The sequence below is a fragment of the Pteronotus mesoamericanus genome, unplaced genomic scaffold (genome assembly GCF_021234165.1).
Source record: "Pteronotus mesoamericanus isolate MK-2021 breed Mesoamerican mustached bat unplaced genomic scaffold, CSHL_Meso_final contig_164, whole genome shotgun sequence".
NCBI classification, from domain to species: domain Eukaryota; kingdom Metazoa; phylum Chordata; class Mammalia; order Chiroptera; family Mormoopidae; genus Pteronotus; species Pteronotus mesoamericanus.
Window position 1 is genome coordinate 4,167,604 of NW_026555065.1, and position 66,479 is coordinate 4,234,082.

A 66,479-nucleotide genomic window follows, 5' to 3' on the forward strand; every position below is an offset into this window, starting at 1 on the left:
ACCTGTCCCCACCACTGTCAGGACCGCGACATAGGCCAGAGGGAAGAGAGGAGGAAGAGGCTGGGGGGTACAGGCTGTAGTATGACCTGAAGTTGGCTAGGTTCGCAAGTGAGGAAAGAGGCGGAGAAGCTGGGTTCCTGCCCGCTCTCTCTCCCAGCCGGGCCCTCCATCGGGCTCCCTGCAGCTCTGTTTTCTGAGGGTTTCCCCAAAGGCGGAGGTCCTCGAATGCCAGACTAAGGACTTGGCGCATGAGGGTGGGGTGAGGGAGGAAGAATTGCAGGGGAAATATAAGTAACTGTGGGTTTAACCTCCTCAGGACTTTCTAAACCAGAGGAAAAAAGAGAATACCTATTCACATAGAAAGTTTGGGAATTAACTATGGCAGGAGTCCCCAACCTCTGGGATGCAAGCAAAGCTCACCTGAGCTCCACCTTGTGTACCTCGCCTTCCACAAAACCGGTCAGTGGTTCCAGAAAAGTTGGGGACCTCTGCACTATGGGTTCCTGTTAAAGTAATATACATTTTTTTAGAAGTTGCAGAACAGGGCAAATGCTTAATCTGAAAGAACTTCTTAAAGCCTAATTTCTGAGAGAGGTTTTGCCTGGAGAAGGGGTGGGACGACCAGGTGTTCCTGGGTTACAGAGTGAAGCTGCTCTGTCTGGTCTAGGCCCCGAAGCAGGGGCAGGGGCCAGTCCACGTGGGCACATGGGGTTGGGGTTCTAAGCCTCTATAAGAAGAAGGTCGCCCAGCCATAGGCAGTGTCCATAGGCAGTGCCCATCACCTGTCGTTCTGCTGAGGAGTGGCAGGGGGTGGGGGTGGACAGAGGGGGAGATGATGGGGGAGGCCCAGGAGCTAGGCAAGGCTTTCATCCTCCAGGCCTCTGTTTCTTCCTCTGGAAGGAGGTGGAGATAATAATACTACCTAGTGCAAAGAGCTGTGATGAAATTCCGTGAGCAGGTGTTCTAACAAATGCTCTGCAACCACTGCAAAGGCTAGGCAGGAAACCTCTTCTGTGGACGCCTCCCTGATTGTCCCAGGCACAAAATGCTGCTCTTTCCTGGGGCTCCCACAGCCCACGGTCCAGCCTTTGGTCCCAGTCCTGGCCTTAATGGGGTAACTATTTGTTTTGCATCCACCACCACTCCTACACTGCTATCCCCCTCCACTCCCTGCCAGACTGTGAACATTTCAGGACACATGTGGTGGCTAATTCATCCTTGTATTCATTCAAAACAGGCCTGATAATACTTGGCCAAATGATACCAAGTTCATCTTTAAAAAAAATAAATATGTGCAAGCAGACAGCAAAACTATGAAAACAAAAGCTGTGGAGGAAAAATGGGACCAGATATGGAAACATCAGACTTTTTAAAAATGTATATATACTTTGTGCTCAACAACTCCATTCCTAAGGACCTACGCCCACAGAAATAATAGCAGTGATAAGACAAACATGAATATGCAGAGATGTTTGCTGCAGTATTTTTTTTTAAATATTTCTTTTTTAGAGAGAGGGAGAGAAACATTGATCAGTTGCCTCTCAGTAGACACCCCTACCAGGACCAAATCTGCAACCTGGGCATGTGCCCTGACTGGGAATCGAACTGGCAAACTTTCACCTTGTGGGATGACACCTAACCCCCCAAGCCATACCAGTCAAGGTGTCCAACTATAGCAAAGACTGGAACCAATCCAAGTCCATCAAGAGACAACGGTGAAATAAACTGAGGTGCAGCCATACAATGCAACACTGAGCAGCAGTTAAAAAAAACTGAGTGGGTCTGTAAGTGCTGAGGTAGGAAGAATCTCCAAAATAACGCAAGATGCAGAACAGGAAGTACAGTATGAGTCCATTTCTTTAAAAACATTCACCACCACTGCCTCAATTCTTTATTAGTCAAAGTCCCCTTCCCTGTCCCACCCAGATGTCAATCTGGCAGATCCCTTACTACATAATCCATTTAGAATATTAAAAGTCTGGTCTAACCCAATTTAAATTTCAAGCTCTTTGCATCTCCGAAACACATACAGCAAAAATACATACCAGGCTTGTCGTTTTAACTCATATATTTCTCACCACAGCCACCTGAGGTAGGTACTATGATTATCATCCCTATTTTGTAGATGAGGAAATTATGGTATAGAGAAAAGCTAAACAATTTTTCCAAAGTCACACAGATCATAAATGGCAGAGCCAGAGTCTATGGTTCCAGAATTTATGCTCTTACCTACTCTGTTATGTCACTCTAGGCTCACAGAATCACGAATAGGACTTTTTCTTGTCTCAGGCTTCCAGCAAGTACAGTATGCTCATATACCATTAATTAGATATATTAGAATTAACTCAGCCATCCCCTTAATGATGGACAGATAAATTGTTTCCAGTCTTGTGCTCTCACAAACAAGTGCTGCAGTGAATGTCTTTGGGTGTTTTTGTATACTTGTGCAAACAAGTAGGTTAGATTCTTAGAGTCTGTACAATTAAAGGGTTAAAGGGTAAACTTAAATTTGGATAGCTATTTCAAATGCTTATGGCTGTATAACAAACTACCCCAACACTCGGTGCCTGAAACCACTACTTTATTTTACTCCTGATTTTGAGGGTCAGGAACTCAGCAAGGGCTCAGCTGGATGGTTTTTTTCGGATTCTCTTCCAGGCTGGCTTCATCACTCACATGATTGGACCCTAGTGCTGTGGGACCTCTCTCTCCAAGTGGTGTCATATCTTCCAGGACTCCCCACATGGTTTGGACTTCTTACAGCAGGGGGATGTCAGGTAATTGTAGTTCAGGTAAACTAGCAGTTGGCTTCCAAGACGTAAGAAGTGGAACCCGCTAGGCGAGTTAAAGGATACATGCTTGCAACTAGGACATTATCACTTTTGCTGTATTTTATTGATCAGAGAACTCACAAACCATTTCCATAGGTTAGCTTCAGTAGCCCAAATTCAAGGGAAGGAAACATAGACCACACTTCTCTATTTTGGGAGTGTCAAAGGATGTTTGGCCACCTTTAGTCTGTTACAATAGCTAGTACCAAATGGTCTTCCTAAATATTGGCCAATTTACATTCCCGCCAACAATGTAAGAGCTTTTCCCCCATGTCCTCACCAACACTGTACATTGTAAAACATTTTAATTGGTACCAATGTGGCAGTCGAAAATAGTATTTTATTGTTATTTTATTATGTATTTCTTTAATTATGAGAGATGTTAAGCATCTTTTCATATTTTTCCTGTTCATTTTTTTAAATTTCATTTTTTATCCTCACCTGAGGACAGGCTTATTGATTATAGAGAGAGGGAAAGGAAGAAGAGCGAGGGGGAGAGAAACATCAATGGGAGAGAGAAATATCAATTGGCTGCTTCCTGTACGCACCCCCGCTGGCAACCTAGGTATGTGCCTTGACTGGAAATTGAATCTGTGACCTTTGTTTGCAGGCTGACACTACAACCAACTGAGCCACACCGGCCAAGGCTACCATTCATTTTTAAATTTTCTTTCCTTGTGATTGTCTTTTCTCCTTTTAAAATTTTGTTGCCTTTTTATATATTAATTTCTAAAATGTGTATATTAAGGAGATTAGCCCTTTATGTGACAGTATGTTATAAATAGTTTTCCTAGTGTGTGGCATTTAACTTTGCTTTTGATAATTTTCTTCATTCAAATTTTTAGTGTTATGTGCTCACATTACCCATCTTTTACTTTAAGACCTCTAGGTTTTGTAGGGCACGTACGTCCCTTTCCTTTTCCAGAATGTTCCTGCTGGTTTCAAATGTTTCTTTTTCCAGAGGAAGCTTAAAGTCATTTTTCGAGGCTCCTCCCCAATCCTGTTGGTGTTGGTATTGAAATAGCTTTCAGATGTTAGACCCCTTAGAGAAAATGTACAACTTTACAATTGGTGGGCTGGGCTGGACATCACCTTGTTTTGAATCTTCTCTTTTGTAGGCTATTGAAGCTTATTGAGAGGTGGCAGTACCATCTCCGGAAAGGCCCCGCACCCTGGGCACCTGTGGGGGAGGGAGCCCAAGAGCCCAGCAAGAGCAGCCCTCTGATCAGGCAGGCCCCACACAGCCCTGTCCCTGGGAACTCATGGCCTGGCGAAGGGAGGCCTAGAAGGCAGCCCCCGGCCTGCATGTCCTGGACCTCCACCGCAGGGTGAGTTCAGGCCTCCTGGAAGGAAACATTCCTTGGAGGCCCAGCAGAGGGGCCAGACGTGCCCTCAAAGAGCTGATTCATGAGGTAGGAGATTTCACAGAGCAGCGCCTTGTTCACAAGACCAAAAGCAGTAAAACCTTTGCCAAGGATAATCCTACTGGTCTCAACATCACAGCCTCAGGGAAAGGCAGGGATCTGCTCCAGAAGCCACAGGTCTGGGGGGCTGTTCTGGGCACAGGCTTTCCTTCCCTCCCCAGCCAGGCTCTGCTGGCTTCTGCCCAATCCTGGAGCCCCAGACAGCAGCGTGCACCCACGCCTTCCCCAGGCGGGGGACCAGAGGTGCCCAGGGAGACTGAGCGGGTGCTCATTTACTCACGAATTACTTACTGAGTGTCTGCTATGTTCCAGTCAGTGTTCTTGGGATACAGTAGAGAATGAAAGGAACTAAAATTCTTGTCTTCTGAACCTTACAGACAATAAAAATAACCACAGTAAATAGGTAAATAGGTTAGGCAATAAGTGCCATGGGGAGAAAATGGGCAAAGAAAGAGGGCTTGGGTATTAGGGGTAGGAGTGGCTAATGGTAGGGGGACTTCCATTGACCCTCCAGCCTGGGCCACCAAGTTGGAACCTGTTCAGGAAAGCCCAGAGGTGAGAGAGAGGTGTTTCTGTCCCTGGCTCCCTCTCTGGTTGTCCCTGTTCCTGTCAGGCAGGCTTTCCCACAATTCTCTCCTTCCTGGTTCCAGCAGTCACTTCTTTTCCTCCCCCTCAGGCCTGGCGTAGCAGAGGTTCCCTGGCTCCTGGGCAGACACTGCACTGTCCTTTGGGGTTTCCTTACATCCCATCCATACCTTTGCAAAGAGTCCTCGAATGCCCCTGAGTGCTGTATTCTGCTGCAATGCTGAGAAATACAGTGACAGCTAAGCAGGCTGACTATTGGGCCCTTCAAATATCCGAAGAGTAGTGTTCTGGGCAGAGGGAACCACCAGTGCAAAGGCCTGGGGATGGGAGGTCAGGCCTGACCTATCGGAAGCAAGAAGGTCAGAAGAGAAGGGAGGACAGGGAGAGGAGTAGGAACTGTTATCAAAGAGGGCGGTGCTGAGAGGTGTGGGCACAGCTTTTGCTCTGAGTGAAGTAGGAGCCACTGAAAGGCTTCCGTCTGAGTACTGACTTAATCTTTAATGCAATTGCTCTGGCTGCTGTGTGGAGAGCAGACCATGGGGGCCAACAGTGGAAACAGGGAGGCCATGCCCTGACCAGTGTGATTCAGTTGGTTGAGTGTCGTCCCACAAAACGAAAGGTTGCTGGTTAGATTCCTGGTCAGGTACATGCCTGGGTTGCAGGTTCGGTCCCCCCCTCCGGACGCATACGCGAGGCAACTGGTTAATGTTTCTCTCTCTCACATTGATTTTTCTCTTCCTCTCTTTCTCCCTCCCTTCCCCTCTCTCTAAAGATAAATAAATAAAATCTTTAAAAAGGAAAGAGCCCTGGCTGGTGTGATTCAGTGGACGGAGTGCCAGCCTGAGAACCAAAGGGTTGCCAGTTCAATTCGCAGGCCAGGTCCCCAGCAGGGAGTGTGCGAGAGGCAACCCACACATTGATGTTTCTCTCCCTCTCTTTCTCCCTCTCTTCCCCTCTCTCTAAAAATAAATAAATAAAATCTAGAAAGAAAGAAAAGAAAGAAAGAAAGAAAGAAAGAAAGAAAGAAAGAAAGAAAGAAAGAAAGAAAGAAAAAGAAAAGAAAAAGAAAAGAAAGGGAGGAAGGAACAAGGGGGCCAGTGAGGGGGCTACTGCGGTGTCCTAGATGGGAGACGGTGGTGGCCCACCAGCTGGCCTGGGGAATGAATGAAGCAGTAGGGTTTGCTAGGATTGGATGTGGAGTGTGAGAGAATGGAGGCAAGGGTGCTCCAAGCAGTCTGGCTTATTAGGTTTAGCAGGACTACTAGGCTTGCAGTGGCTTCTCCGCATCTCCCCATCCTGCCCTCATATACTGTCCCTTTGGGTGTGTGTGTGTGTGTGTGTGTGTGTGTGTGTGTGTATAGTCTCTGGGCTGTACAATGCAGAACCCTGTCTTCTCTAGCAGGCCTAGAAGTCTGCCAGCCTCTGCCAAGCATGTCGCAGCCCCTCTGCTTGGAACCATCTACTTGCCATTCCCTGGGCCAGCGTCAGGAGCAGATTCAGCTTTGGGGTGCTGAGAAGGGAAGCTAAGCCAGATCCCCAGAGGCAGCCCCAGTGTAAAGACTGTTGACCTGCTTTCTGGGGCACCCCCAGATGCTTTTTTTAGCCTGGGTTCTGTGGGTTAGCCAGACCTGCATGTAACCTGCTTCCTCTTCTACCATTCGCTCAGCTGGCTTTCTCTCAGGCTCCTGCCCTCTGTGGGGCCTGCTCAAAGGTGGCCCAACCCCCTTCCTCCTGGCACTCAGCAGTATCTGCCCACCCTACCCCCACAACACACACACACACTGGATGTGGACTTTTAGAATCCCAGTTTGGGGGGCCTCCTCCTACAGCATCCCATACGGTCACGTGGCCCGACTCCCACTGCCCCAGTCCCTGAATTCAGGCTGCGGTGCCTTCTGGGCCAGCCAGGCCTGGCCTCCACTGAGAACAGCACCACCATAGAGCACGTTCCCCGAGCCAGATTCGTGCTGAGCTTTCCACAGGTCTGCTGGGGTCCATCAGTACAGAAGGCTGGTTATAAGAGTGGGTCCTGGGTTACAAACTCTGCCACTCAGCTGCTTGTGATCTTGGGTAGTCATCTAACTTCTCCAAGCCTCCGTTTCCTCATCTGATCGCGTGGTGGTCCTGGCACACTGGAGACCCTTGTGAGTACTATCTGAATAACTTACTGCATGCAATACACTTAACACAGGCCTGACCCATAGTACACGCTCAATAAAAGTCGGCTATTTAAATCACTCCCATTTCCAGATGGAGAAACTGAGGTTCAGCGAGGAATGGAACTCGTCCAAGATCACAGAGCTGGAAAATGATGAAGCAAGTCCTCCCTGCTCCCCGCCCCTGCCCCGTGCCCTAACCCTTCTTCCCTCCCTCTGTGAGGCCAGCACAGGACAGGTGTCAGCCCACAAATGAAGAAGCCAGAAGCTTACACTTTTAGAACCCCCAAGGGGAGGAAGGCTCTTGTCATTATGGGAGATAAAAAGATGAATTAAACACAGTCTCAGCCTCTAGGGAGGCAGCCATGGAGCTGGGCATGCCTCCCTGCACAGAGGAGCCAGGAAACTCCATGGAGGGCGGAGGAGGGGGATGCCTGGGCTTCTGGTACACAACTGGCTCACTGACTCACACAAGAAATGGTAACTGCACCATCTGAATTTTTATTTTTTTAAAAGATTTTATGTATTTATTTGCAGAGAGAGGGGAAGGGAGGGAGAAAGAGAAAGAGAGAAACATCAATGTGAGAGAGAGAGAGAAACATAGATCGGTTGCCTCTCACATGCCCCCATCCAGGGGGACCTGGCCCACAACCTAGGCATGTGCCTTGACTGGGAATCAAACTGGCAACTCTTTGGTTTGCGAGTTTGGATGACGCCCAACCCACTGAGCCACGTTGATCAGGGCTCAATCTCAATTTTTAAAGACAGAATTTCAAACATTCTGCCCCATTGTTGGAATAAAGAATCAATAGCCCCCAAAGGATCCAACATTATGGCACCTAAATGACCTCTCACAGCCCGATGGACCACAAAAACCCAAGTTACTTCCATGTCCTGAGCTCAACTTGGGGAAGTTGGGGTCTCCACTATGCCAGGCACACAGATGCTGACCGCCTCATTTTGTGGTTGTGTGCATGTTCACACAGACACTAACACCAGCCCAGGCTCAGGTCACCCCTCTCTTGGGCCATCAGGTGATTCTGTGGCTTGAATGAGCACCCCGCCCCGTTCCAGCAATAATCCTAGCCCCAGTACTGGGCACTGCCATATCTGCAGAGGCCCTCTTGAATCCCCAGAGAACAGAAAAGAGTCTCTTGCTTTGCACACTTCTTGTCAGCATGAAAGGCAAGGCCCAGTCTCGGCTGCACCAAGGTTGCACCTGAGTGTGCCAGCTAGCTCCCTCAGCACAGCCTTGTAGCCTTAGCGTTTTGCCGCAGACCTGCCTTCCGCGTTGACTCCTGCCGGGACTTTTGGTTTCAGTTTCTGACAGCAGAAATGAGTCCTACCCTTTCCCTCTGCTGCCATCCACACCCTCCTTCCTCTTCCCCTGTCTTTGTCCTTCCTTTCCTCTCCCACTCTGGTGGAAAACAGCAGCCCGGTCCCTGGCTCTGTGGGAAGCGGGTGAGGGAAAGAGGTGGGGAGAGTTGCTCAAGGCCTCGTTTCATTTTCGGGGCTGAGTGGCCACTCACAGTTGTGCCGATTGTGTACTGCACGACTCTAGGGGAGGCAGTCACAATGATGCCACCAAAATTTGCATCTATTTGCAATAGTTTTGGGCTCATTTTTCAGGCAGGTGGCAGGCAAGTATCCTGACAGGGGGCATCTTTTCCTGAATTGTCTGAAGTGCTCTGAGTAAGATGAAGGAGCTGAGTGCGCTTTGGCTCTGATCCCCCCAAAGCCCCAAGCCAGCCAGTGTCCCACAAGTCAGATTCCCCCAAGGCCTTGCCCTCTAATCCACTTGTCCCTCATCGCTGGACTTCTCAGCTGGGCTAGAGCCCCAGTAAGAGACTCTGGTTCAAAAGAGTCTGGCCAATCACCTCTAGGACCATTTGTGGGACCCCAAGCAAGTCTCTTTCTTTCTGGGCCTCAGTTTCCCTCTCTGCAATATGTGGGCAAAATGATCTCTATGGGGCTCTCCAGATTTACATCTGAATCTCTGCCAAGGGTGCCTGGGAGGCAGACAAGTTGCAGTCGGATTTGGCCTGAGGCTCTTTACTCTGAAGGAAGGAGGTTATTGGTCCCCTACCTAAAAGCAGGGCTCAGAGAGGGCTCTTGTGTTGAAAGATGATGGTGGGGATCCCATGAGGTCACCCAGAGGGACTGCTGTGACCTGGGCAGGTCCCTTACCTTCTCTAGAATTCAGTTTTCTCCCCCACGAAATGGGGTGATAAAACTCAAATTCCAGGTGGCTGCAAGGATTAAAGGGAATACTGTGTGCAAAGGCTGGCAAAGAGGAGGTGCTCAGAGGAAGGTAGAGGGCAGGGGCCCTGTGGAACTCAGGGTAGCCAGACCTAACCCTCTAAGGGAGGCTGGGCCTGTGAGGAGGTCACTGCCTAAGCTCATGTTCCAGGGCCGGAAACCTACCTCGTTTCCTCTGGGCTTGACAGGCCACCCCGTCCTTCCTCCCACTGCGGGCTCCCCTCCCCTCTCTTTGCGTGACCACACTTCCGGGAGGATGCCTAGGGCCTGCACAGCTCTGCGGCCTGAAGAGCCCAAATCCCTTGGCCTGGCCTATAAGGCTCTCCCCTAGTGCGGCCACCGCCCCTGCTGCGCCGTTACCTTGAGTCACCTGACACCCCCAAACAAACGATGCACGGTCACACCTCCATGCCTTTGCCCATGCTATATCCCTTCTGGTCACATGCCCTTCCTTCTCCCCTCTCCCTGCCCCCAAGATAGCTAAATCCTGCTCATTGTTTAGGACCCAGCTCAAATGTCACCTTCTCTGGGAAGGCTTCCCTTGTCCTGCCGGTAAAAAAAAAATAATCATCATCATCACCCTTCCTGTTGGCTCGTTCAGCCCAGGACTTAGAGTCGGGAGTCCTGTGGAGCTGAGTCAGTCAAATCCCCACGGAGCCTCAGCGCCCTTATCTGGAAAGGGGAGGCAAATCACCTCTACCTAAGGGAATTCAGTAAAAGGGGCCATGTAAAGCCCCTGAACACAGTGTGGACACACAGTTCGTGGTTGCAACTTCAATTCTAGCCGGCCAACCCCACAGGAGACCCTTTCCCCTCACTTCAGCTCTTTTCAGTGGGGTTCCAGCCCAGGGACACTGCCAACACACAGCTCATTGGACTATCAGCAATGATTGACAGGCTCCGAGCCCAATGGCTGACCTAGTCCTTCCTTGGCGCTGGTTGCCTGCGCCCTTGCGGTCTTCGTGGCCTCTACCTGAGGACGGCAGAGGCCTGGAGCCGTTTTTTAGGGATAGGTCTGATTTCCGCGGGTAGGCCTTGTGTTAGCCTGGGAGGCGTGACGTCCCACTGATGACTCAGGTCTACTCTCCACCCTTCCCCTTCAGGAAGAGGCCCTGTCATAATCGAGTTATGCTACATAAAAATAGCTTCAGTTCACAGATAGGCAAACACCAGGCCTTTTCACTGAGGAAAGAGGAAGGTCATTTACCCGCGCGCCCCCCTGGCCCTCGCTTCAGAAAACAGATCCTTGGGGGTGGGGTCTTAACACTTTTCAGTGGCTGGCTTCAGCAGCGACTTCCTCCTCGGCTTCAGTACAGAGGCTTGCCGCTTTGCAGCCCGCTTCTCACATTTTCTCATTTGTCCCTCACACCAGAGATGGGGAGCTGAGCAGCTGAGGTTATCGTACCCCTTTTGCAGGTGCTAAGGTCCAAGGTGGGAGAGGAGGCTTGCCCAAGATCGCACGGTGGGCTGGCTGGTGATGGAACCTGCCCCCTCTCACAGAGTTCTTTCTGGTCCAGGGTATGCTTCCTCCTTGGAAAACACTGGGGCCACAGCCAGGGCAAAGGGGGAAGGGGAGGAGAGAAAGGCTAGACAGAGCACAGATTTGAGGAGCAAGACGTTCATGCAACAAACATTTGCCAAGGTCCTCCTACGTGCCAGGCACCAGGCTAGGCACCAGGGTTACAACAGGGAGCACAAAGAACATTACTTCCTGCCCCCTTAGAGCTTATAGCTTAGTGGAATGAGAGCTAACATTTACTGAGCATGTTCTTTATACCAGATGTTTTGCTAAGCACTTTTACATGGAACTTATTTATTTCTCACCGACATCCCCATAAGCAGCCTATTGGACATTTGCCATTTCTGTTGGCCACCGAGCATCTGAAACTCCTTGCTACGTGTGGAGTATTCTCCACTCATGAGGGGGAACCCAGCTTCCATTACTGAGGCTGAGTATGCCAGATACTCCCTTTCCCAAGCTTACCTTGAAGCTAAGGATGGGCATGTGGCCAGACCTGGCCAATCAGCATGACCACCCCAGACCTGGTGTTGAAGCCGTGACTGTACAGCTCCATCGTGGCAGTCGGTTAAGGCAGGAATAACAGGAGCCTCATCTGGCTTCCAGGGGCACCAGCAGCCATTTGTAGGGGCAGGGTCCCTCATTCACTGCTGGTGGACCCAATATCTGTGCCCAGTGGTGGCAGTTAGTGTTGTCCTTCCAGCTCTGGAGAGATTGAGTATTCCTCCAGTTTAAAAAGTAGAGAGGCCCTGCCCTAGTTGGTGTGGTTCAGTGGATTGAGTGCCAACCTGTGAACCAAAGTGTCACTGGTTCGAATCCCAGTCAGGGCACATGCACATTGATGCTTCTCTTCCTCTCTTTCTCCCTCCCTTCCCCTCTGTCTAAAAAATAAATAAAATCTTTTTAAAAAAATGTAGAGGTCCCTGCTGCTTCCTCTGAAAGTGGATGGGGCGGGGAGCACCTGGAAATGACAGGGAGTCTGGGGCAGGGCTTAGGCTTTCTCTGAGGCCTTTCAGCCTGAACCCAGTGGCCTGGGCTGGGGTGGAGGTGGACACTGGATGGTGTCGGAAGCCTGCACCTAGTGGCTGCATAACCATCTTTGCCCCTATCTGTTCTTGGGCTGCCTCTCTTCTCCCACCCACCCTCGTCTCCATCCCACTGCTCCAGGCCTGGTTCTCGCCCCATGACCCCTGCCCGGACACCTGTAACAGCTCTCCCTTGGTCCCCTGCATCAACCTCATCTCCTTGCACCCAATCATTACCATCCTTTATCCTGGAATCCTGGAGCGAGCCTCTGGAACACTTAACTAATGGATTCGCACCCCTCCTGAAACACCCCCCAGGGCATCCTGGCACTCATGTACCTTTGCCTGGCACTCAAGGCCCTTCCAGCCTTTCTGTCCTGCACGTCAGTCCTCCAGCCCTGTCCAGATCTCTGACCACACACCCCTCTAGTCAGTCGCTCCCTGCTCCGTTGTCACCATGCCCTTCCCTGGCCCTTGCACCTTCTTGCACTACCTTTGCTCATGCTCTTCCCTCTGCTAGGAAAGCCCTTCTTGGTCTTCTCTCTTCTCTCTAATAAACTTTCATTTATTCTTAAAGAAGCTTCAAATGCCAACCTGTCCGTGAAGGTTTCCTTAAGTCTAGGCTTCCAGTAATGTTACTGTTTCCTTTATTTTTGTCCATGAGAAGTTCGGTGGCATTTTATGGGTGTGCGAGGTGCTGCTGCCCAGGTCGGTTACTTTGGCGCAAAGAAAGGCATGCCTGTGGGACTGTGAACCTGGGTTCTTCTTCAGACAGACCCGACTTCAAATCCAGACTCTGCCATTTACAAGCTGGGCCATAGTGGTCCAGTCGGTTAACTTCTCCAAGGCCCCATTTCTTCAGCCTCACTGGGCCCTGTGACAAATTGGTGGTTTCCCTGTCAGTTGGCCCTGTGAACTATGAGCAGCCCCTCTAGGGCAGGACTGATGGGCATCTGCCATGGGGCCAGCCTGGGGTGTGGGCCTTTACTACCCATTAAAGCCCTGCCTGGTACCCTTGTCTGAGCTCTTCCCCTTCAAATCCACTCTCCACTATGCAATACAAGGCAGATCAGAGGGCACAAGGTGGGAGCCTCTGATTGAGCATCTCCTGGCACAAGGAGAAGTACACAGGTGTGTCCTATCTGTGTACCTAAATGCGGACTAGTACAAGCAGGTGGCTCTGCATGTGTGCACACAGCTGTGTACAAACGGTTGCAGGAGGGTGCAGGTGTATGCATGTTGGGGTACATGTGCTTGTCTGTGTGTGTGTGTGTGTGTGTGTGTGTGTGTGTGTGTGTGTGTAGCCGCTGTGGTTGTCAACTCAGAGCAAAAATGCCCACACTTCCTGTTAAGAATTAGTGAGAGCATACTTCACAGAAGCCCCAAACCTCCCAGGGGCGATCATCAGAGCTGGGGGAGGAAGGTGGAAAGGCAGGTCCGGAAGGGAGGGAGCAGAGCACAGGACTCGTAGATTCTTGACCCACTCTGCTACCAAATCATTGCATAACCCTAAACAAGTTAGGGTCTCAGTTTCCCTTCCTGTGAAAACAGGATGAGAGATTAGATTAGGTGGTCTCTGAATTCTCCCACCTCCCTTATGTTTGGAGACTCGGATTAATATCTGGAGTTTACTCGTCAGAGGGAGGCACCCGGCACAGGCATTCCCCCAACCCCCACGTTCATCTGACCGTCACCAGACCATCCTTAGAAACCCACCTACTCTTCCTGGTGATTGTATGGGGGAGGGAACCGGGAGGAAGTTTCCAGTGGAGAAGGGTTTAGTGGCAGCCAGTCTCCCACCCTCATCAACAACTTCCTCTCCAACCCCAGCCCCACTCTGCTCTGACTCTTCCAGTTCCCACAGCTTCAACCAGAAGAGAAACAAACTAGTTACTCAAGAAGGTGAAGCAGGAGTCCTTGGCCCTTTCACCCACTTCATCTGCAGTGGAAAAAAGGAAGTGAGGGAGATGCTGGGCCCACTGTCAAAGCAGGCCCCTCATTTTACAAGTGAGAAAACCCATGTGCAGAGAGAGCCAGTGACTTGCTCAAGGCCCAGTGAGACCGTGGCAATGCCAGCACTGAACCCAGCTTCCCACAAGCCTGGTCACATCCTCAGGTGTCCTCCACCCCATGAAGGAGGCTCCCTAACTAATTCTCATTTCTGCTGAGGGTGGAACACAAGTACAGGAGCTGACACTGCAGCGTGCAGACCTGGGGCAGATATCAGGAAGCACTTCCCTGGGATTGGCAAACTCCAGGACAGGTGTCAAAAGAACACACCTCTTCCCAGACGAGCCTTTAGTGGAGGATACCCTGGAATTGCAGCCCCTCCTTGAGGTTAGGTAGTCTGTGGAGAAACCTGGCTTACGGCCTAAGTTATCCTGCAGGGTAGCAGGCTGGATGGGGGTGAGGGAGGAGAAGCTACCACGGCCAGGCCCCTGTGCTCAGTACTCATGTCCGTGCCCAGGCAGCTGTGGGAAGGAGGGTTTTAGCGACAGAGAAACTGAAACCCAGAGAGGCTAAGTGACATCCCCAAAGTCACAGGGCTAGGAAGTAGTAGGACAGGACCCACAAATCTTTGCCTTTCCACTAACTTGTTTCCCAAAACATGGACTATAAGATGAATTTAAAAACGTGGTCCATAAGCTGAGTTTAGATGCTATGCGGATGAACTGTCTCTGTTTTTTAAAATAATACATTGATCCAAATATAAACCAGGAAAAAATAAATTAGCTTGACAAAACTTGTGATTTCACAGGTATTATTGCTTAGAACTAAGTTAAGTTTTGAAAGGGATTGATTTAAGGAAAAATATTAAATGGATAATAGTTTAGGCAGCAAAAGTCTGGAAAGTGACTCATGAATGGCTAAAGTTTTCGAAACAATGCTTAAAACCTCCTGGTCAGAAGCAGTAAATATGGGCCTCTGTTGGCAAACACAGAGGTGAGCCCTGAGTCACCGCCCCCCACCCCCAGTCCTCCGTGGGTGTAGCTCCGGCTCTGGTGCTCTGGTGCGTGTGAAGGGGAAGTTTGTCCGGGATAGCGCCAGCCCTGGGGAGATACAAGGTGGAGGAGAGCTGCTAGCTTCGCGGGAGGGTGGAGGGCAAGAGGAAGGGCAGGCCTGCAGGGCTCATAAGGGTTAAGACCAAGCACCTACGTGCCTGGAGTCAGCTCTGGGGAGAGCCAAAGCTCTCCACTTGACCTGTCCTGCCTGGGTGCCCCTTCCCCTATCAGTTTTAGCTCCTCATTTTGGGTCCTGGTTCCTACTTTCTTCGGTCCCTATCCGTTTCGGACTTGCTCTTTTTCTGAGGAGCCGTCGGAGCAGTAGAGTCTCTGGACCTCACGGAGGAGGCAACCCCACTCCTGGGCCCTCCCTCACTGGCCTCTAGGCCGGGCCTAGGGAGCCAGCCCAGCTAAGCAGCAGGCCTGGCCACTGGCCAGCCTCCGGAACCCAAGGGACTGAGGGAGCCCGCAGAGCTCAGCCAGGGCCTGGCCGCCTGACCCTGCAGTCTTGGGGTCAGCCCCACAGGGGCCGGCTGTCAGGACGTCGGGTGCGCTCACTGCCACACCAGACACAGAGGAACCTCCTCCTTGTCAGTGGGAAGCCCTGTTGTGGGGAGGGGGTTGTCGGGCTGTGGGCAGGCTGGGGGGTGGGTAGGGAGGGCTCTGCTTTTTTTCAGCCCCTTTATCATGCTAGCCCTCGGGCCTGCCTGAATTACTCATAGCCTGTTCACTCGCTCAGGATTTGAATCCTGAATGATCATGATCATATTCATCAATAAACATTTTTAGGATATTTTTTCTCAAAGCTCTGGGTTGAAAGCTCTTCACACAGGATTTTATTGAATCCTCACTACAACACTGGGGCTGTATCCCATTATTATCCCCACTTAACAGATGATAAACTGAATCTCAGAGAAGTGAACCATCTTGCCTAAGGCCAAATGTAGGGCAGGGAAGAGCCAGGATTCTGTCTGACCCTGTGTTTCTCCCCTTCGCACGAAGGGAGAGCTCAGCCCTGGAAAAGAAGCGAGACTTGATTCCCAATTTAAATACAAAGCCCACTGGGAAAAGCCACCAGGAAGCTTTATCAATTTCTTAATCCTTGCTGTGAGTGAGTGGATGATCATTGTCACTTTGAGCTATAAACGCTTCCTCACTTCCATCTCCTGTAGTCCATGCCGGCAAGAGCAGATAGAATCACGCCCATTTTGTAGCCAAGGAACCAAGACTCGGGGAAGTGCAGAGATGGGTCCCATGACGCCCTGACCAGCTCTAGCCCCAGCCCCTCTGTTGGGACCACCCCTCCGTCCACACCATCATCCCCTGTCTCTCAGAGCACATTCTGACAGGAGAGAGGGGAGTCAGTGTGGGGATCCACGGCCGCAGAAGGGAAAGTGAGGAGGGGAAGAAGTGGGCTGCGAGGAGAGAACGGGGACTGTCTGGCCACCCTCGCCATCCTGATTTCGAATCTCTTTGTGTCTTTGTTGCACTCCCCGAGCTGCAGGCAGGGATGTAAGGGCCACCCATTGTCAAAGCAAGAAAGCCGTCCTGCCTCCTCTCCCCCGCAGCCCTCCACCACTAGCCTCCTTTCTAGCCAAAAAACCTCTGTTCCTTAATCGTCGGTCTTAGGACACAGAGCCCAGCGTAATTATGGAGAGTACACATGGTATGAAGAAAAACTTGCAGAGGACTCAAGATTGTTTTTCAGTAAAGTTAAATAATTCCAATGCTTGTTGGGGGAAAGATTTTCATGCTAATAGACTGTTTGAAGTGTTCGACTGGAGAGCAGTATATTGCTCACTGTCCAGTGATGGTGGGGAGTTGAATTTCACTTGATTAAATAAAATAACCAGATCAGCATTCAACTTTCTTTTTTTTTTTTAAGATTTTATTTATTTTTGTAGAGAAGGGAAGGAAGGGAGAAAGAGAGGGAAAGAAACATTGATCGGCTGCAAGGCCTCAACGGGGGACCTGGCCTGCAACTCAGGCAACGTGCCATGACGGGGAATCGAACCCGTGACCTTTCATTTCACAGGCTGGCACTCACTCCACTGAGCTACACCAGCCAGGGCTCAACTTTCTTTTGTAACTGGAAAATAGTCCTTAAAAAAAGCAGGATCCGTTTTTAAAATATGGAGAGCTTGCGAGATACAGTGGGGCAGGCCAGCATCAGGAGCTTTCGTGTTGTGCGTGTGCCAGAGCCCCTCTGGCTCCTGGAGAAGCCTGTGGACTCTTCTCAGAATAATGTTCTTAAATGCACAAAATGAGATAATATGGGCTTCTAAAGGAAACCAACTCTTAAAATGTAGTTATCCAATGTTTTTAAACGCAAAGTTTTGATGGAGTAATAGCGACTAATTTACACATGAAATATTTAAGATCTGGCGATAAGCCTAATAGCAACTGTAATTTTGAAATAGGGATAAATGTAAACCATATTTTGAACCATATGAGAAAATTGTAACGTGGTTTGAAAATATCTATAATTCTGTCAATGACTCCATCACAAGGTCCTGCTAACACTGCTGTGACTTGGGGCCACATGACTGAAGAGAAGAAATTCAGGTAGAGGCCAGTGAAAATACAGATGTATTTTTTTCTCTTTCAGATTTTTAGACCCCTTGAATTCTGTCCTTAGATCTTTGAGGGTTCCATGGACCCCAGATTAAGAACTCCTGGACTCGTCCTATCTTTTATTGTATAGCACATATATGTAACTGTATCAAATGTAGTTTTCAAAATCCGATTAAATTAACAAATACATAAAGTGCCTGGCAGGGAGCAGGTCTCAGAGAACAGGGTGGGGTGGGGCTCCTGTTGGAGTTACTCCGCTAGGCGTCCTTCTGGGGAAGACAGAGCCTCGGTTTGCTCAGTCAGAAAGTGGAGCTCCCGGGCTGCAGGGAAGCCCTGAGCCAGGTCCTCCTCCACGAGAGGCCTCTGCACCCCTCCTGACCTGATGCCATTCAGCAGGAAAGCAATCGGATTAGGTCTGGGACTATTTTGACTGGACTTCCATCCTGGGAGGAGGGCAACTTCTCAGCTCCGCTCTAGGGAGCCCTGGCCTCCAAGGCACCCAAGGCCTTCTTCGCCCAGGCCCCAAGCATCCTGCGTCCCGGGGATCCCCCGGAAGCTCTTGGGCGCCTGCTTCCCCTCTTGACTCATTCATGGTCACACAAGGAGCAGTCACGAGCCAGCATGACTGGGTCAGTGTTGACAGGCTCACAGGACACTTGGCCCAGAGTCAAGCAGCAGATGTTGGCAGCCAGCTGGAGGCCCTCAGAGCCCAGGCAGCAGATGCAAGCCCAGGGGAGAGGTCCGCCCCAGCTCCTCTGGCTTTAGGGCAGGCCCACCCAGACCTCCCCAGAGCTTATCCCCTCTCCTCCTGCGTGGCCTCCTCCCCACTGCCAAGTTGCCCTTCCTCCTGCTCCGACTATCAGCGCCCTTGGAATTCATGATCTCCCCTCTAGCCAAGATCTGCCATCAAACTCCCCTGTGCCTTCCCCCTTCATCCCTTCCACTTTCCTATCAAAATCCACCTGTTCTATGTCCCATCAGCCTCTGCTGTCTGAGGCAACTGCCCGTCATCTGAGGCACATGGGATTTGGAGTTCAAGACCTGTATTCAAGTATTGGCTCTGATAGGCTGTGAAGCCTCTGCCTCTCTGAGCCTCATTCAGCATCCTCACCTATTACAAGAACATGTTTAAATTGCTGCCCTACCTTTCATAGCTGTTGCAAGGATCAAAAACGTTTTCAGATGTGCAGTCACTTTATAAACTATAAAGCACTTTCATAGCTACAATATGGGACTCATGGATGACAAGTTGATGTGTTTCAACGTATCAGGGTCCTTCTGGAGAAATGACAGAAAGGATTGGCTTTAGCGGTGGTGTTTTGGGCTGTCAGGAGCGCCATCTAACCAGAAGGCCCTGCCACATATCCCCACCCCCACCCCAAGTCATATCCCAAGGAAGACATGCCCACGTAAGCGGTGTGGCCTTGAATCTGGGTAGGAGTTTGCAAACTCTGGAGGAATGAAGCCCCTGAACCGAACACAGGAAACTGACCAAGAGGTGTTGAGTTTGATAGAGATTTGCTTCTGCTTTAGATGCAACTGGCCCTGTTTATCCCAATCGCTGTTGATCAAAAGGGTGATGGAAGGAGGAAAATCTGTCTCTGAGAAGGAAAACCAGGAGAGGCACTCCATTCCAGGAGCAGGGCCTGGGGTCAGGAAGGCATGTTCATACCATTTGTTAGCTTAGGGGCCTGGAATATGACTTGCTAGGAATCGTGCGGGGTTTAGCACCTGAAGACCCGGATCCCAGACCCTGCTCTGTCACTCCCAAACTATGTGCCTGTTGGTAGGTCATTGGTTACCTCTGGATCTACATTTCCTACCTGTAAAAGACCTGGGGTGATCCCTAACTCAGCAGGGTCTTCTGATGATTCATGTGTTCACAAGATACAGAAATGTTTGCAGCTGGGTTACAGGGTGAGGTGTCCACCCACCCCACCTCCCCACGTGCCCAGCTGCTACCAGGAAGGGGACCTGGCCCTGAGCAGGTTTGCCGAGGCCTGGCCAGTAGTGTGTGGGTTCTTGACTTCACGTAGGAAAGATTTCACAATACGAGGCCAGAGGATTTTTAGAGGACGTTTATTAAAGCTGGGGACAGTGAAATAAGGAAGGGCTTAGCATAGAAGAAGCAACAGGAGAGGGATCAGGTGGGGAAATGAACCTAGGCTGGCTGCTTTGGCTCACTGAGAAGTCAGAGAAAAGGGGGTCTTGGGGAGAGGGCCAGGGGGTTAGCCCTGGACAAGCTGTCGCTGCCCATTGCTCCCTGGTTGCAAGTCTCATGGGGACCCTTAGGGTTTAGGAGATGCCTGCCTGCCTGTGGGGGAAGGGGTGGGGCAGAGAAAGGAGCAGCCATGCTCCTGGGAGGAAGAGCTTCATTTTGAGGGTTTTTAAAGGCTGGCGGTTTAGGGGAAGTTTTAGAGGAGGGTAGATCTCAATAGAATATTCATCAGTTTTATGCTGATGTACCAAAATGAGATTTATTCCCTTAACTTCATCTGTCCTTGGGTGTGGTGGGTAAATGGCACTGAATTTTTGCTATTCATCTCCCTGAGTAAGGTGATTTAACTCTTTACCCTCTGGCTGGGGAGAAAAGCAAACCATTTGCAGTCAAGTGTCCTTGGTTTAGGGAAGATAGGATTTACTAGATGGCTGCACACTGCTTGTTTAATGATCTGTTCAGGTTCCCTCTCGCACTTGTCCCGGCCCGTCTCACAACCCCTGTGCTGCCGCCCAGCACAGCACATGTCATCTGTCTCCTCATTGGGCTGGTAGCTGCAAGAGAAAGCAGCGCCATCCCATCTTACTCACATCCCCACAACCAATGCGAAGCCCGTGCGGGCATTCGCTGTGCACACTGGTTGAATGGAGGGAGAAGGATGGCGCACCTGAAATTATTATCCCAGAACTCACATGGCGGCGGGGCCAGAAGCCCAGGAAGGGTCCTTCTTCCCTGCGAGGCAATGCTCACATGTCTGCATGTGTGTTGTTTTTAGATATTTCACTTAGTTTTCTTCTTTGGAATCACAGAAAACCTCGCCCCCAGCCAGCAGTTACCCCAATGTCTGAAAGTGTTTTTATCAGGGCTCTCTCTTCTTCTTTGGAGCTAGACAGTCTGGTTCAAATCCCAGCTCGATACTTACTAGCTATAACCTTGAGCAAGTCAGTGTCACCCTGGGCCTCAGTTTCCTCATTTGTAAAATGGGAATAGCAGTTCAACCTACTGATAGGTAAATGTATATTCAGTTTGACAAGAAAATATGAAATTGTTTTGAAAGTAGTTGTGGGAATATACAACTTTATATTTCCAATAAGCTATATTTAAGAGCTCCCCTGGTCCACATCCTCTTCTACCTTTGTATTGTCAAACTTCTGCCAGCCAAATGGATGTCAAAATGACACTTATTCATTTACTGTGCTTATTTGCATTTTCCTGAATGCTAATGTGATTGAGTATCTTTTCAGATGTTTATTAGCCATACATATTTTCTCTTCAGTGAAATGCCACATATCTTTTGTTCATTTTTCTATTGTATTGTCTATCTTTTGGATAATTGATTTATAAGAGTTCTCTTTTTTTCTATATATTCTTAATACGAATCCTTTGTTGGTTATATAATTATTTTATCCCAGTTGGTAGCCTTGTCTTTTGAGTTTATTTTAGATGTCTTTTGATGAGCAAATCATTAATTTTAATGAAGTAAGACATCAAAAAGATATTCACCACATATTTTTTCTAAAGGTTTTAATATTTAACTTTTTAAGTTCTTGATTCATCTAGAGTTGATTTTCTGTGTGTATGGTGGGAGGTAGGCATTTTTGTTGTTGTTTCCATATGGGTAACTAAATTTCCTTTTTTTTAAAGATTTTATTTATTTATTTTTAGAGAGAGGGGATGGGAGAAAGACAGGGAGAGAAACATTGATTGGTTGCCTCTCACATGCCCCCAACCAGGGACCTGGTCCGCAACACAGACATGTGCCTTGACTGGGAATCGAACCCACGACCTCTCAGTTTGCAGGACAATGCCCCAGTCAGGGCTCACTAACTAAATTTTGTAGCTCCATTTGTTGAGCAGTCCTAGTGCCAATCTTTTCTTTTCTTTTCCTCCTGGAGTGAATCTTAACTGATCTTGAGAGGTCAGGAAGGAGGGCCCAGCTAAAGTCTGACTGACACAGACTTCCCTCTATTCCTGACCAATGACTTCCTGAGGGGGTCACATCCAAGGAGCCGCCCTGCAGCTTTGCCCAAGCAGCCTCTGCCTGCACCTGAGCTCAGCATTAACTACTTTATTAATAGATATAACATACGTATATGGCAAATAATAATACTAATTCAAATAGTATAAAGGGCATCACATGAAAAATTAAGTTCTCCTACCTCTAGAACCACCACACAGAGGTAATCACTTCAGTAGTGAATGATTTGTAGCTCTTATGAGATCTCTCCCTAACTGCAAATAATATGCTTAATGCCTCTATTTCTTGATGTATCCATTCTAGAATAGCTATTCTCTGCTGGAAAAATTTGTTTCTTTACATCTGCCCCATCTTCCCTGTATTCTCACCCATTTCCAATATTTGATTAAAAAAAAAAACAACACTAAATGTTATACCAACTCCTGCAGCTGCCGCCACGACTGTATCTCAGGAAGTCCAGCCTGTGAGGTGGCCGCCCCCACGCAGAGGACGTCAGGACACTTCCTAGCACCTCGTTTCCTGATTCCAGGCATCCACGCTGAGTTGCACAGAGAGAAAATAGCCTTTGGTTATCTGAGTCTCTTCCCAAAAATGGTGCAAATAAAAGGACGGGGACTACTTTCCGAGGGGGATGGAGAGCCCCGAGAGAGGGCGTAGGGCAATGTTGCCTGTGGATTCCACCAACCTGATGCCCAGCCACAGGTTCCGGTGTGACCTTGGGCAAGTTTTTTCTCTGATCGTTTCATCTGAAATATTGGGTCACTGAGGCTCCTCCCACCATAGACTTTCTGTGGTAAGATTTAGAGTGACAGCTCTGGAGAGAACTTTCTGGTAAGAGTAGAAAAGGTTCTCCAGAAAGACAAAAAGTACAATGACAGTAAGAAGAGCTGCTGCTTCTTGAGTGCCTCTCGTGGGCCAGGCACTGCCCTGACCTTTCACAGGCATGACCCTATATAATGCTCACAACCCTCTGGTGGGCGTGCTTCTCATCTAACAGGCAAAGAAACCAAGGATCTGGGAAGTTAGGCAACTTGTCAGAGATCACAGGGCCAGAGGGTCTGTGTTCCCGCCCCGTCTATCGCCTAATCCTGCTGAAGAACTTGGTATTTGAGAATGCTGGAAAGCTCCAGGGCCCCTCTGAGCCTCCAGAAGCTGGTCAGGAGGCAGGAGTTAATCCTTCCTGAGCTCATGGAGATGCTGCTTCCTGGGCTGAATAGGCAATTCTGAAACGAGTACCTTTCAGAGGGTGTTTTCATAGCCAGAGAAGGGCAGGGGGCTCCTCGGTCGGCGGAGACCTTGGCTCACCCACAGCAGGGACCCCAGGCAGCTCAGAGGGTTTTGGGGGCCACTTCTCTCTCTGGCTCTCCCCAGAAGCAGAGCTGTTTACACATCCCCCACCCCACTGACAGACACACGCTTGGCCACATCACGTCCTGGGGACTCTGGGGACCCACAGGCCTTAGCCTCAGCATGGCCTGGCATAGCCGCAGCTGGGACAAGTCAGCTTCCCTTCAGACCCAAGGCCACAGTCTAAAAGGAAATGAAGGTGGGAGGGGCCCAGAAACGCTGACTTGACTGGAAGGCCGCCTGGGAGGAAGGAAGCGCAGAAAGGCCTGGGCCAAGGCTGTGGGCAAAGCCGGCAAAGCCACCCTGGCATCCCTGTGGATTCAGGGCCACAGGGCTTCACATTGGCTGGAGGTAGGGTTCTGACTGGGTCACACTGCAAGTGAGGGGCTGAGTCAGAGCCTGGCCTGGCTGCCCAGACTATGGGGCTTCTTCCCTCACCAGCAGCCAAGGCGGCTGGCTGGTGGGCAAAGAAATGCCCGTATCTTCAACAATCCCCTTCCTTGTGTGTCCGTCCTGGGAATCTGAATTTATGAGACCAACATCAAAAAATAAATAAAACAAAGAGAAACAAACAAAGCCTCTTTGCATTTGTGTGAGGTCAGGAGCCCCTCCAAGCTGGGGCAAATTTGATAAAACCCCAGTGTCTTGATGTATGCTGCTGGACTCCCCTGCCACTATGTCCTGCTGGGGACTGGTGTCTTACATGTCTACTCACCCTGCACACCCTCCTGGTTGCAGTAATGGGACAATAAATTGTCCTCCTAGGCCAGGATTTCTCAACCTCATCACCACCGATACTTTGGGCCAGCTGTGCGGGAAGCTGTGCTGTGCATCGCAGGACGTTCAGCAGCACCCCGGCCCCCACGCACTGGCTGCCTGCAGCGCCCCTCCTAGTTGTGACAAACAAAAATATCTCCAGGTATTACCGATGTCCCCTGCGGGCAGCATGGCCCCTGTTGAGAACCACAGCTCTAGATTCATTCTTCTTTGTTGGTGATAAGACTTTTGATTTTCAGTTGGCATGTAGTGGCCAGGATGAAAGACGGAGGAGCTACAGGGGCACCTTGCAGTGAGGTGTGGCAGTATGCGTGTCCTTAGGGGCTTCTCCCCTCCCACTGTGAGGGTGCAAGTGTGGTAACTGGAGCCAAGTCACTCATGGGTCATGAAGTGGGTGTCAAGTGCTAAGGTGGCAGAACAGTAGGAAAGTGGCGGGGTCCCGGGTGACTGCCATGGTAGAGGTGGACTCTGCTGCTGGACTTAACTCACATGAGAGGGAGATGAACCCGTGTCACTAGCCTTTCCCCCCCAGCGCCCAGATTTGAACTCTCCTGGCACCATGGCCTCCTGTCAGTCACAGTAAATCTAATCCTAAGTAACATGTTAAAAAAAATACAACCGCCAAGCTTGTGGTTTCAATCACCCACCATCTAGATGCCCGTGACCTTCAGATCTGCCCAAGCCGAGTTCCGGCAGTTCACCAGGACGCGCCGCACGGTGGCTGTCCCCTCCGCAGCCTGCCTCTCCCCGATGCGCCCTGTCTCGGGACAGGCATCTCCACACCCCCAGCATCCTGTAATTGGTCTCTGATTTCCCTTCTTCCCACTCCATCTCTCTCACATCCACAAGTCCCTAATTTTTCCATTCTGTTTCCTTTAAAAAAAAAAAAAATCTGCTCCTCTACTTCACCTTGGAAGTCACTGCCCCAGCTCAGGCCCTCACCGCTCCACACCTGGTCCATTGCAACCACCTCTGAACCAGCCTCCCTGCTCTGACCTCCACCTCACAGCCTGCCCCGCCCACTTTAAACCCTCTCATGAATCCCCTTGGTCTCTAGGACAAAGTCCAAGCTTTCTGGGTGAACATCACAACCCCTAGCCTCTGCCACCTCCTCTCCCACTCCCCGACCCCTCCCTCAGCACCTCCTCTTGCAGGATGTGACACAAAGATTTTGTCACAACTCCAGTAACACACTGTGATTCTGGTTGTTTTGCGCATTCCATTCCCTCTGTCCCAAATGCCCCGCCCCCCGACCACCAACCCCTGGGCTTGGCAAACTCTTACCCTTCCTTCAAGGCCCAGCAAAAGCTACCTCCTCCATGAGGCCCTGCCTGATTCCCCAGCCAAAGCAGCCTGTTGATCCCTGCTCTGTGTGCTGTGGAACCTGCCCATCTAACTCCGGGCTTACTCACTGCACTCACCAAGTTCAGGGGTCTGTCTCCCAGATTGGCGGTGGGCAACTGCCACCTGGGAAGGGAGCCACTTTTATTGTACTTGAAACCCACAGTATCTAAGGTAATGTTGGCCCAGGGTAGGTGCCCAGCACACTATGTTGTTCCCCATTTACTAAGTCTCTACTATGTGCCGGGCCACGAGCAAGATGCCTTATCAAAATTATCTCATTTATCTCAAAGTCACCCTGCGGCGAGGCAGGAGGTAGAGATTCGGAGAGGCTGAGCAGCTGCTTCAGCTCACACAGCCTGTGCACAGCAGTGCCGGAGACTGATTGTCCATCTGCCACACTTGGTTCTCCCTTGGGGATTGTCCTCATCTCACACCCGAAACGTGGTCTCCAGGGAACCACCAATCCCCGGGGCTTATCTGACCTGGGCGTGGAAAGGCCCTTCGTTCCCTTATGCAGCAAACAAGTTGGGATTTCTTAAAAAGGCACTTTTAACAGGAAACCAATGAAAAGCCACACAAGTTTATTTATATATACAATTCATATACCTAACTTATTTATATATGTGTGTGATGTTTTTAGTTTATGTGTGTGTACGATAGGCAAATTCAGGTCCTCTGAGTTGTTACTTCCTCCTCTCTGAAATTTGGAGGGACGAGATGAGCTTGAAGATCCTTATCAGTACTGATATCCTATGATTCCACAACTAGTTTCTCAGATGGATAGTGGGCTGGTGAATTTTGTTGGTGAGGGCAGTGTACTAGCGGCACAGCACAGGGAGGAGGAGGCCAGGGTAACTGAACAGCCCCACCCACACCTCCGTCCCTTCATGGCCTGACCTTAGAGGTCCACAGAGAGAGAGGGAACTTCCAAGATCCTCCTCCTGCCCCCTTACCGGGCCCTCAGATGGCCTTGGCCGGTCTGAGGGCGGAGCTGGAGCTCGATAGGCCCACAGCTTGGAGTCCAGACCGTGTGTTTCCTGCCGGGCCTCCCAGGGTCCTGCCCCCACTCTAGGCCTCAGTTTATGCATCTTCCCTTCTCTGGGCCACCCACTCTGGCCTCCCGGCCTCTGGCTCCTCCTCCTCTTCCTATTAGTGGGACCCTCTGGAAAGCCCCGCGCAGCCCAGCACAGACACAGGAAGGGGAGAGGGGAGGCTCCTGGGCAAGTTCCTGCGGAGGCCCAAGCTCTCAGCTGTAGCTGTTGGAGCCTGTCATTTCCCCTCCCCGCCCACCCAGCTGGGCGGCCGAGAAGTTTCATCACCGCTGAGTTGTTGTCCTTATAAGGGAAGGGCCTCCAAAGCCTCTCCCTTGGGCCACAGCTGGCTGATAGAGAGGTTGCCAGCCTCAGGGTATCCTCCAGGTGCCAGGAAAGGTGGGGATACCCAAAGGCCGCCAGAAGTCCCCTGGGTTGAGTGTCCATCTGAAGTCACAGACTCTCTAGAGAAAAAACAGGAAACAGTTGATTGTGGCCCCAGGTCAGGACACTAGGGGAGTCTGTTTCAGGTCCTAATACTAACTTGTGGTCTCCAAGGCAAATTGTTTAAGTCTCAGTTTCCTAACCTGTAAGTGGAGTGAATATAAATACATCTTCCTCATGAGGCCAAGTGGGGACGAGAGACCAAACCAGGCCTGCCAAAATAGGGGGTGCTCTGTGAGGCCAGGCTGCTGGGGTTTATCAAACATTTTCTAGGAGGCAGGCCATGGGCTAAGAGCAACGCTGTGAAGAAAGGAGAACTAGCCCATTTTATAGAAAGGAAAAGCTGAGGCACAATGTGCCTAAGATAACTCATTCATGGCTGGGGTTTGAATCTAGATGTATCTGCCTCCAAATCTAAAATCGTGCATTTTCTGCTTGTACCCGGCTACTTCCTCCAGGAAATTTGGTCCCTTTTATAAAATGAGAACAGGGAGGAATTCCCACCATTACCTCTCCATCCTCTATGTCCTCGTCCACCCAGACCCTCCACGTAACACAGAGAAATCTCCACTTGAGTGAGTTTATATGGCATTTTCTGACAGTCCTGTCTCATGTCTCCTGACAGGTCTCATGGAGTGAGGAGAGAGGCTAGAAGACAGGACTTCTAGCCTGGAGGAGGCACAAAACTTGGTGGCTCCAGAAAGACACAGGGAGCTTTCAAGTCCTAGGTTCAAGGAGGGCCAAAGACAGGGGTAACCTGAATGTCCCCTCCCCACCCCAGTCCTTGCTCTGTCCTAGGTCTTGTCTGAAGCAGCCACCTTGTGATTTGCAGAACTATACACTGTAACTTCCCACAGGACTTCAGGGCATTGAGATACCACAGCCTGTGCGCAAAAGGATGACCTTCTCTGCACAGGCCTCCAGCCCGCAGGACCACAGGGAAAGAAAGTTCTCACCACATCCTTTCTCTGCACTGTGTCTGGCCACTGACACCTTCCCAGCCGCTGTTCCCTTCAGGACAGCCCTCCAGAGAGGAATTTGTTTCTGGGCCAGGGTTGCGGGACACCCCCATCAATAAAGGGACTCTTCTCCCTCGCCTTGTTTCCTCCTCACAGATAAGGAGCCCATGAAGGAGAAGTGATTTGCCTGGGGCCCCCCAGCTTCTGCCAGCCAGTCAGTATGACTGTCACATGTCAGGCCAGTGGCAGGGAAATTCAGGAGGGACACGAGAGTCATAGCCATAGTTGATAAGCCCCGGATCAGGTGCTTCCTGTGATGTTGGCCACAGGGACTGTCCAGCAGCCCTGAGGAGGAAGGGAGGCAGCCTTTGGGGAGCACGGTGGTGCTTTCCCAATAGGGGAGTGGGGAGCATTGCAATTCCTCTTTCGGGGGTAAGGAAACTGAGGTCCCCTAAGGCTGATTCACCATCGCCCCTGGGTGGGACTTGAACTTGGGCAGATTGACCTGGGGCTCTGTCCACTGGCCAAAGAACACTCACTGAAGTCCTGGGGTCCTGCTGAGATGTTTTATGGGTGCCATGGGCCTAAGGCGGGGCCCAAGCTCACCGCTAACTAGTCCCAGGCTCTGAGGTTAAAATAACAGCTGGAATCACTTTGCACCATCATAGGAAACACCTGTGTAGACAAGAATCCTCAATGGAGGCTAAACCTAGGTGGGTAGTTGATGAGATACAACATATTTGTGCATGGTCTTAAAATGTCTTCCAGGCCCGTTTATTAATTGCAAAAGTCCTAACTCTCCAGTAGAGAAATCCGACACCTTGACCAGGTGTCAAAACTAACGGTCATAACTGAGGGAAGATAGATGAATACATACCTCCAGATGTGATGCCCTGAGAAGGACCTAGGAGCACCTGGGCAGTTTTCTGGCTGAGACCCCATAACCTCAACCTAATCAGGAGGAAATCTCAACAAGCTCAAAGCGAGGCATGTCCTATTAAAAAGGGAGTTAGAACGGGGGGAAGGACTGTATTCTTAAAAAAGTAAGTCCATATCATGAAAGATGAACACTGTGGAAACATTTCAAGTTAAAGGAGACCAAAGAGACATGTATACAATATCCAACCCTACGCTAGAGGAAAAATATGAAGAATATTATTCAGTCAAATGACAAAATTGGAATATGAACAGTAACTCATATCAGTGTTAAATTTTCTGAAGTTGGTAACTGCACTACAATTACGTAAGAGAATATACTTATTTTTAGGGAATACACACTGAATAATTCCGGCCTAAGGGGCCATGATAACTCTACAGTGACTCAGAAAAAAATCATGTTAGAGAAGGCGTTCAAAAGGTAAACCAATGGGTCGATCTCGGTAGTGTAAGGCTGTTCTTTGTGCTATTCTTATTGTTGCACCTTTTTTGTTTCTATTTCCAAATAAAGCTTTTAAAAAATTGAAAAGCATTGTTCGTTATGACAGCCCCCAGCCTGTATAAACGTGCGTGTGGGTGCAGCTGGGGGCCTGGCTGACTTCAGCAAAGACCGAGCACTGGGGGAGGGCAGCGCCCCAGCCCGGCCTGTGGGAAGGGTGCCCTAGAGCGGGTTTGGAGGGCCGGTGAGGCCACTGATCAACCGCCTACCCCCTGGTTCCTTGATGTCAGCCCTGGAGCGGGCCTCACACCAACAAACAGGCTTGTGGCAGAGAAGTCCCATAAAAAGGGTTTTATTGCCAAACATCAAGAAAGGCGCTTCATAAGCAGAAGACGTGGAATGCCATCCTCCAGGAGGCAGGCACGGCAGCCCCTGCGTTTCCCATCCTCCTCCCCTCGCCCCTTGGAAGCTGGCTTCCTCTTGGTGCCCACGCTGCTCAGGCATGGAGACCCCATGAGAACCAATGGCATTAGGCCACTGAGGTTGGCCCAGAGCTACTCCCTCAGCCTGGTCACTTATCAGAGGAGGAAATGGAGACTCTAGTCCCTGAAAGCAGACTTGGCTAAAGCCTCAGTAGCCCTCCCCAAAGCAAGAGTGCAGGGGGCCACATGACTGTGGGTACTTGATGCTATTCTTGCCCTCATCCTGGAGATGGAGGGACAGGCAGAGTGTGGCATGGGAGCCTAGTGTATCCAAGGAGTGTGGTTTGGGGAGACCCATGGCGGCTCATGCCCATGCCTGCCCCATGCGGCTGCAGTGTGGACATCTAACTGCCCCTCCTGATCCTTGGCTACCACCCTCAAGGACAAAGTAGAAGTAAAGTAGCCATCAACCTGTACTGGCAGGTCTCAGTGGGCACAACTGGTGGCGGGGGTGGGGCAGGGGGCAAAGGCCAGAGCGCGCAGCTGTGAGCCTCCGGCTCCTCTTTCAGTAAACCAAAGTGCACATGCAGAAACCCCGAGTGAGCCTGTCAGGGGCTGCTCCCACCCCCGCCACCCCAGGGAGCGCAACCGTGGCCCTCGGGGCCTCTGCACCTGCGGGCTCTGCCCTCAGTCCAGCTGCTGCCGCAGGATGGCGACCCGATGGGCTCTGGGAGCCAGGGGTGACAGCGAAGGGGTGGGGCAGGGGGCCACCGAGAGAGGCCCAGGGTGCAGGCATGGGCTCCTTTCACTAGGAAGTTCAGGAGAAGCAGTTTGTGTGGGTCCTGAGGCAGAAGGGAAAGCGGGGAGAGGGTTGTGGTTTCAGGCCCCAACATACCCCCTTAGCATTAAATGACGAGTATATTAGACCTGCTTGGGTTGTGGAGGAACCAGAGACCCAGATATAAATTCCATCTGGGGAGGCACATAAGTTTGGGTGGCTTCTCTTCTGAAGGTAGATTTATAATGAATTATATACAGGATTTCCTGATGTTGACGTTGGGCCATTCTGGAGTTCACCTCTAGGAATGTGCGAAGCCAGACCCAAACTGGCCCAGAGGCAGGGACTAGGCTAGAAGAACCTTCAAGTTTCTCCTCCGCCCTGGAGTCCTCCAGTCACAGCTCACCAGAGGGCAAGGCCTGCAGAACAGGAAGGCCCAGAGAGGGGCCACACAACGAATGGCTTTCTCACAGATGCCTCCTACCTGCCTCCGGAGGCCACACCTGGGTGCCAGGTCTCAGCCGAAGGATGGATCTACGGTCTAGACCCAAGACCTCAGCAGCTACTAGGGATAGGCGGGTGGAGGCGGGGTGGCTACGAACTGAAGCTGCCTTTGCCACGAGGCTCTCTGGCTAGGGATTTCTGGACAGAGAGGCTGTGGGGGACTCAGCCGTGCTCTATTCGGGAGCCTGGAATGTAAACTACTGGGGGAGAGAAGCAGATGCGATGCCACCCCCAGAGCCCCCCCCCCTCCCCCGCCCCACCGTGCTGTGCCACAGCCCTGGAGCAGTTTGGAACAACCACACAAGCACGAAAGTCCTGAGTGTGTGCTCCCAGCCCAAGCCAGAGCCCAGGGGCCAGGCCACACAGCCAGACGGTGGCTGAGGGTGGCACCTGGCACCACTGGCCAAGGCAGGGCAGGAAGGATACCAGGAGCCTCTGTAGGTCCTGGTCAAACCCTGGCACAACTGATAGCCCTTCAACAGCCTGAGCAGAAGCACAATTCTCGGCAGGGCTGGGCTTTGATGGACTGGGCCAGCCAGGAGGGACCGTGCCCTGGCCTGGCAGGCCCTAGGGTGCACTTCTCCTGTAGAGGGTCACCAGCTCCTTCCGCTTCTCCTGTAGCCCAGGCGCTTCCTGGCTCAGCTCTCCCAGATCTCGCATCTCCTGCAGGACCTGGGTGGCCTGCCTCAGCTGCTCCACAGCCTGGCTGAGCAACGTCTCAGCATTCACTGGGGCCGGCTCGCTGGCCAGCACCTTGTTCAACAGTTTCTCCGTCTGTTTGGAGGCCACCTGCACCTCCAGCTGGGCCCGGTACAGCCGTTCCCTAGGTTGCTGTGGACGCTGGGGGCCTTCCCCAAGCAAGTCCCCCATGGAGGAGCAGCGGGGATGGAACTGAGGTGACAGGTCCCGGGGGAACAGTGCCGTAGACGTCGCTTCACTCTTTGGGGGAGTTCCTGGGGTGTCCGCGGCCTGGGATGGCTTGACAGGCTCAGGACTGTCATCCACACCATTCACTGAGACCCGTGCTGGGCCTGGGGCAGAGCTCTCAGAGGCCTCAGGACTCTGGGCTGGCCCTGAAGCCTCCACCCCACCCATGGAGGCTCTCAGTTTTTTCGATACGATCTTGGGTGGGGGTGCAGGGGGCTTCCCACCCTCCTTGATAGAAACCTCCAAAGTCTGAGAACAGGGCTGCTGGGGTGGTTCTGCACTCTCAGGGTCAGGGGGGTCCTCGGAGCTGGGGTTCTCCCAGCTCACCTTCAGTTTGTCAGGCAGGACCTTGGGGAGCTGCTCAGGGGAACTGTCCTTCCCCACTAGCGTCTCCGAGTCCTCTTGGCTCTCAGAGAGGGCCTCAGAGCTTGCTGAGACAGGGGTTGGGGCTTTCTCCTCGACAGAGGTTTCCACTCTTTCACCGACAATGGTCATCTCTGGCGCTGGGGAAGGCTTGGTAGGAGGCATGGGGGGCCGGAGTATCTCCCGGGGCTGTGCTGAGCTGACGTCATTGCTGGGGGCAAACGGTGGCGGCCTGCTGTCCAGAACATCGAGGTCCAGGCGTGTAAGTCCATCAGAAGCTGCGTTGGCTACCTGGTGGGGGCAGCATATGGACATCATCTTAGGTGACTGGTCTTTGGGTGTGATGTGCCCAGGTACAGGGGCACTAAAGCCCTCTCATCCAGGCTGCCCAGGCCCCTAGCCCCCCACTCTCCAGGCCCTCCTCTCTCCTCTCCTGTCTCCCACAGAATCCCGTTTCAGGATCACAGGCCAGGAAGGCAGAGCCAGGGTGCCCTCTCGGTGCCCTGGCCTGGCTTTGTCCAGCCACGGAAAGAGGCTGTTCTTTTTAGTGGCAAATGTCCTGGTCTGGGCAGCAGGGGACATGGTTCCAGCCCTGTTTCTGTCCCTTCCTGGCTGTATGGCCCTGAGAGTGTCCCTTCTCTGCAACTATCCATCTGGGTTCCCATCGCCAGGAGACATAGGACCAGGACTCAGTACAGGTCTCGAGAGTCGTCTGCCGCTTGCTCGCTTCTGCTTCCCCTCCTGGGAGATCTCTGGTCTGCGAGCCCCACCTCCAGTGCTCGGGCCCAGACGTCCCCAGCCCTTGCCTGCCCAGCTGCTCCACAGCTTGTGCCCACTTTCCTCACACAGTCAGGCGTCGCCCAGATAGAGGCCGCCCCAGACCACAGCTGACTGCCAGAGGGGAACAGCTGCACCCAGCGGACAGCTGCCACCGCCCTGCCCCAGGGATCCACTGGGACGCCCAGCAGGGAGCCTCGAGGCCGGGAGCAGGGCTGAGCAGGGGGCCTCTCCCAAGTCTCTTAGAAGGTGGGGGTCCTGGCCTGGACCCTCATTCCCTCTTGCAGCACACAAGTGATCTGGCCGATACACACGCTCAGCACGGGGTGAGGGTCCCTCCCTGAATTCTCGCAGGGTCTCCCCTCCGAGGCAGGCCCTCCGAGCACCTCCTAGACCTCCCACCCCCGGCATTCCTTTCCTCGCTGGCGATTTCAGTTCCTTCTGCAGCCTTTTCCTCCTGAGCTGACAGACATGGATGGGCTGCCTCACCTCAAAACAAACTCCCCAGTGACCTTGGCCCCTTCCCTTCTCCCTCTTTCCTCCTATGGCCACCCCCTCGAGCACCCCCGGCTCAGAACCCCATGACAGCCCTAAGCTGACGCCTCTGAGAAAACATGCTGTAAACCAGGGGTGTCCGCCCCGTGGCCCCTGGGCTGCATGCGGCCCAGGAAGGCTGTGAATGCGGTCCAACACAAAATCGTAAATTTACTTCAAATATTATGAGACTTTTTTGTGATTACATGTCACAATGTATTTAACGTGTGGCCTAAGACAATTCTTCCAGTGTGGCCTAGAGATGCCAACGGTTGGACACCCCCGCGTGACCACCTCCCCAGGTAACTTGTGGCTGCCCACCTGGCTGATGACCCCTAGGCCTTGTGCCCTCCTCTCCTTAGACGTGCCACTCACCTCTCTGGAGGCACCTGTTCCTTGGCTGCCTACTGCTCCCCATCCCCCAAATGCAGCATTCATTGAGGTTCTTTCCTGGCCTCCAAGACCTCTACCCTCACCATCAGCAACATTGGTCTGAAAGGGGCTCCTCACTTACCCCTCCGCTTGTCCACACCTTCTCTCACACTCCCTGTGCCCGGGGCCTCTCACTGCCCAGCCTCCAGACGTGGGGGCACCTGACAGTCCTCTGTCTCTGTACAGTCCACCTCCCCCCGCCCTACAGTCAATCACAAGCCCGGGGGACTCTTGTTTTCCAATCTCTCTCCCACGGACCCCTCCCTTTTCAACCCCTCTGGAAGCTTGGAGGTCCCACGGCTCCCCTTCTTCCTGGTCCCCTGCCTTTCCCTCTCTCAACCCAACCCACACTACCCTGGGCCCCTGCAGTACACCCATCCATCCGATCCTCGGTTCCGGCTTTCAAGGTCTCCACCATTTCCTACCCCTAATTCCACCTTCCCTACAGATCTCCAGCCAAAGGGGCTTGGCACACCTTGAACTCCCTTGCCTCATGCCTCAGCTCACACCATTCCCTCCCCCGGCATCTCCCTCACACCACACCTGCAACTGAAACCCTTCCCAGTCTCCAAGGGTCAGCTCAAGTGGGGGTGGGTCCTCTGTGGTCCCTCCTGCCCCAGCCATCCAGAGCTCTCCTCTGTACAAAACTTAGATACAGCTCTGGTTGGAGCCTGTCTTTGCTCTGGCTGGAAGCTGAGCTCTGAGAGGTGTGGACAAGCCGCGGGGGTCTCAGTTTCAGGCACCAGCTCTGGCTGAGGCCAGTGTGGGGACTCAACCCGCACAGCCGGCACACCTGCACCCTGGGCACATCTGACACGCATGCCTCCCACAGGCCCCCACACACCACCCAGAAAGCCCCAGCTCCAGAAGTGCTCAGAAGGGGGCCCGAGCCTGCCGTCCTAAGGAGTGGGACTCCCTAGCTCAGCTGACCTCCCATCTGTCCAGTCTGGGGGCAAAGTCTCACCTCCTTCAGGTGGATTCTTGTAGGTGGTCGGCGCCGCTGGCCCCCACGCACTCGGTCCCGAGTCACATGCTCCAGGGCACAGCTCTTGTCCACCTTTACCTGGGAAGGAGAAGGAAGCAGGTCAGTCCCCACCAGGCCTTGGGGAGAGAAGGAAATGCCCAGGTATTAACTCAGAGTCAGAGTCTGTATCTGTATCCTCGCTTCACAGAGTCAAGAGCCCTGTTGCTGCCTTTCTCTTTGAAGCATCCCCCCGAGTCCCAACCTCTGCTCTTCTCCCTGGTTCTACACTGCCTTTGTCATCTCTCTGCAGTCTAAGGCTCTCCCTCTCTTTGTAGCTGCCCTCTTTGCCTCAATCTTCCTGCCTGAATATGGGCTGTCAGCCCTTGCCCCACGGCCTACTGCAAATATATAAGTAACCCCGAGGCTGCTGCTTTTGGGCTTACTGGGGGAGGGGCAGAAGAGAGCCCATGACCCTCTGGTACCTGCTTCCAGAATAGGCCCTGCCCTGGCCCCAGCCATGCTCCCAGGACCCCGGGGATGGGCCCGGAAGAGCAGGGCTTCTGCCTCTTGGGTCCGAGTATTGAGAGGGCAGCATCTCCTCTCTGAGGGGTGAGGAGCAGCCCCAGGAAGCCGCAGAGCACGACGCACACAGGAAGTCCAGCCTCTGAACCCCGGAGCCACCTGTCGCTGCGATGGAAGTGGGGCTAAGGCTGTCCAGCCCCCAGGTCAGGCTCAGAGCTCAGGCCACCTGGGGTTCAACTGTCTCTGCTCCTCAGAGGAGGAGCTGGCCAGCTCCACCAAGACTGTGGGCTGACGCCCAGCCCACGTTCCTGTGGCCTCCAACACTCAAAATATGTCCCATCACCCCTGTCCCACAAAAATGGGAATTTTCCCCCAGCTAGTGAAGCACTGAGCATGACACAGTCACTTGAGACAGGACACAGGAGCCATGGCTCCGAGTCAGGGGCCTTGGGCAGCTCTGCCCTCCTTAGGTCTGAGTTCTGCCGTCTGAGGGTCGCCCCAGAGGCCTCCAGGCCCATCACTGCCCGAGGAGCTACAGATCCTTGATGTCGAAGGTAACCCTCCGTCGGTGATCTGGCCCCAGGAGACACCCTGTCTGACTGTGGTCACTGCCGCCACCATTACCACAACAGCACAGGGAATGTGTGGCCACTACAGACAGATAAGGAGGCCCAGGGCTAGAGCCGGCCTGGCTCGCACGTCATGGCCACACTGAAAGCGAGCTTTCTGGCTCTCAGCGCCCCCTCCAAGCCTCTCTGGCCTAGGTCCACCCGCTGTTTCCAGCTAAGGCTAGAAAGGACACATGGTTGCAACCAGTTAAATTCTACCCCACCACTTACCCATGTTTTCATTTTAAACAAGTCACTTAATTTCCTTACATCTTAGTTTCTTCATCTGTAAAGTAGGAATGCTACCACCTACTTTGAGGGGTACTGTGAGGATTCAATGAGGTAATGACAGCAGATGCCCCAGTGTTGGTTTCAGTGACATATCAGGGGCTGCCCAGGCTGAGGTGGGGCAGGGTCCTGTCTGAGCACACACACAGCGGGAAAGAGGACACGGAACTGTCCACAAAACTTCATCGCACCTCATCGAAAGCCTTGTTCTTGCCTCGGTTGATCCCTTCATTGAGGGCTTTGATCCAGGATTCCTTTTCTTCCCCACTGGGTGCTTGGAATTTGATGTCGCTGACCTGCAGGGGGTATGGGTGGGGTAGATGGCAGACGGTTAACCGGGCTCACATTTGGGGTTTTAAGGAAGCTTCCCACCCTGGATCCCAAAGTTGGCTGTGAAACAGCTGGCTAAGGAGCAAACCAGAATGACCCCCACAGCAGGTCTGACACTGGGACTTCAGGGGAAGGAAGGGACAGATCCAGCAGAGCAGGGGCTCTCTCCCCGCATACAGCTGTCAGAGACTGAGATGAGAACCGGCCTTGCTCTGTGGAAGGAGCTCAGAGCTGGTCTTGTTCCATGTGACTGCATGCCCCAGGCCAGCTGTCTGACCCCTGGGCTCTAATTTTCTCTGAAAGAGTAGTCCTAGTCTCCTGAGGCTAAAGTGATGGAGGTGACAGGCATGAGGTGTGTCCATTGGTGAAGGCCCACTGGACCCAGTACCACCATCAGCTCTCCAGGGGGCCTCACGCCCAGCCGTGGCCCCAAGTGAAAAAGTCCCAGGGTCTCCTTTCTGGCCTTGAATCATAGACTATAAGAAAGAAAGGGTATTGAAGGTCAATCCCAACCCTATCATTACACAGATGAGGAAACAGAGGTTCACCGATGGGATGAGATTTGGCCAGGGCGGCCTAAAGTAACCCCATGGCTCCTGACTCCACACCCCGCGTCATGCCGCCCCACGGGTCCCTTCCCATCTTGGGCAGGAGCGCCAAGCTCCTGTATTAGAATCAGAGAGCAGCTCAGAAAGCCCACTCACTACCAGACCCCAATGTGAGACAGGACATGATGGAAGGAGTAAGGCCATGCAAACTGAGAGGCCACTTTGCTTGATGGACATAGCAATAGGGCCTCTAAGCTAGACAGACCACAACTTATACAACTGGCTGACTTTGAGCGTCAGTTTCCTTATCTGTCAAAGGAGACCACCATCATAACCTGCCTTGAGGAGCTTGTAAAGGTCATTGACATATTTAAAGTGTTAATTCTGGGTCCTGGCTGGGTAGCTCAGTTTGTTAGAGCGTTGTCCCAATACTCCAAGGTTGTAGGTTTGATCCCTGGTCAAGGCACATGAAAGAATCAACCAATGAATGCATAAATAGGTGGAACAACAAATCTCTCTCGCTCTCTCCCTCTCCTACCCGCTTCATTTCTATCTCTAAAAATCAATCAATAAATAAAAATAAAGTGTTAAATCTCGAGTTGGGCACAGAGTGCTCAGTAGTAGAAATTATCACTATGGCCTTCCTTCTGGACAAAACAGCCCCAGTTTCCTCATCTGGAAAAATGCTGAGAGAAATTAACCTGTCTAAAGGCAGGACCCAGCGCATAGTAGGTACTCAGTAAATAGTTACTGAACGAATGTGCCAAGAAATGAATGAACTAGCCCAAGGTTCCTTTCCTTGCTCTGTTTTTGGGCCGCTGCCCACTCTCTGACCTCAAGATGCCCTAGTTCTTTGTCCTGGTGTCACCAGCCTGCCCGTCCCCCGCCCCGGTGTTAGCGCCTTCCCTCCCGCCACTCCTGCAGTTGTGTAACACCAAATCCGCCTGGCCCCTCAGCATCCTAGTTATATAATTTCCTCCTGGCTGCCTCCTGCTTCTCCTCCTATGGGGCCCTGGGTCCCACCCACTGCCCCATGTCAGGCACAGCCAAATGCTCATTTGCATGACCAGGGTAAATTCGATCCTGGCAGCAGATCTGCAGTTAAGTCAGAAACCCCAGGGCACCTTGGCAACTGCCCCTTAGCCCAGCCATCAGGGCTGCTGGGAGCTCAGGCAGGGACAGCATTGCATTCGGGCTCTGCAAGGGCCCACCCAACCCTGTGACGGGGTTGTGAGCAGGTGGACCAGGGCCAGCTCCTCTGAGCTCAGCTGCTGCTCCCGCTCGCAGGCCCTCAGTTGGTGCGGCTTCTGTCTGGTGCAGACCCTAGCATCCTAGAGAGCTTGAGAGGCACATACTTGATCTCAACAACAGGCACAGCAACAGTGAGGCAGAAAAGGAGCACTGGCCTGAGAGTCAAGATCACCGAGTTCTGGTCTCATCTACCTGCAATGGCAGGCACCCTGCACACTCAGGGCCTCAATGGGACAAGTACAGAACCACTGGACCCAACCCAAACTGCAGCCTTCCCCACTGGCCAGCCCCCTGAGGTGGTGGTGTGGAGAGGGTGTTGGCCAGCGGGCTCCCCTAGGAGAGGGAATGCAAGGTTACAGGGGACCCAGCCCCACCCTCAGGAACCCCGTAGTCCTGGCTGAATGGGTCAGGCACCCCACCAGGGCGATCAGCACAGAGATAGCAGGATACCAAGAAATTACTCCTCCTGCCCCACCCCCACCCTCCAGTCATGAAGAGCCATAGGCTACACAGGTCCCTGCCCAAATCCTTCCAAGAAGCCCCAGGGGCAAAGGCCCTGAGAGGACTTTCGGAGCTAACAGTTCTGGCCACAGAATAGGCCCACACAGCCTGGGAAAGGGGGCGGGGGGCATATAAAATGGCAGAAGGGGACAAGTGGGAGGGGGAGAGGAGGCAGGGAAAAGGAAAGGGCCAAGCTGGCTGAGACCAGCAGGGCAGCCAGGCCCAGCAGAGGCCACCCTGCTTCCTGGCAGCATCTGCCTGTGACCTCATGGCAGGGGCGTGGGGATGGGGAGGCAGGGGGAAGAGGAGCATGCAAGACACTGGAGTCTTTGTTTATTTGATTAGAAGGAAAAAACAGGCCGCCTCAGGACCAGACAGCCGGGGTCATGTGACCTCCCAGTCCGCGGGCAGCCTCACTGAGGCTGGGGAACACCCAGGGTGATAGGAAAGAAGGGTGAGAGGACGTGGGGGTGTGGTACTCTGGGCGGTCTCCCGTGGGCCCTCTGGAGAACTCCCGCACTCTCTGTGAGATCCTGGTGTGGCGAGGGTCAGGGGGCCCTTGAGCTGGAATCAGGGTGCACTGTCCTCCCACCGTTTTGCAGCCCCCATCAACTGCTCCATAGCCCACTGCTGGACTGATCATCCCATTCCCAGAGTCACCCAGAGCCAACCTGAGCCCTGAAGAACTGGGGAATGGAAGGGAGGGTGCTGGCTGAAGCAAGTGAGAACGCAGCTGCGCATACAGGCCGCTCCAAAGGTGACGTCCCACCCTGCAGCGGGCCTGGTCCGCCTATCCCACCACGAGCTGACTTTCCAAATAGGAGAAAGGAGTTGGGCCACGGGACAGAGCAAGGCCCCCTCCACTTCACACCCACTTAAGCTCACCTAGAAACACACAAAGACCCACACAGAATGTGGCCAGGTGAACACACCCCTGCATATAAAGAGGCGCGCGAACACACACACATGCCGGACACACGCTGGACACACAGGTGCAGCCCTTCACGCATAATGAACTCTGCATGTCTCTCAAATCCCCATTTCACAAATATAGCGCCCACTAGAGGGAAAGCAGGCCTCCAGAGCAGGTGAAGGGCTCCAGGCATGAAAGACCAACATGTGGCTCTCCTCTCCTTCAAAAAGCCCTAGGCAGCAGATGTCAAGGGAAACCTGGGCCCAGCCCCATGAATCCTCATGACACTATAAACCAGCCCCCACCTTGGCACCTTGGGCTCACCCCCAGTCCCAGGGTCCGAGACCTATAGTTGCAGGGCAGGACAAAGGGCTCGTGAGTAAAAGACCATGGTCTCCTCCAAGACCCAGAGCCACCGAGGACTGGGCTTCTGGCCCTGAGAGCCAGGGAGGAAACAGAATGGCCTCCAGCAGGCCCAGACCAGACCAGCTCCCCAACCCCCAGCCTCTGTGACTCAGCCCCACTCTGGGAGGTTCCGTGTGACGTGCAGAGGTCGGGAGAGGCGTGACTTCGCTGCAGATGGGCGAGAGCTGGCGAGAGGTGCTGTACATGCCAGCCTCAAATCTGACTCCCTCCTGACATCTGTGAAACTACACCATGTGTCAACACTCACCCGGACTCCCTGCCAGAGACATGTGGTACAAACAGCAAACTTCATCTGCACACACGGCATGTCCCAGGGAAAGAAGCTTTGAGGCAAGAGACTTTCTCCAGCATCAGCCAAGAAAGGAAAGTGCAAGGGGAGGAAAGCAGGGAGGCTGTGTGTCCCTGAGCACTGAGCCCAGGATAGAGGGCCCACCCAGGAAAGCCCGGGATAATGGGGAGGCCACACCTTCCCCTCAGGCCCAGACTGCATCGTGGTGTCACGCCTGGTGGGATGAAGGCCTCATCCCTAGCTTTTCTGCCTCAGCCCGGGCCTCCTGTGTCCAGAGTGTGGGAGAAGGCCAAGGGCCCCACCTCCCAAAGGCTACTTTCCAGCGACAGCATGGGAAGGAGGCCCCAGAGCCTAGGAGGAGAGGGAGAACAGAGCTCTCAGCAGGGCTCTGAATGCATCTCCTATCAACCAGGGGCTGGGAAGACTCCAAGACAAAATGAGCAAAAGATGCAACTTGCAAGCCCCCATATCTGAGCCTCAGGCACACTCCTGAGAATGTGCGGGCTGCATCCAGGGGCCCAGACTCCAGGGATGCCCTTCCCGAGCAGACCCAGCCTGGAGGAAGGTCAGGCCACGGCAGGCACAGCCCTACCTTGTTCCCTGGGGAGCGCAGCAAGATAAATCGGTGTTTCCGCTTGAGGAGGGCACGGAGGTCCTGGCACTTCTCGTAGCTGCCCAGCTCCACTGTCTCCACACACTTCTGCTCATCCTGGGGAGGATCACAGAGGGAACAGGAAATGTGAGAGCCGGACACACCCAGACCCTGCCTCAGACAGTGATGCCTGAGCAAGGGCATCACTGGACTCCAGGCTACCAGTCGATCACCAAGATGAGGCATTCAGACCCCAGTGAGTCTGTGCTGGCTGGAGAGACACCCTCAAGGCTCACTGTGTACACAATATACGGGGCTGACAGTCTGGAGGAAGGGCGCAGGCCTGACTCAAATGTGCCTAAGGCTGTAGGAGAAAAGAGGGGAGGCTTAGAGAAGGGTGCCTAGGGGTCCATGCGGGCCTAGAGACCAGGCAGAGATGTGTGGGAAAAGGTTGCCTGGAAGAGGGAGCAAGCTATCACAAAACGAGAGAAAAAGAAAAGGCCCGCGGGTGCAGCAGCAGAGGACAGCGTGCAAAAAGGCACACTGGGGGCTGACTCCCACCAGCGTGTTTCTCCGCAGCTCATTGGCTTGGGGACAGAGGCTCTCTCTCCGGCCTGCAGAATGGAGAGCGCCAGGGCTCCTTTAAGAGCATGCACTCCCAGGCTCTCATCCCAAAGCCCCATCAGTAGAAGGGCCGGTGGCCAGGACAGTGGCCAGCCTCTTCTAGGCCACCTCTGGACACTGGCTAGACTCCCTTCCTGCCTGCCAGCTGGGCACCTGAGTGTTTTCTCCACCAGATGCCTCTCCAGCAAGCTGCCTGGGACAAGCTCCTCCCTCAGCGATCAACTGGTTCCTCTTCCAGGAAGACCGAGCTGGAACAACTTCCTGGAAGTGGCACAGCCTCACCCTGGCGCTCCAGGGAAACGGACGCAGGCCCTGGATTGGCGGGGGCAGGGGAGGCACTGCCCTGGAGACTGGCCAAGAGGTGAAGGAAACTCTAACTGTTGGACGTCACAGAGAGAGCCCGCAAGAGCACCCACCCAAGACCCCCTTCAGTGCTCTGCGGTTTTGGGTGGAATATCTGGTGTGCAGTGACTCAAATATTTGCAGAAGAAATGTCCCAATTTCCCTCCACAAATCCGCATCTATACTTGGCCTTCTCTGTCCAAGGGTTCCATGGTCAGATTCAAAATTACAAAAGGTTATATTGTTGCTGACATGTACTATGTAGTTAGGCTTACCACGGTTTCTTCTTTACCGAACATGTACAGACATTTCTTTCCTGCCATTATTCCCTAAGCAACCATTTACACAGCATTTACATTGTATTAGGTATTATAAGTAAGCTAGAGATCATTTAAAGTATATGAGAGGATGTGTGTGTAGGCTATATGCAAATTCTATGTCATTTTATGTAAGGGGCTTGACCATCCATGGATTTGGATATCCACAGGGGTCCTGGAACCAATCCACTGTGGATACCAAGAGACTTACTGTGCTACAAAACCCTGACCCTTAGCATTTTTCATCCCTGATTCTCCTGAGCTTCTCGATCACCCAAAAAACCTAGAGTTCCAGTATTTGCTTCATTTTATACAGGAAAAGAATGAGAATGAGGCTTGGACGTGAACTGTTTTGCCCTAGGGGCACAGACCCAAATATAAGAGGCAGGGCCAAACTCAAGCCCACACCATCCGAGTGCCAGGACACAGCTGTTCCCAGTGCAGCGCACTCCTCCTGGCCAGGGGCAGAGGCCTGGTCAGTGCCTTAGCACCAGGCTGCTCTGCACCTGTGGTCCTCCAAGTGCGGAACCTGGTCCGGCGACAGCAGCATAACCTGAGAAATTGTTGGAAATGCAAATTCTCAGGCTCCACTCCTACTGAATCATAATCTTAGGGGAAGGGGCCTGGAAATTTGAGTTGTAGCAGCCCCCCCCGCCCCGGGGACTCTGATGTACACAAAAGTGTCCATCAGAACTTTTACACCGAGGTGCTCAACCTCGGTGGCACTGGGACCTTTAAAAATCCCAATGCCCAGGCAGTATCCCAGGCCAATTACATCAGGATCCCTGGGGGGTGGAGCCCAGGTATCAAACTATTTTTCAAAGCAGGTGACTGCAGAACTAAGGTCCATAACCACTGATTTACCCTCTCTTTAGCCCCTCAGGGAAAGGGGAACAGAGGGCCAGGGCAGCCTGATTTTTCCCATCCAGACTCGATCAGGCGTCTTTCCCATTTTTGTCTCTACACATCTCTTTTTAACTCCTAGTCTCCAACCCCTTCCACGTTTCTCCACTCTACACAAGGGACAGGAAAATCCACCTGGTCCAGGAAGCCCCACGGCTCACCCCAGGAGCCTGAGCCTTGGTGCCCTCCCCCTCCTTTGAGGTCCCCCATTCACAAAGCACCTGCCAGGTACAGGCACCAGATGAGGTGCTAGGGTCACACTGCCATGGGGAAGAACAGCCCGAACTCCCTGCTGGGCCGTCTCTGTCTACTCTGTGCCGCATACGTCTTCTCATCTTCCTGTTTCCCCGTAGTGGCCTACAAAGGGGCAGCCCTCAAGAGCAGCAGGTATAGGACCAGTTTGCTGGACTGAGTGCCTGACGTAGACTGAGACCCCAGGAAGTCCCCACCTACAGGGCATCCAGAGGAAGGCAGCTCTCTAGAAAAGGACCCCCAGCTGCAGAGCACAGCTCACCTGTCCCACGTGCACATACTTCCCCCAACAGGACAACTACTGACCCAAACAAAAAGTCAGTTCATCTCCACCACCCAGATCCCCACGGCTGCCTGACCTGGGTCTCCTCTCCACCCGAAAAGCTGAATCATCTGGCCCTTCTGCAGCTCAGAAAAAAAATGGATAACCCAGCAGGCGCTGGGCGGGGGCAGCATTTTTGGAATGTCAGCTTCAATGACAGCAAAGAAACAGCCAAGAGCCATTCCCACTAGCCTAGTTCCTCACATCAAGGAAGAGGAATTGAATTAATAAGCATTTCTCAATTCCTACTCCTGGGCCAAGCTTCCCATCTCCGAGGGTTAAGTTCTTGAAGCTGCACTGAGGTTAATAGTGTTCTTATTTTTTTTTAAGTTTGATTTAGATTTTTCATGTTTGGGGGATGTGAAATCCTTTCTGCTTCCCAGCTGTGGCCAGATGTGGAGGAAGCCCAGGCAGGACAAGTCTCGCAGTGCCTGACAGGCTGACAGCCGGAGAGCCAGTCACTCAACTCTTGGGCAGTTAGGACTGGAGGATGCTCTGACAATGCCCTCTCTTTATAAAAACACCCCCTGCAGACACCGCAGGGCACCCTCACTTGGTGAGAGCGGCAGTGCAGAATACCTAGGGCGCTGTCTGCACAATTCGTCCAGCCGCTTCTGACACCCCGACTCCGTGAGCCCGGGCCTCGGGCAGGAAAGGCAAAGTGCTTCTCAAGGGTGGCTCCTTTAATCACAGAGATCTGGATGCTCAACCTCTCTTGGCCTGGGACAATTATGAACTTGCCAAGATACCCTGAGGCACGCTGAGAGAGGCCGAGGAGGAACGGGCAGGATGCCCTTTCTGCCGCCAGGCCAGTTCTTCCCCATGTATTCCATCTGTCAAAGGCGTACAGGGAGAGCCCATTTTCAGCAGACAGGCCCTCTGACAGCCTCAGCCCCAGAAGACAAACATCATTTACAAGTACAAGCCACCTTTGCTCCTCAGGTCCTCACTCAGAGCTTTGTTAACTCCTAACATACAATTTTAGCATCCTTGGTTGGCCAAGTTCCAAGCCGGTTCAAATGAGAAGAGACACAAGCCTGAAGTGGGAAGATGTGAGGACTGTGAGAGGCACAAGGACAGCACAAGTGACAACTGGTAGCTTGATATTAAAGGAGAAAGAAAGGGTGAAAAGTACAGTCTGATTATAATTGACTCTGAGTCATCAAGGAAAGACTTAGTTTAGGCTGGTACCTTTTTTTTTTGAAGAAGGCAGAGAATATTCAATACATTTTAGAGGCCTTCCACCAAAAATAAGATGTAGACTTTAGTTGCTGACATCAGTGGGTGGGGAGAGCACTGCATTTGGTTGTGGACCTGGCTCCTTCATCAGTGAGATGCTGAACAGTCATTTGGCCATTCCCGGCCTCAGGATCCATCTCCAGAGGATGTGACATGATGGCCACCCTCACGGGACTGTCAGGAGCAATCATACGAGAGCTCCGAACACGCATGAGCAGTATTATTTTTACTCTCATTGATAAATGAAGCAAGCTTTAGTTTTCAGGAATATTTACATACGTGGAACCTAGTCCAGGGCCGGGGGTTGCAGTGCAGATGTACAGTTGAGAAGGTACACACCCTTATGCCCGTACACTTCACAGAGCCCCTCATCCACGGGCCCTGGACTAGCATCTAGAGGTACCACCCCATGCCGCAGAGACCCAGAGATCAGGTACTCACCCAAGGTCGCACAGCATAGCAAATATGGAACTGATCTTCCAGCTCCAGTTCTGGGGTTCCCCCTGCTGGAGTGGGCAGCCCTCGCTTCGCCCCCTGCCCCAGCACATCCAAGCTCAGAGCCAGGTAGGTCCTCACCTCGTTCTCGTAGACCAGCAGCTGGGCCTGGCAGAGGAGCAGGTAGCGATCTTTCCAGAGCCCTAGGAGGCCCCCGCTGCTCTTCTTGATCCAGCCAGCCTTGTCCGCAATCCGTGCTCCCCGAGGCTTCTCGCCCCCTGCCTTCACGCCCTGTGAGACAGGCACCAGAACACGCCATGAGGGTACCACCATGGGGCCACATAGTCCACAGGCCGTACCAGGGACATATCCCTCTGATAGGTACCTACTGATATCTTCCCATGTGAGCTTCCCCACAACCCCCAAGGCAAATATTCTTAATCCAGAATGAGAAATATAGTAACTACAGCAGCAGCAACAATATTAGCAGCAGCCACCTTGTATCAAGCCCCATGTTACATTTTCACACACTGTCTCATTTAGCCTATGCAACTACCCTCCGAGGCAGTGGCATCATTACCTACATGTCACAGCAAACTCAAGAGAGAGCTAGCTTGCCAGAGTCACACAGCTGGAAGGACAGAACCAGAATTCAAACTGGCATTCTGACTATGTTCTTCCTGCTCCACCATTCTGCCTCCCATGTGCTCGCTCAGCCAGCCAACACATGCTGTACGGAGCGCCTGCAATGTCACGGGTGCTGGAGGAGGCAGAAAGGAATAAACACAATGGATCTCTGCCCTCCAAGAGCTGGCACTTTGGGGAAGGAAGAGCTGAACAAATGAACACTAGACACAAACACATTAATAAGCGTGAAACACTACAAAGGAAAAAGTGAAGAGGGAGGGTGAGAGAGGACAGTGCAGGACCTATTTCAGGTAAGATGGCCCAGGAAGGCCTCCCAGAGGAGGGGACATTTAAGCAGAATCAGAAGGATGAGAGGAGAAGCAGGCAAGGTAGTAATCGGCCTCTCTCTCCCTGCCCTTGTAAAGAACACCCTCTGGCCCTGGCTGAGTGGCTCAGATGGTTGGAGCATCATCATTCTGTGCTTCCCACTTGGGGCATATACAGGAGGCAACCAATCAATGTTTTGATCGATGTTTCTCTCTCACATCAATATTTCTCTCCTCTCTCTCTCTCTCAAAAATCAATTTAAAAAAAAATCTGCAGGTGAGGATTTGAAAAAAACAAAACAAAGCCCTGGCTGGTGTGGCTCAGTGGTTTGAGTGCTGGCCTGTGAACCAAAAGGTCGCTGGTTTGATTCCCAGTCAGGGAATATGCCTGGGTTAAGGACCAGGTCCCCAGTTGGGGACGTGCAAGAGGCAACCAACCTATGTTTCTCTCTCTCTCTCACATTGATGTTTCTCTCCTTCTCTTCCTCCCTCACTTCCCCTCTCTCTACACACACACACACACACACACACACACACACACAGCCTCTGAAGCCCCTGCTTCTGCCCTCAAACAGAAGGCCCTTCTGCCTTCCTCCCCACCCCCATGGGGTCGAGGACTTTGGGGCATCCACCCCATCTGGTGAGAGCTCCAAGGACTCTGCCTTCAACCAGAGTCCTTCTCTAAGACATGGCAGCCAGCCTGGGGCCTCCAGGCCAGCCACCGACATTTTGTGCCCCTTGACTACCTGCTTGGGTAGCTGGGTGCCAGACATATGCCTACCAGACGGGGTCAGAGTTACTTCGGGTCCCAAGCACCCAGCACTGTTCCATTACACATAATGGGTGCTAGAGAAATATCTGTGAAATGAAAATAAAAATACACCCAATTTGCTAGCCACTTTGCTTCAGTGACTGGTACCCACAGCAGTGAGTGTGAAGGGGAAGGTGGAGCAGAGGAGATAAAGAGCAAGTCAGAATCTAGAAAATGCAAGAAGGAAATTAGCACTAATTTTGACTACTTTATAATTTACATAAAGCTCAAAAAGGTGGCCCCGGTTAAAAGGCACAGAGCTCTCCCCAGGGGATGCCCTGTGGCCACAGCTGCCTTTGGAAGGACAAGCCCAGGCAGATGGAAGTGCGGTGAGTTGTCAGGGGCTGGGCAGGGCACGGCCTCCCTGACTTCAGTCAAGGCAAGGGCGCCCTATCCTGGCTCGCGCTGCGCTCCCCACCCCTCTGAACTACACACTCTGGCAGTTGGGAATCTGAGCTCTGAAGCCCAAGTCACACGCACCAGAGGCAAATCACCTGATGTCTCTAAGCCTCAGTTTCTTCATCTGTGAAATGAGGGCAAAGCTTTTTGTTTTGTTTTCTGCTATAGCCTCAGTGCCTAGACAATGTCTGATACATGGTAGGTGCTCCATAAATGTTTGTTGCTGAATAAAGGTATGGCATATAAAGCGGTGCCTAGGATACCCTAAAGTTAGTAAATGGCAGTTGTTACTGTCGTCACTGCCATTCCCTCTGACTCTCAGGGCCCCTCTCTCCCTGGGCCCCGTTCAGAATTTAGAGCAAGGCCCTTTCTGGGCTTAGCTACTGGGCATTACTACCCCAGGAGTTCCTTGGAACGTGAGTGCCTTTCAAGTCTCTCCCTTCCTTGTACATGACAAGAAAAATGGGGAAGTGAGATGGTCCCAAATGGTCTTCCCGGATGGCAGAATGAGGAAGCGGAAGGCTTGCCTACAGGCCAGTATGAGGCACCCTGACCAGGAGAAGAGGGGACTTCAGGGCCCTTTACAAGAAGAGGGAGGCTCTCATAGCCTATCATCTACCCACCTCCCCGTCCCACGTCACCAGAGACCCTATGCTCAGCGCCATGGGCTGCGTGACCCACAGGCGCCTCATCCTCCCAGGGCTGGGAGGGACGAAGTAGGAAATGGGACACCCCACCCCCACATCACACCCTATATGTACCACTGGCTGCTTCCTAGGTCTGAAGCCTAGAGGTCTCCCTTAAACTAGGCAGTAGGGACACTGCTGCCTGGGTGTCCCACCTCTGAGCTCCAAGCTCCCCTCCTGCTTTTCAGAGGCCCACCCCCTGGAATTCACTACCCCATGGATTTCACACCCCTTTCCAAACCCTCTCTATTTGTGACCTCCCCTGCCTGGCTCACTCACTGGACATGTAAAAACCCTCCACCAGCTAGAAGCTCCCAGGATGCAAAGCTGGAAACTTGTGCCTTGACCAGCGTCCTCTCTGGGCGTAGCACAGCAGTGCCCAATAAATATCATGGCTGGATTAACTAGCGAAGCCAGTCCAGGGCCTTAGGGATGGGTGGGGCCAGGATGGGACTGAGGGGAGAAGGTACTTCCGGACGAGGCAGCGACAAGTGAGGGGCTGGAGGCATGAACCAAAGCCCAGGGAAGGATCTCCTTATCAGGAATCAGTCACAGCAACAGCAACAGCCACCTGAAGGGTGACTTGGCTAGAGGTCCTGCTTGCCTGACACCCCTCACCCAGCTCCTTTCCCTGCCCCTCAGGCATTCTCCCACTAGTGGGCCTGGCTACGCCCCAGTAAGTTTTAATAAGTGGCCCCTCCCCTTGGCAGGGCTCACAGGGGAGGTTTTGTCCTGTTCAGCCCAGTTTCTCAGCCTCCTCTCCTCTTGTTGACCAGCTGACCACTGTTCTTCCTGTTTCACCCTCTCTTCGCCCATCTATCCTCACTCAGGCCCTCCCCTGCCCATGGTGGGCAGCTTCTGAGGTACCCCAGACACCAGCCTGGCTCCCCTTGGCCTGAGGCGAGAAGGTCTCTGGGTCATTTATTAAGAAGAAAAAGAAAAAGATGTCAGGTCGCCCTGACCCGGTGCACAGAAGGGAGTAAGAAGGTGGAAAGCCACAACACAGGCCATGACAGAGAGACAGAGACCAGAAGAAAACTTGTTGGCACCTCACATCACAAAGACCTTATGATGACAATCTGTTCCCTTCATCTAAACCCTGTGGTGCTCTGACCAAACTCTGCTAATAACCCACCATGTCAGAGCCCAGTGAGGGGGCAGTCAGTGAGGGGGCAGTCAGAGAGGGGAAGCACGGGCTCTGCCCTACAGGAACCTCCAGTCTGGTGGGGGCAACATGGACCCAGTTTGAGAAAGACCCACCCTATTCAGAGGGACACAGAGCCTACCCGGAGGGATACCTGGGTCCTAGCTCTCTAATGGGATCGGAAAGGGCCTGGGGTTAGTTTGGGAAGCCTTGCAGAAGGCTGGGTTTTGGTAGGACTATGAAGAGAGAAGGAGACACGCACCTTGGCCTGAAGAAGAAGGAAAGACACAAAGGGTATCAAGGATCCTACACTTTTCAACTCCTTCACTATAGAATGAGAAAGTACAACCCAGAAAGGGCCAGAGATTAGCTCAAGATAACAAAGCCAGTCCTGGGTGGGAAAGAGTAACCGAGCAGCCTGGAGCCAGGGGAGGCCAACCCAGGAAAAGGCATGACTGCTAGGACAGTGGGTAGAACCTCAGGGCAAAGACCAGCGTGATTCTTCACACTGGAGTAAGGGTTTTCGACCTTACTCCAGTGTGAAGAATACCTCACACTGGTCTTTGCTGTTTCCAAAGCTTCTGTACATATGATTGCACTTCTGGATCACCTGCTTCCCTCATTTTATAGATGGGAAGATGAGGCCTTGAGAACACAAGCAGACAGATGCCCAGGGCCCAGACCTGCACTTCTTCACCAAGCCTCAGCTTCACAGGGTCTACCAACCCACTGCACAGAGGAGGCTGCTGAGGCTCCACCCTGGGCACCAGGGTGGCTGGGGCATGGGGAGGAAGCTCAAAGCCAGGGGAGGGCTGAAAGCAGCCATGTGGGAGTGAGATGATGAGGCCAGCCTGGGGTCATGGGGGAGAGCAGGTGACTATGATCTAAGCGGGGTATCGGAGAAGCAAAGATGGGACACTGAGACCTAAAGAAACATGGGGGAGTGAGTGGGAGAAGAAATGGCAGGACAAGAGTTAGGGATGCCAAAGGGACGATGTAGGGATCAGGGAGCCCCTGGCTGCATGGGGAAGAGGTGAGCAAGGCCCTAGATAACCCAGCTCTGAGGAAGCTTCTGGTGCAGTCAGTAAGTGGTAAGTGGCAAAGTTAGAAACTCAGAACCAGAGGGAGTGCAGGGCTGGGCTGGCCAGGAGACATGCCACGGGCTCAGGAGAACTTCCCTTAATTGGGGCCAGAGCAGATCAGAAGATGAAGTAATCCTGTCCCACATCCTCTGGGAGAAGGGGAGGAGAGGGCACAGGCAGACAGCCCAGCCCTCACAACAGGGGCCTGGGGCAGGGGAGGGGAGCCCCACCTCTGTCAGCAAGAAACCAGAGCAAATTACAGTGGACTGACTTTGCCCCTTACTTCCACCCACTCTGAGAGAAGGGGCCACAATCACACTGTCAGGACCTCGGGAGGCAGCCCTCAGGCCCTGTATTTCATAGAAGAGGAAACACAAGCTGAGAGGGGAAGTGACTTATCTACCATCCCACAGAAAGGCCGGGCCTGGCCTGGAGGGAACCCTGACACCCTAGCTGCCCCTGAGCAGTGGCCCCAGGAAGTAGGGAAATGGGCACAGATGGGGACACGGGCAGGCCCAGGTGGCCAGGGCTGCCTCAAAAGTGAAGGCTTCATCTTTCCTCCCCGTCCACACAGGCACAGACATGTATACCCTTCCCCTTGTCTGGGAGGGACAGAAGCTGACACCCCCCCCAGAGGACAAGAAGCAAAGTCCTCTAGACTCAGCAGTCCCCTCCTCTAATTTATTCATCCTGCAGGCAAATATTAAGTGCTTACAGTGTGCTTGGATGATGGGGCTACTGGGAAAACTGAGTTTGCAAGTAAAGGGCAAGAGTCACGGAGTGCCTAACCCCACCCCTGACCAAGAGGGTCCTGAGGGGGATGACAGAGGCTCACACAGGCACGGCTGGTCCAGCTGCCCAGCTCCTTCCCGGAGCTAGCCCTCCCAGGGGTGCCGGCAAGGCAAGGGCTAGGACCAGCCCCTACTAGGCCACTCTAGGGTAGGTGAGTGGGTAGGGTAAAGGAGACTCACAGGGATTCATACAGGGGAGAAAAAAGCAACTTCTCCAGTCATCTGGCCACCAGACTGGGCCTCAAGATTCCTTCAGAAAGGGACTCCAGGACCCAGAGACTCCTGGAGACCTTCAACTCCACCATCGCCACCACACACACCCGCCCCCCAACAATACACAGCCTGTCCCCTCAGGATCCGACCTGGCTGGCAAGGAGAGTCAGCGGTAACCGGGGATCGAGCCCAGCACCCTAGGCCACTCTGAGCAGAGCCTCAGTCTCTCCGTCAACCCAATGGGAACAATAACATGCCCAAAGTTGGTGAGAGAAGCCAAGAGATAGTGAAGGAGGATGGGTCGTTAAAGTGCTGGAGACAATCCCTACCCCCACCCCTGCCTATCCTGCCTAATCTCTGCCTGGGTGGGTGTGGGGGGAGGTGTGCTGGTGTCCCGAGACCCGCGGGAGAGGGGCTGGCTGGAACAAGGGCCTGAGCCTGGGACCCCGGCCACCGTAGGCGGCTCGAAGACCCCCCGCCCAGGCCCCCCGCCTGGCTGGCGCTCACCTCCTCCTCCATGGCGAGTCCCCTGAGGTCCAGGCGATCGGCCGCTCCGCCGCTCACACCCAGCGCCGCGCGAGCTCCGCCAGCTCCATCCACGCCCGCCGGGCGGCGGCTCTCAGCGTTCTGTCCCGCCGGCCGCCCGGGGTCCAAGAAACTTCGGGGGGGCGGGGCCGGGGGCGGGGAGAAGCTTCCGGGGGCCTAGGGGCGGAGCCTGAGGATGGATAAAGGGGCCCGGAGGCGCTGGTTGGAACTGGAAGCCGAGCGGTGTTCGGGGGAGGGGTGAATGGCTGGATGGCTGGGGCCGGCCCGGGAGGGCGGGGGAGAGGAGCGGGGGGCGGGGTCGAGGCTGCTGGAGGAGCTGGGCGGGGCCGGGCGGGGGACTGGGGACTGGGAACCCGAGCTGGAGGAAGAGGAAGGGACCGCGCGTAAAGAGGCTTCCCCGACCCGCGGAAGGAGAGGGACTGGGAGGGTAGCGGGGTGTGGGGGACCCAGAGGGGAGCAGGGGAGGGGGTTTCCGGCCAGAGGCGGAGGAGAGGGTTGCGGGCGGGGCGCGAGGGCGGGGCCGGGTGGGGCAGGACCCGGCTAACTCCCTGAGGGCTGGCGGTTTCTCTCTTTGAGGTCTCCTGACCGGAGTGGGCTAGGGTTGCCAGACTGGGCTAAGTTTCCCTGGGCGGCCCAGAGTCAAGGCCACCGAGAGGCTCCGCTTTTTTCCTCCCCGACCCCAGGGCAGTGGCGATGACCTGGTTTTCTTCTCCCTGGAACCTCTTGACAGGGCCGGGCCTGGAACTTGAGTCCCACCCGAAGAGTAATATAACCGGAAGACCTGGGGCTGGGGAGCTGGGCTCCAGAGTCCCGTCGGGGGAGGGGTTTTCTACCTGGCTATCAGGGTTCCCCAAATGCAGTGTTCTCCAGCTTTCCTTGGGCATTGCTCAGAACTGTACCCCTCTCTGGTTCCAGTATCTAAGGGCCACCCCCCTTCCAGTGGTAACCTTACATCCTTGACATCCTTGCTAGGAAGTGATATGTAGGGACTAGCAGAGAATGGTGTTTGTTATACCTTGAACTCTCATTTTACACTTAGAGAAACAGAGACATAAGAGAGACCTAAAAAGTGACTGGTAGCTACATCCCTTTCTCCGGCACCGTCTCCCCAGACCTCCACCGTTTTCCCTTAGCTCTCAGGTCAACCCTGCCCCCACCCACCCAGCCCCACCCCCACCCCGTGTCTCAGCAGGCAGAACTAAGTGCCTGTGGGATCAATGGTGACCTCCTTTGGCTCTGGCTGTCATAGCAGCAGCTGTACCAGTTGATTGAGCTCTCCTTTCACTACCTTCTGATGACTCTCAAGCTGCCAACCATTTCCAGCCCTACTTGGAAAAGGGCAGCCTGGGGACCCAGGGCCAAGAGAGAAAAGATGGAAGCACACTTTTCCTTCATGCCTGGGCCTGGTCGTCTTTGAAGGGATAAAGAAGCTGGTGTGGCTCAGTGGATCGAGTACTGGCCTGCGAACCGAAGGGTTGCTGGTTCTATTCCTGGTCAGGGCATATTCCTGGGTTGTGGTCCAGGTCCCTGTTGTGGGGCATAGGAAAAGCAACCTCATACCGATGTTTCTCTCCCTCTCTTTCTCCCTGCCTTACCCTCTCTCTAAAAATAAAAAATAAAAAATAAATCTCTAAAAAAATTAAAAGGATGAAGAAAATCCAGCCTGGAGATCTGAGAAAATCAGTATGTGTGGCAAGCTCTTGCAGCCACCACATGGTTTTATTCCCTTGGTCTCCAGAGCTGTGCAGTGGTTGCACCCCATACCCGAGGACTCAGAAGATCCTGTATCTGGAAACTCAGATTCCACCTGAAGGAGAGCAGATACCCTGGGGAATTTTTGTTGTTGCACAGAAGCAGCTCAAGAGGGGGGGGGAGGGGGCTGAGGTAGGTGTTGCTATCCACCCAGCTCTTCTACTATGAAGGATGAGCCACTGATAACCAATTTGGCCTCAGTTTCCCCCTCCAGCCCAGGTTTGGCCCTCTGGTTGTTGCCCTCACACTATATGCATTCATATAACACAAATATTTTATTTGCCTTGATTGCTTGTCGGGCCCTACACCAATAGCTGGAAGATAATGGCAAGACCCAGGATCCCTGTCCTTCTTCAGGAGAGAAAGACATGTAAACAGATAAGAAAACGTATGTGTTAAATGTGAGGGTAAATGAAGAGAGGAAGGACACCAAAACCAGGACAAAGAGGCAGGACAAGTATTCTCGGAGGAGAGGACAGTGTGAGCAATGGCATAGAAGTTTGAAACAGGATGGAGTGTGTGTATAGGGAGACCAGGCTGGAGAAGTAACAAAGCTCAAGGGCAAGAGGAAGGCATTGGAAGTTTTGGGCTGTGAAAGTGATGGTCCGTTTTGCATGTGCACCATATAATCAACAAAGTTTATTGAGTGCTCTAAGTGGGGTGCTTTCCAATACTTCTTGCTGGCATTTATCTATTCACTGAAAAGAATTTAGAGACCCTCTCTTATCTGCTCACTATTCTAAACAATTCACACGTGTCTCATTTAATCCTCACACAAGTAGGTACCCATCCATGAAATAAATACAACGGTTAACTTCATTTGACAGAGCAGGAATCCCAGGCTTGGACCTATTTAAGGTCACTTGACTGGTAAATGGTGGTGCAATGATTGAAACCTCATCTGACTTCAAAGTCTATGCTTTCTACTAAGTAACCTGTTTTGGCAGCATTGTGGGACCAGGCCATACGAGATCCAGGCCCCGTCTTGGAGAGTTGATGAGCCAGTAGGAGAGTCTTGAGAAGGGATCTGATGAAGGAGTTCACAGTGTGTGGTGAGAGCTGGTTCCCAGAGGGAGTTGCTGGAGTGACTTGCATTTTAGTGGGGTTATTGGATAGAGGGAGGGGGAACAGAAAAGTTTCAGGAAAAGGGAACATCTCACAAAAATGAGAACTTGTAAAACATCTCAACTTGTTAGGGGAAGAAGTGTAGGCAGATTTGTGTGGTCATATGCATGTGGTGTTGGTGGAGAGTTCGGAAAGGTGCCATTAAGGAGGCAGCAGGAGCTAGAGCACTTAGGGCTTTGAGTGCTGCACAAAAGGATTTGAGATTCCTCCTACCAGTAGCAGGGGGCCACTAACACACTGAAGCAGGGCATGACACAATTTTCATGACTTCTGTGTGAACAATGGTAACAGGGGAAGACAGAGAGGCCCGTTGGGTAGGAGATTGTTACAGAAATCCAGGTTGGAAGTGATGGAGCCTGAACCAGGCCTGGTTATGAACCAGACCACTGGTAGGGACAGATTCAAGAGATAGCAAAGAGACAGAGAGATTGGGACTTAGAGAGAATGGTTTTACCCATTCAATAAATATCTGTTGAGAGTCTACCATGTCTTGGGCACTGTTCTAAACACAGAGCACAAAACCATAAACCTGACAGGCATGATCTCTGCCCTCGTGAAGCTGGGAGACAATAGGCAAATAACAAACATGATAACAACAGAATGTGGTAAGTTTATTGAGGAAAATAAACAGGGTAATAAAATAGTAACTGGGAAGCCCATTTTAGCTATAATGTGTGTGATGGGGGAAGCCTTTCTGCAGAGTAGATACTTCAGCTGAGACCTAAAGATAAGAGAGAGCCACAAAAAGAAGTAAGGTGAACAGAGGAGGTATTTCATGCAGAGGGAGCAAGTGCAAAACCCTGGCATAGGAAAGGAGTTGGTGTTTGAGGAATGCCAAGGAGACTGATGTGACCAAAGCATGGTAAGGGAGAAACGGGTAAACTTGTGGTCATGGCGAAAGGAAGGGAGGGAGTTGGCCCCCAGCTATGGTAAGGACTGTGGATTTTATTCTAAGAAGAATGGACTAGGGAGGCATAGAGGCTTTTAACTAGAGCAATAGCAAAATATGACTCATATACTTGAAAAGATTTATATATTGGAAAAGATATATTTTCCAAACACCTGCTGCTGTTTGGAAAAAAGGTTTGTAAGGGGGCTAGAGTGGAAGCCAGGAATCCAGTAAGATTAGGAGACTACTGCTCTGATCCAGGGGAGAGAACACAGGCTGCTAGCTCTAGGGAGTGGGGCGATGGAGGCAAACAAATAGATTTGAAATACATTTTGGAGGCAGAAACAGGTTTTACTGGTGGATTGGATATGGTAGGTGAAGAAGAAATCAAAGATATGATGCAGGTTTTTAACTTGAGCCAAAATCAGTGATGCCATTTACTATGATGATGAAGACAGGAGAAAATCAGGTTTATTTGATATTGGAGAAAGATATTAAAAGTTCTGTTCTGGATTAAGTGAGTTTGCCATTAGGCATCTTTGTGGAGATAATCAGGAGGACAAATGGAGATATAATCTGGAGTATAGGAAAGAAGAGCAGGCTGGAGATATAATATTGGGAATCAGCCTGTAGTTGGTAATTAAACCATGGGATTGGAACAGACAGGGGGGGGAAAAGGATACAGTCCTCCTACACTGAGAGGCCTGGTTGAGGAAAAGGGTTTAGCCAAGGAGACCTAAAGGAAGCAGCCAATATGTAGAAAGAAACAAGGGAGGGTGTGTTGTGGAAGAGAAGATTTTAAGGAAGGAGGATCAACTGTATCAGAAGTTCAACCAAATTAGTGCCCGCTGCCCAAAGTAGTGCTCTGGAAAGTGGAAGACCTTCCAGGTTCTCTACAAGACTGTCCTTGCAAGCTTAGGGCTGTAAAGCCGGAAAGGCAAAAGTTGAAAGAGAAAGGGCCATAAAATGGAGAGGAAGGGGCACTTTTAAGTTATCAAATGAGATAACACCGAAAATGCATTTGGTAAACATCCCAGTCCCCTGTTGATATCATTGTTGTTTCCGTTGATGAGTTTGGGATTGGACTGAGACCACCGGTGAGAGAGAGATGAGATTTAAGGAAACGGGAGAAAGAAATTGCATAATGAAGAAAATCCCGTTCCTCCAGAGAGCTTGCGTCAAAACCAGGTTTCAGGTTAGGCCAGGAGATCTGGAAGCAGTGTTGCAGTTCACTCCGACCTGACCCCAAGAAGACAGCAGCGAGCAGAGCTCCAGGCGGACGCCAAGGCTGCCCAGAGCCGGGGGAGGAAGTCCTGCCCCAGACCTGAGTGGTTCCTCTGGCTCCGCCTCCTCCCCGCACCGACCAGTCAGGATTCAGATGAGCGGAGGGCAGCACCGGGGCGGGGAGGAGGGCGGAGCCTGAGGACCGTTAATTCACCGCGAGTCGACAGCCAGTTATTCATTCAATTCCTTTCCCTATAAGGTCTCACTGTTGCTGCTCTTACAAAAACCTGGGTGCGAGTATAACTAGTTTTTTTAAATAGCTCTGGCAGTTTCATATGAAACTAAATATACACCTATTCTCTGACCCAGCGATTCCTTACCTAGGCATTTATTCAAAAGAAAGCATAAATCCACCAGAAATCCCCAATAACCATTAATAGGAAAATGGATAAATTAGTATGCACACAGTGGAATACTATTCAACAATAAAAAGGAACCACCAGATGATACACAACAGCAACATGGATGAATCTCAAAAGTATTACACTGAGTGAAAGAAACCTGTAAACACAAGAATATATCTTGTATAATTCCATGTATAAGAAATTCTAGAACAAGCTAAAATAATCTGTGGTGAAAACAAAATCAGAGCAGGGGTTGCCTGACGACTGAGGGTAGGGATTGACTGTGAAGGGGCTAAAGGAACTTTCTAGATTATGGTAATGTTCTTAGAACTTGTGCAATGGAGGAAATGTCCTGTGTCTGTGCTGTTCAACAGGGTAGCCGTGAGCCACATGTGGCTGCTGAGCACTCGAAGTGTAAGAAAACTGCATTTTTAATTTCATTTCATTTTAATTACATTTAAAATTAGCCGCATGTGGCTAGTGGCTGCCCTATTGAACAGCACAGTTCCATATCCTGGTAAAGGTTTGGGCCTCACAGGTATATTCATCTGTCAAAACTCTCACAAAAAGCTTAAGATTTATGCATTTCACTGTATGTAACATTTACATTTAAAAGATAAGCATAAATTCTAATGTTATATGTGTTGAAGTGTTTAGACATGAAATGTACTACTGTCTACAACTTTGAAATGCATAACAAAAAAGTGGATTGATGAATGGGGAGATGGCCAAATTGTTAACATATGATAAAAACAAATACAGCAAAATATTAATTATAGAATCTTGGTGGTATATATACTGGTATTCACTGCAAGAGTCTTTCACCCTTTCTGTGTATGTTGGAATATTTTCAGAATAAAATGTTGGGGGTACTGGGGGCCGAGAGAAGAAAGGATTGGGAAGTTATTGTTTAATTGGGTACAAAATTTCTGTTGAAATGATGAAATTTTTCTGGAAATAGATAGTAGTGATGGTTACTTAATGACAATTCATTGTATATTTAACATAGTCAAAACTGTAAACTTTATGTTATATCTTTTAGAACTTAAAAAAGCTCGAGAGCCAAAAGAAAAAAAAAATGTTAGGGGAAAATCCATGTGAAAGTTTCTGTGCGTTCTCTAGAGGCCGTCTGCGGTACTGCACGGAGAGAAGGGGCACCAGCACCAACTGTGAGAGTGAGCGAGCGAGGCCAGCTCGGGGAAAGAATGCAGTGCGGGGAGAGCACAGCCTAGACACAGACAAATCTTGGTTCACAATCCTGCATCCATCCATCCATCTATCTATCTATCTATCTATCTATCTATCTATCTATCTATCTATCTATCTACCTACCTATCTTCCTTCCTTCTTCCTTCCTTCCTTCTTTCTTTTAGATTTTATTTATTTATTTTTAGAGAGGGGGCAGGGGAGGGAGAAAGAGAGGGAGAGAAACACTGATGTGTAAGAAATATCCATCAATCAGTTGCTTCTCACTTGCCCCCAACTGGGGACCCGGCCCACAACCCAGACCTGTACCCGGACTGGGAATCGAACTGGCAACCCTTTGGTTCACAGGCTGGCACTCAATCCACTGAGCCACACCAGCCAGAGCCACAACCCTGGATCTTTCACTTTCTGGTATAACTGTATTTGTTTCGTCCTGTCCAGCATGGTGGCTGTGTAGCGTCTCTGCGGCCGTGCGGTGCCTGCTGCCCCACCCACCCCCGCTTGCCCGGCCCGCACCAGGGATGTTGCTGCTGCGCTGGGGCGAGCTCCTATTCCAAGGACAATGAGGATAGCTGGTTCCACTCTCTCTCCACCCCACTGTCCAAGGAGACCAGAGACCTCTATAAGGAGATCCAGTTTGACAATGTGAAGCTGGAGTGTCTGGATGCTTACAACAGCCTGATAGAGACTGTCTTGCCCACGCTGCACCTGGATGAGGACTACCCCTGCTGGCGGGTGGGCAACTGGAACACGTGGTACAGGGAGGAGGAGCAGCAGTGCACCTGTGGCATTGTCAGGTCGCTACCCAGACCTCATGGACTGCATGAACAAGCTCAAAAACTAGGAGTACCTGGAATTCCAAAGAGTGGAGCCAGATGCTGCTGTCTAGGAGAAACCAAATGCTCCTTGAGTTCAGCTTCTGGAAGGAGCCACAGCCCAGGGAGGCCCCAACATCTATGAGCTGAGGACATACAAGCTTAATCCAGGAACCATGACTGAATGGGGGGAAAACTGAGCTGGAGCTATCAAGTACCAGCAGGAGAACCAGGGAGTGGTGGGCGGCTTCTTCTCACAGATAGGAGAACTCTACATTATGCACCATCTCTGGGCCTAAAGGACCCTGCACTCTTGGAAGGAAACTAGAAATGCTGTCTGGAGGTAGAGAGGCTAGGACAAAAATGTCTACTACACAGTCCCCGTGGTGCAGCATATGGAGTCTCGGATCATGATCTCTTTGAAGATCTTGCCTCTCCAGTGATGCTGCTGCTAGATCCACCTCCTCCCCTTTCTCCCTCAGGGGAGCCACAGACAGGGGAGCTCTCAGGCCTACTGTCTTGGCATTATCTTGGATCTGGGAGGACTCTGGGGGCTAGTGCTCAGATCAGACAATGAGGAGCTTAAGGATGACAGGCTTCCGAAGAAGCTTGAGCTCTTCCCAGACCCTTTCTACCTTCCCTCTCCGCTCTTCACCAGTGCTGGAAGCAGCTTTTAATTTCTCTGAATGAAGAACAGCAACCTTTTAAATGTCTTCTCACATTTCTCCATAAGACTCCTCATCTCAAGGCTACCAGTCCCCCATTATCACCATGAAAACCCTCAGTTTAGTTGCACAAAAGATAGTGCGTTCAGTGGGCAGAGGTAGGGTGGGAAGGGAAGAGGTCCAACCAGGCCAGGCTCTCAGGAATTCCCTGGTTTCCACTGGACAGTTTGAACCAAGTCCCTCCTGCTAGGGAAAAGCCTAGAAACTGCCTCAAGAAGTAAAGGGGGAAAGCTTCAAGCTAGCAAAGCCAGCAGAAAGTCAGCTATTCCACTCAGAAAGGCTGGGAAAAGAGGGTTGGGGGGGATCTGGGGGTGGGAAACAGAATGGAAGAGGAACTTAGAATCCAGAACCAGGAACCCAGAAGGTAGAACTTGGATTTCAACTGCATTTAGAATACAGAATGGGGAATATAAAACAGAGGTGACAGACCACTTGAAGAGGGGTTCCTAATACAAGACAGTTGGAGAGAGGCTCATCTGTTTCTACATGAGGTTGAAAACTTGAATGTGTAGTTCCAGTCCTTCTGTGCAGGGAGTCTCCTGCCTTTCCTTTTCCTTCCTGCAGGCAGAGGAACAGGCCAGAGCCTCTATTTCCCTCACCCTGCATCCCTTTTCTCTCTCTTCACATTCTATCAGCCCAAACCCCCCATTCTGGGCCACCAGGTATATGGAATGGGGCCAGTGACTTTGGGGGCCTCTTCAATGACCCCCACACCTCATGAACCTCTGGGTAGCTTGATTCTGCCTCCTTTTCAGGAAAAGTTGTGGAGTTGCTGATGGAACCAATTAAATGTTTACTATAAAAAAACTATTTGTTTCTTATTACTGTTGTTACTGAAACAAATAACAACAAATTTAATAGCTTAGAATAACACAGATTTGTTATCTTGTAGTTCTGGAAGTTTTTCATGTGTCTTACTGCCCTTACCATCAAGAACTGCACTCTTCCTTCTGGAGACTCTAGGGGGCAACCCACTTCCTTGTTTTTTCCAGCTTCTAGAAACCTGTATTCTTTGGCGTGGCTCATGGCCTTATCCTCCACCTTCAAAGCCAGCAGTAACATCTTCAGATCTCTCTCTTTCACTCACTCTGATGGCCTCTGCTTCCTTCATCACATCTTCTCTGACTCTCCTGCCTCCCTCTTTTCCTTATAGGAACCCTTGTGATTCCATTGGGCCCACCCAGACAATCCAGGATAATCTCCCCATCTCAAGATCCTTAATTTGTTACATCTGCAATGTCCCTTTCACCATGTAAAGTAACATATTCACAAGTTCTGGGGATCAGGATGTGGGCATGGGGGTGGGGTTGGTATTTTTCTGCCTACTACAGTGACTTTGAAATTTTATGTCACTCGTACTTACGTGTCAAGACTACACCGAAGAGGAAATGTTTCTCATTATTTTTTTCCTAACAGTTTTATTGAGATATAATCCACATACCATACTTTACCCATTTCAAGCAAACAATTCAAATGGGTTTTTACTAGTTACAGAGTTGTGCAATCCTCACATTTTCACCTTTCTCCCATTTTTACATTTGTGGAAACAAAGGCTTGAGACATTAAGGAAACTTGCTTAGGCTAACATCTAATGGCAGGACTGGGGCATTGCAGTGGCTGTCAGGAGCTGACGTTCCACTCCAGGCTTGGACTCCCTTCACGAAGACCGATCACCTAGGAGCAGCACAATGTAGCAGTGAAGCGCGCAGGTGCTTAGGCCAGCTTGGACTTGGGTTCAAGGCTTTGTTTCTGCTATGTACAAGCTATGCGATCTTTGGTAAACCTTCTGGAGCCTTGGTTTCCCTATTTGCAAAATAAGGACAATAAAGTAAATGGCGGGGAGAGGGGACCGGACTCACCTGTGAGATCCTTTCCAGTTATGTAATTCCAAACTTCAATGGCGGGGAGAGGAGGGATAGTTAAAAATAAGTTTCCCAAGCATCCAGGGCACCAGAGGGATGGATACTTATTCCCCGAAAACGAACTCACACGCTTCCCTGGCACATGTCTCAGAGTTGTCATTGTCAGCTGGGTCGGAAAGACAATGCGTAAAACGACCCTTTCAAAGGGAGAGAAGGGTGGGAAGGGTTGAGGGGCCGGACAGGCCTTGGGGTGGTCTGCCCAGGAGTGGGCAACGATCCTCCGCGTGGTAAAAAGTAGGAGGGATCAGTGAAAGCTCTTCCCCAAGGCCAAGTTCAGCCGCTGTGTAACGGGAGGGGGAATGAGTAGAAGGGATGGTTTTGAAAATAAATCTTCAGAGCCGGGTTGGGTGACAGCTCACCACGTGCGGCGCCGCGGCAGCACCCCCGCAGTCTCCCGCCCGCCCACGCGTCCGCGCCGTGGTACGCTCCGCCGCGGCGGTGAGCCTCCTTCCTCCGGCGTGCGATTGGTACAGCCCAAGCGGGAGGCGGGGGAGCGGGGAGGGGGGGGGAGGCACGCCCCTGTCTCTGATTGGCTGGAAAATTTAAAGATCCGGCCAGGGATAGGGTGATTTTCTACTGCTAGTATTTGAAAGTTTCTAGATCCTGGGCTAAGCCGGCAGGTCCGCTCTATTTCAGCTAGTTCGTCCAAGTTCCGGCACAAGTGAGTGTCCACCCGATCTCAGAATTGGGAGGAAGAGAGCCTGCTTCTTTCAGGGGTCTCTGCCGGGAGGGTGCAAACGAGAGGGTTAGTCGGAGGGAGCACACGTTCCAGGGTCGCAGGGCCCTCACCGTGATTTCCTAGCCAAATACTCTGCCACTTCCCCACCTTGGAGATGGGAAGCGCCGGGCTTCGGAATCACACTGGCCTGGACTCCTACCAGCCGTGTGGGTTCTCCCAGCCCGTTTCCACTTTTGTAAACCGCGAATAGTGAGACCTGCCTGGCTGCGTCTAGATCAGTGACCGTGCCTGGAAGGCGATAATTACATGTGCTTCTTTCCCCACATGCGATTCCCCTGCTTCCTGGGGAGAGGACTCTGAGGATTCCCGTGCCTTCCCTGGTCCCCTTGAAGCTGACTTCTATTCAGGGTCTCCCTTCTTCCACGGCCCTGGCCGGACATCCAAACCAGGGTGCATTTGACGCTGCCCATCCGCCGCTCTGGAAATATTGTATAGGAAAGTAATTTCTAAGTGAATTTCCTAAATTGGCCCCAGGGTCCTCTTTACCATCTGTGACCTCTTTGTGTTACCTGTTTGGCCTTGACCGGGCTCGCCGTCACGGCCTCTATACTACCTGTTACGCCCTCGAGTCCCCGTTACCCCTGTGCTCTGATCCATTTGCAGACCTGCAGAGGCGGTCGCGATGCTGTCGGACACTCTCGCAACGGCAACTGAATGCGAGGACTCCGAGTTGCGGTGTCGCGTGACTGTGGAGGAGCTGAGCCCGGGCGGGCAGCCGCGAAGGCGCAAGGCCCTACGCACCGCGGAGCTGAGCCTGGGTCGCAACGAACGCCGCGAGTTGATGCTGCGGCTGCAGACGCCTGGGCCGGCGGAGCGGCCTCGCTGCTTCCCCCTGCGCGCCACCCGCCTCTTCACACGCTTCGCCGCCTCCGGGCGCAGCACGCTGCGGGTCCCCGCCGACGGCGCTCCGGGCGTGGGCGCGGTGCAGTTGCTGCTCTCCGACTGCCCCCCAGACCGCCTGCGCCGCTTTCTTCGCACTCTGCGCCTCAAACTGGCCTCAGCCCCGGGTCCTGGGCCGCCCTCCGCCCGCACGCAGCTGCTAGGCCCGCGGTCCCGCGACTTCTTCACCATCAGCCCCGTGCAGCCCGAGGAGCTGCGACGCGCAGCGGCCACCCGGTGCCCGGACACCACGCCGGTGAAGCGGCCCACAGAGTCCCAGGTGGGGGCAGAGCCCAACACCGTGAGAATACGAAAGGGGGACCGACTTGGAGACTGGGTGTGCCACTAAGTTGGAAGAGACCAAGGAGACCTAAGTTTGGGGGGAAGATGGTGGTGATGGTATTTGAGGGGGTTGCTGGTTATCCCAGAGGAGATGCCCATCGGACATCTGAGTATGACAGAGACGTGGGAATTGGGCGCGTGTTTCTCATAGTGGAATCTCTGAGACAAGATAAGCCAGAATAGGGACAGGGGGCCCAGGTCACGTTAAAAGAGAAAGCAGAGAAGGAGGCCTGAAAAGGAGACTTCAAAAGGAAACTTAAGAATATAGTCCCCCTGGGGAAGAAGAGCTTTGGAGGAACGCGAAGTGGTCGGTAGTATCAGGGCAGCCAACAGGTACCATCAGATGGGGGTAGGGACTACACCTGGTGGTCTTGACAGTTTTTGAACTGGGGCGGATGAATCGCAGACCACAGGGGTTTGAAACTAAGCTGCTGAGAAGATGGAGATGGAGCAAGAAGGGGCCCCGGCTAGGCAAGCTTTTGCTTGGGTGTTGTGAGATGAGAGATGAGTTTGTGGCAGGAAGAAAAGTGAGAAGGAAGGAGGGGTGAGAGGACCAGAAGAGGTAGGGAACCCAGGGGAGGGGGCTGAGGGAGAACCTAGGCCCACGCAGTGGGGTCTTCTAGGAACCAGGAGTCAGTAGAGACCCAGGCTTGGCCCGTTCCTCAAGGAGAGACCTGGACTCCAGTTGTTCCTGGCAAGATCTCCAGGTGAACCAAGGCTGCCCAAGGGCTCTAAGGAAGCAGAGATATAAGGACTACTCGGCCCAGCATTGCACCTGGGCCAAGAAGGGGCGGTTGCGGCAATGTCTAGAGTGAGGGGGGAGGCTCTGAGACAGTCCTGTCTCCCCAGGAAGCCCCAAGGTGGCCCCTGCCTGTGAAGAGGCTGAGCTTGCCCCCCACCAAACCACAGCTTTCTGAGGAGCAGGCTGCGGTGCTGAGGGTCATCCTGAAAGGCCAGAGCGTTTTCTTCACTGGGAGTGCAGGTAGTGGGGGGGCAGAGAATGGTGGTGGGGTAAGACAGGAGAGGTGGTCTTAACTTTGCCCTCTGCCTAGGAACAGGGAAGTCTTATCTGCTGAAGCGTATCCTGGGCGCACTGCCTCCCGCAGGCACTGTGGCCACTGCCAGCACTGGGGTGGCGGCCTGCCACATCGGGGGCACTACCCTCCATGCCTTCGCAGGTCAGTGAGAGCCCCTGGGGCTAGAGCGGGGAGCAAGCCTGCCTGTGCGAAGGGAGGCAGGGAAAGTCACGGTTGAGACAGGGCTGGGGCCTCCACCCATGCTGAACAATGTCACCCACAGGCATTGGCTCAGGACAGGCTCCCCTGGCCCAGTGTGTGGCCCTGGCCCAGCGGCCGGGGGTGCGGCAGGGCTGGCTGAACTGCCAGCGGCTGGTCATTGACGAGATCTCCATGGTGGAGGCGGACTTATTTGACAAGCTGGAGGCCGTGGCCCGGTCAGTAGGTGCAGTGAGGGCTGGCTTCTGGTGGTTTTCCATGAGGTACCTGCACACCCTCGGCCCTAAAGCACTGCTTGCTTCTCTCCAGAGCAGTCCGGCAGCAGAATAAGCCATTTGGAGGAATCCAGCTCATCATCTGTGGGGACTTCCTGCAGCTGCCACCTGTCACCAAGGGCTCCCAGCCCCCACAGTTCTGCTTCCAGGTACCTACCTCTCTCCCTCCTGTCCTGCCTTCCCCCCACCACCCCCAGGGCTCTGCTCTGCTCCCTGACACCACCGCCTTCCCCCACCAGGCTAAGAGCTGGAGGAGGTGTGTCCCAGTGACCCTGGAGCTGACCAAGGTGTGGAGGCAGGCAGACCAGACCTTCATCTCTCTGCTGCAGGCCGTGAGGCTGGGCAGGTGGGCTCCGTGATTAGAGAAGGGGTCACAGATGAGGATCCAAGTGTGTGTCACAGAGGAGCATGTGGACCCAGAGAAGGGGAAGAAATGTTTCTTGGGCCTGTGGGAGATGGTCACTCTGTGAAGACTGCGCCCCTGCCTCCCCCGGGGTTGGTCCCCATCACCCAGCACAGGGCCTGGCACAGAGTAGGTGTCAGGGAACTATGGGCAGATGGACATGCAAGAGGAATTCAGAAATGTCGATATTCTTATCTCACAGATGCAGAAACTGAGGTTCAAAGAGGTAAAGTGACTTGCCCAATGTCACGGCTAGTAAGTGACTGAGCTGGGATTTAAACCTAGGTCTGAGTCTAAAACCTAGGGTCCTTCCACTCTCAAAGCCTGTGGGATCGCTTGGTGGGAGAGGGGAGGTTGCAGGCATGATCCCAGCCCGCCTCGGACTAAAGGTTGAAATGCTATGACTACTCTAATGTGGGAGTGGACGGGCCAGGAGGCAGATGACATGGGCCAGAGCTGAGCATTCAAAGCCAGGTCAGATTGGGGCGGGCTTGGGGAAGGACGGGGGTAGTGGGCCGCTCTGTGCCCTGGGACAGGAGGCAGGTAGGAAAGCGCACAGCATGCACCAGCATGCATGGGGGGCAAGAGGAAGGCTGAGTAGCAGCGCAGGGAGAGATGGGCCCAAGTTGTCCTGCTGCACCCAGGCTTCCCCAGGTAGAAGAAGGCTG

At 52.5% G+C, this 66,479-nt stretch overlaps 2 protein-coding genes and 1 pseudogene across 2 annotated transcripts in view; 2 read left to right on the forward strand and 1 right to left on the reverse strand.

Annotated features, from left to right (window-relative positions):
* Positions 1–30,863: 30,863 nt before the first annotated feature.
* Positions 30,864–51,955, reverse strand: PLEKHO2 (pleckstrin homology domain containing O2). The gene is made up of 6 exons (XM_054564463.1): positions 51,838–51,955; positions 45,393–45,542; positions 40,818–40,934; positions 36,159–36,263; positions 34,550–34,648; positions 30,864–32,133 (listed from the first exon to the last, which is right to left on the reverse strand). Exons 1-6 carry the CDS (start codon positions 51,847–51,849, stop codon positions 31,120–31,122), a joined length of 1,497 nt encoding a protein of 498 aa, XP_054420438.1. The 5' UTR covers positions 51,850–51,955; the 3' UTR covers positions 30,864–31,119.
* A 5,705-nt stretch (positions 51,956–57,660) lies between these two features.
* On the forward strand, positions 57,661–59,734 carry LOC129064445 (protein NipSnap homolog 1-like; annotated as a pseudogene).
* Positions 59,735–63,266: 3,532 nt separating this feature from the next.
* Positions 63,267–66,479, forward strand: part of PIF1 (PIF1 5'-to-3' DNA helicase) — a 6,759-nt gene continuing 3,546 nt past the window's right edge. Inside the window, exons 1-6 of the mRNA XM_054565678.1 lie at positions 63,267–63,857; positions 64,748–64,880; positions 64,951–65,076; positions 65,198–65,351; positions 65,443–65,557; positions 65,648–65,754. Of these exons, the coding sequence (XP_054421653.1) occupies positions 63,300–63,857; positions 64,748–64,880; positions 64,951–65,076; positions 65,198–65,351; positions 65,443–65,557; positions 65,648–65,754 (1,193 nt within the window). The 5' untranslated portion in view covers positions 63,267–63,299. The remainder of the gene's footprint in view (positions 63,858–64,747; positions 64,881–64,950; positions 65,077–65,197; positions 65,352–65,442; positions 65,558–65,647; positions 65,755–66,479) is intronic.

What these genes read in the sequence shown, in the direction of transcription:
- PLEKHO2 (XM_054564463.1), bottom strand. An exon ending in TGCGCTCCCCAGGGAACAAG is followed by an intron (nt 36,264 to 40,817) that starts GTAGGGCTGTGC and finishes TACCCCCTGCAG; the next exon opens with GTCAGCGACATCAAATTCCA. An exon ending in CAAGAATCCACCTGAAGGAG is followed by an intron (nt 32,134 to 34,549) that starts GTGAGACTTTGC and finishes TGCCCCCACCAG; the next exon opens with GTAGCCAACGCAGCTTCTGA.